This window comes from Dunckerocampus dactyliophorus, chromosome 17 (genome assembly GCF_027744805.1).
Source record: "Dunckerocampus dactyliophorus isolate RoL2022-P2 chromosome 17, RoL_Ddac_1.1, whole genome shotgun sequence".
In the NCBI taxonomy this organism is placed as follows: domain Eukaryota; kingdom Metazoa; phylum Chordata; class Actinopteri; order Syngnathiformes; family Syngnathidae; genus Dunckerocampus; species Dunckerocampus dactyliophorus.
In genome coordinates, this window is record NC_072835.1 from 3,138,102 (window position 1) to 3,210,190 (window position 72,089).

Below are 72,089 nucleotides of genomic sequence, written 5' to 3' on the forward strand. Positions count from 1 at the left end.
ATTAAACCAAAAAAACTAGAGGAAACAGGCCAAATGTAAAGAGAAGAAGCTAAAATGTTGATACTTGCAACGAATAATAAAACAACGCTACGTCTTTAAATACATATAGTATATGAAGTTGTTTTTTAGCCTTTTTACAAAATTAAAAAATACATACAAATGTCAGAGTGCCCCCGGGCAGCTTTTGATTTTCAGTATACGGCCCTCAGAGGAAAACGTTTGGACACCCTTGATATAACTGTTTAATCAATTAGCCTAAAAACTTAGTGAATGATTACAAGTAGTTTATAGAAATAATGCTTTATTAAATAAGGTGAACATCTGTTCAAGTGTGTCAAAGGTTACACGGAAATACTGTTGGCCAGATATGGTCCAGAATGTAGACAAAACTACCTTGACATAGGCTGAGGAAAAGAATGTTTTGTTAATGTCAACAACTACAGTAAGTCAGCGAAGGAGCCGGACATCATCTGCTGGCGTCACAAGCTTCGTCAAGGAATTCAGGAGAAAGTTATCTCTGGAGGGACTGGCGCCAATGGCCTGAGCAAACAAGTATACAAATGACAATGGGACGATCGGGGGGTGCACTCTTTCATTCGGCCAGGAGGTGGGTACAGGTGAATGAAACGGGGACCAGGGCTCTGTACGCTGCGGAGAAATATCCTGTCTGACTTATTCCTCAGTCTTTCTTCCTTCTCATAACTGGAGATTAAAGAGCACACAAGGGGGAGGTGAAATTGGCTTAATGAATTTTCCAAAGTGGTCTTTTGACCTTGAGGAGGTTGTGGAGAATTTAATCTCCAACAGTTACTGGAAAACAATGATGCCATTCATTTTTAATGTCGTTACTGTCAACACTGAAACTCCTACAAGTGTAAAAATATGTTAGAAAACAATTGCCTAATTTTAAGGAGAAATGAATAAACATATAATATTAGGGATGTCCGATAATACGAAGATACTATCGACCCGATATCGGCATAAAAATGTAATATCAAGTCTATATAGGTATTGTTTTTTTCCCTATAATGAAAGCCGATATAGCCCTTTAAGTGCCAAAGTCACAAAACATTGCTGAATTTGCTGCCTCGTGTAGTTAATACTTTACACCGGGAGAGGGCGGACATCTGTAACTTCTAATGTGAACATTTGTGAGCATTTCTATGCAAAGGTTAGGAGTTTAATAGGCTCCAGCATGCCCCCGCGACCCTAATGAGGATGAAGCGGTATAGAAAATGGATGGATGGATGGATGGGTTAGGAGTTTATAGACCTTGAGTGCCACGTGGCTGCAGCTGTGAGTCTGCTCGACATGAAGTCCACACGCAGCACGTACCCGTACTTGAGCCGATGCTTTGCTGAACCGTGTTCGGGGTGGCAGGTCGTGATGGGTTGTCAAATCATCGCTAATGGTGAGGAGGGTTGTGGGAATGTAAAAAAAAGGCAGAAGTAGCGGCAGGCAGACATGGCAGGCTAGACTCCTCGGCCACACTTTGCCACACCCAATCGCAAGTGTTTCTCAGATGTTTGCTTACGAGACTCGTACAATATTGTTTACAGCCACGTCCAGAAGCTAATTGCTAATTCTTTATCCATTAGCTTCACAACAGATATGTGTTATGATAGATCGATAGATCGATAGATAGATCGATCGATCGATAGATAATCTCCAAACAACCAAGGCAAGACATGAGCGATAAGAAAATAGAATAAGAATAAATCAATACAGAACAGATCACGTCAAATTTGTAGTGCAGTTATCCAGAATAAATAATGATAATACATAATAAGGTAATAAATCCAGTCCTGTCCAGTCCAGTCCTTCCACGACAGGAGATATGTGACGTTAAACATATCGGTATCGGCATCAGTTGATATTGGAAATTGAGAGTTGGACAATATCTACAAAAAAAACAATATAGGACATCCCTACATAATATGACTTTTTTGTACTCATGTTATACAATACAAATGGTTTATTACTTTAAAAATAGCCTGTATAGTTATTTATTTTATACCTATTTTTATTAAGTACAAATGGTTTATATTTTCATGCATATTTTATGGTCATACAGTTATTACAATTATTGAATTATTTATTATTTTAACGCCAGTAGACATTAAGCCACGTTTAAAATAACTATAGCTAAAATACAGTCATAAATAAATGATAACGTTAGTGCTAAAATACTTGGAATAAAGATAAATTCCTGCAGACTCAGCAATTGCAGTGTAACAGACAGTAATGTCATACCTAATTGGTGTTGTGTGTTTTAGTGAATACTTACATGCCAATCCATAGAATAGTAATATGTTAGTGAAAGACAAACATACTCTTTTTACACATTGCTACAGTAACTGATTTTGTGTTCACTTAACAAATTGATAGGTGCAGTTTGGACTCCAACCACTAGGTGGTGCTGTGGTCACCTTGACTGCCAGTCATGAGCATTCCATCGCTTGTCAGGAAGTAAAAAAGACAAAAGCAAAGAGTGACGATTGAAGCAAGAGGCCAAGGTGAGGAAGAAATACATTACATTAAAATGAATTATTGAATTTTGAGGTGTGTTTTATACTGTTTTTTTTCTTTTTTTTTACCGTAAATCCGCCAGCAAGGGTAATAAAATCCTTCTCATACGTCCTTGATCTGTTTTGCTTTCGTAAAACAGAAGACATGAATCATATTTTATAGATTATTAGTTATTAGAGTTATTAGTCCTACATTTATTTTTACTTCAAATAAAAATAATAATATAATACTACAAAGGAAAAATAAAGTAGAGAATATTATTTTAAAAATCATGATTGTTATTTATTTATTAATTAAAATATTGTTGTCTAATTTGATCTCTATCTATTTTTAAATAATATTTTCCTTCAAATGTTCTACATTTATTAAGCCTGTGCTTCCATTCCATGTAAATGTGCATGTTTCACTTCAAATATAATAACATAATACAGTAGCATAAACAGTACTGCATAATAAAATGAATAGTATATTTTAATAGGTTAGTATCTATTTGGATCTAATGTTTGTCATAAATATATCCTGCATAGATGAAGCGTGTGCTTTGACTTCAGACTCCCAAAGAGTCCCATCCTGCTTTTCCCTGGAAGGCTGCAGACAATCCCTCCTCCCTCGCCTTCCATTTGTGTGAAACATTTATGACAGCTGATGTTTAAATCACGACTTGGCCTCCACGTCGCATCTTTCATTGGAAACGACAGCCCAGTAAGTGTCAAGAACACACGCATGCTGTACTGTAATGTATGCACACCCAAAGTCTATCAAGCTGACTCTAATTGTGTGTGTTTTGTGGCAAAACAAATATTGTACAGTACATAAATGGCAAGTGTACTTTGTTCCAAGGTTTGGTTAGTGTGGAGCTTGTTGTGGCTTCATGGAAGCTTTAACGCACTTTGGCACTCTTAAGCAATGTGTGATAAAGGGGCTCAGATGTGTACAAGCACATGTTTAATTATGCGTATGCTTTCAATTTCCAAATGATGTGATTCTGCGTGTGTGTGTGTGTGGCGCTTGATTAAATCAAGGCAGTGCCCTGTGGGTGCACATATGTGTGAGAGTGTGTGTGTGCATTTGACAATTACTGTAGATTGAATTAATGTGGCGCCTGTGTAAATGAGATGGGGTGTGAGCTGGTGTTGGGAGGTGCTGGTTCACACACACGCGCACACACACACACACACACATGTCTACGTACACTAAAATACTCAAAGAAAAAAATGTTGCTCTATTGCCACTATATTGTCATTTGTTTTTTATATGGCATAAAGTATATGATGATGAAGAACTCTGTGTTAACGCCAATCAAAGATCCTCTATATACTTTAACAAGAGGGCTTTGCTGTTTTTAGTAACCTACTGCTATGTTAATGCCTTTGAAAAGTCTTCTAAAGTCATGGAAAAAATGATTCGACGGCCCTTGTTTCTTCAGTTTATTGAGCCATTTCAATGCTTGGTACAACTAAAGGTACCTTTACTTGGACAAATGTGATGATGATAACAAATATAGCTCGTAAGGGCTCATGTTTCATTTAAGAGCTGATATCTACAAACTTCCACTACCAAAAGCACTTAAGTTCTTACATGAATAGCTACAGCATTGTACCGTCCAAACAAAGGTACCTTTAGTTGTATCAGGCATTAAAATGAACAAGAAACTGAAGAAACAAGGGTGCTCTAATCATTTTTTACATGACTGTGTCGCTCGACCTTTTTGCTAACATGGGTGGTGAGTCGGTGTACGAGGCAAGCCGGCGTACTAGTGTACCTACGGCCGGGTTTTGGGGACTGGGCTCGTTGCTTGGATGGCAGCGGTGGTCAGTGGTCAAAATGTGTGCCTTTTGTTTTTAGGAATCTACAGTACTCCAATAACACTAGTGGAAGATCCTCCATATGACATGAGTGTTGTGCTGTTTTAGGGAATCTGCTACAGTGACTCTAGTCACAGATTCTCTGTACGTCACTGGGGTTTTTAAGGATCTACTGCAAAAAATGCAAGTCAGAGCTCTTTGGCATGACAGGAGTGCTTTGCTATTTTTAGGAATCTACTGCAGTAGTCAACATCCTCTATATAACAGGCGCGCTTGGCTGTTTTTAGAAATCTACAATAACACAAGTCAAAAATCTTCCATATGTTAATTTGTAATCTTCTAGTGACTCTAGTCACAGATTCTCTATATGACACTGCTGTTTTTTAGGATCTCCTGCGAAAAATGAGTGAGTCAAAGCGCTTTGTTATACTTTGCTAGTACATTGCTATTTGTGGGAATCTACTGCAGTAGTCAAGATCAGCTATATGACAGGAGCGCTTGGCTGTTTTTAGAAATCTACTACAATAACACAAGTCAAAAATCTTCCATATGTTGTTGGTAATCTTCAAATGACTCTAGTCACAGATTCTTTATAGCAGGGGTCCCCAACCACTGGGCTGCAGGAAGCTTTCAAGCGCAATGATAAATAAATAAAAAAATACACTTGTAAATAACTAAGTACATCAAATATTATATAAATGCATATCAATTTCGGAAATAAGGGCCATTATTTTATTTAAAAAATAATATACAGTTACAAATCCCATAGTTTGGCATTTATATGTTGTTTGTTGCAAGCGGTGACCAGTCCCACTTTGTTCGACGGTCCCTGAACGCACCTTCGTGCGTGGGCCGACTACTATACTGTATTTTTATTGTTTTTCTTTCACCTCATATTTGGTCTCAAATGCTGATGCTATGTGGGAATGCATAAAGGTACGTTTTGATGACTTATTGAGTGCTAATGTGCACATTTGTCTCAAGTTAATTCATGCTAGCACACTGCCTTTTACCACACATGTCAAACAGCCATGTAATCATCTCTCTCAAAAACAAACTCCAGGCTTGAACAGGTGGATGGTGGGTCTGCATTCATTTTGTGCTTGTAATGTGACGTTGTTCATGTCTTTAGTTTTACACAATACATCATAAATAAGATAAATTAGATTGCTGCAATGTACGAACTCCCCCCCGGTCCGCAGGAGATTTGTGGGAACACAAGCCGGTCCGTGGGTCAAAAAGGTTGGGGACCACTGCTCTATATGACACTGCTGTTTTTTAGGATCTCCTGCAAAAAATATGAGTCAAAGCACTGTGTTATACTGTGTTATGTTATGCTAGTTCATTGCTATTTTTAGGAATCTACTGCAGTAGTCAACATCCTCTATGTACAGTAACAGGAGCACTTTGCTGTTTTTAGAAATCTACTACAATAACACAAGTCAAAAATCTTTCATATATTGTGAGTAATCTTCTAGTGACTCTAGTCACAGATGCTCTATATGACACTGCTGGTTTTTAGGATCTCCTGCAAAAAATGTGAGCCAAAGCGCTTTGTTTTACTTTGCTTGTACGTTGCTATTTTTGAGAATCTACTGCAGTAGTCAAGATCAGCTATACTGTATGACAGGAGCGCTTTGCTGGGGTTTTTTTTCAACGAATGTTCTTCAAACATGCTAGTCAAAGATCCTCTATATAACAGGAGCGCTTTGCTGGTTTTAGGAATCTACTGCAATAGCGCTAGTCAAAGATTGCCAATGTGACAGGAGTGCTGTGCTGTTTTTAAGAATCTGCAACAATGGTACCAGTCAAAGTAACTCAATAGGACACCACTGTTTTTAAGGATTTACAGAAAAAATGCCACTCATCGATTTTACAGGAGTGTTTTGCTGTTTTTAGAAATCTACTGCAAATACGCTGGTTAAACATCCTCCATTTGACAGGAGTTTCTGCTGTTTGGGGGAATCTGCTGCCAAGATACAGCTCATAATAATATGTATGCAAAGTCCCAGCACTTGCAGGCCTCTTTTACTCAGTGCAGTGTTATTGTGGGGTAATTGAGTACTTCATACCAGCTGTGAAGTAGTAGATAGAAGTAGGATGTGACACTCTGTCATACACATCTCATGCATGCGCATTATTATGTTTCTCATGCAATTAGTCTCATGCTCTAGTTTCATCATTACCTCCTATCTTTGTGTGTGTGTGTGTGTGCGTGCGTGTGTGTGTCTGTGTGTCAAGCACACAGTCCTTTATTAGAGAGATTGTGGCAGATACATGCTGAGATCCTCCATTGTGCTGATATCAGCTTGTGGGATGGGGCTCACTAATTAATATCTAACTGGCCTGCAAGCAGTAACAGGGGAGGGGGAGGTTGGAGAGATAGAGGATGGTCATAGAGGGGAGGTGGCAAGGACAGAAAGCAGTGGCTCCAGGCAAGTTTTTCCCCCCTGTTGGTTGCAAGTGTCATTACAGCTGCTGCAACCAAAGAGGCCTCGTCTTTACTCTTTATTTTGTGGATGCTGCGAGAGCTTGTCCAAACACACTCAGACTCTTTGCATTTCAGCTGTGCCAGATGTTGCTACAAGCTAGATTGTTTTTGGAGGAGTTTAACGGCGGATTTAGGGAAACCTAATGAGATCATGTGTGGAGCCTCCCCCCCACTCCCGCTATGCAATCTGTTTAATCCAGCACTGGATGACATGGGATGGCATTAGGAGGAGATATTGCACTAAATGAAGGCACCCCGTGTCGTATTTGTTTTTGTGACCTGCGACCCCGTCACATGCATTTATTTATTTAAGAGGCAGCTTAGCAAAGTGCGCGTTTATGTGTTTGTGTGTGCGGCAGACACAATAAAGAATGACCCTGATGATCATTGTTCCTGCAGCGGTGCACGCTCAGCAGAACGAACGCACTGTCACAATTTGGCGTTGCCATGGTGAAGCGTCCTCAAGGATGACACGCGTGCGGCCCCCCTGGAGACAGAGCCCTGCACCCCTGGTGATGGAGTGTGTGTGTGTGTGTGTGTATGTGAGGAGAATCACACCGTGTTATCCTTGAGACATCTGCCGTTGTGTTTCAGCTCGTTTTTAATGAGCTGTCTAGCTGCATGCATTATCATGCAGCATGCACTGTGTGAGTGGCGACATACTGTATATAGAATAGAAGTGTGGTGGACATGCATTCAAGCGTGTTGTGTGCGTGCACTGGGACTGGTTGGTGGGGCGGGTGGACACCCCCACTGGGCTCCTTTCATGGCTTAAGAAAGGTTAGATTCCTCGGGGAGGCGGCGTGCCTCCTCCTTCCTCTTCTTGTGGCTTCCCTAGTTAGCATTTATCACCCCTTCAGGGCTTGTTATACAAGAGTTTTGAACTGGAAGAAAAAACATTAAAAACTGTATCATTTTGCACGTTTATTTAGTACGTTAACACAAACAATAAAAGGGTTATTAAAAAGGGGGTGAAATATTTCCCGTAATTTTCCAGAACGTATTCATGGTCATCTTAGCTGAGGAACTTAATCACTTAATAGTAATTTAATCACTTAACTGGTAATTTACCATTTATAAAAGAAATATGAGCCTTTTGGTTTGTAATAAAGCAAGGTTATGCAGTACACATGTTACAAATATGATTTGGGAGACGGATTTCTAACATTTTGTGGGGTAAAACATTCCATCTAAACGCTCAAAATGTCCTGTAAAAATGTAGTCGTGCATGAGTGTGCCACATTCCAAACAGTAATGGTGGAACAAGGTCATTATATAGAACAAGTTCATTTTATAACTTTAACTCATTCAATACCAAAGACGTATTTGTACGTTTTTATAAACCTGAACGCCCAATCCCAACAACATATTTATACATCTTTTTTGCATGTTTTTTTTTTTTTATTTTGCACCAGAGGCAAAAAAAAAGGTGATGATGCAACTCCCCACTAATGGATTTCACTTCAGAGAAATAAAAACGGCCACAAGGTGGCAGAAGTGCATTTGATAAGAGCTCAACAGAGATCATGTGGACGGAAAAAACACACATGACAGGAAGGAGGAAGTGCAGTAGGTTACACATTGTAGGGAATTATAAACGAATGCGCACACGCGTGCACACATAGTTCAGTTCTAAATGTGAAAATTGTAAGTAGTTCATGGTGTTACTTGTAAATAAATTGTTATTTTGATGCAAAACAACCCTTTTTTGTGTTGGATAAGTTGGTATAGTTGTTTAGATATTTGAGCTGTCACAAAAGCAAACAATATTTGTGTTAAAGTGAAAGTTATGCTCGAAATGTATCCCTTAACCGAAAGCTGGTTTTCTCCCTTTTCTCGTCAGGAACTGATATTTTCCTGAAACTTACCTATGTTCTACTGCTGATTACTAAAGAATGGAAAAAAGGTAGAAACTAACTTTTTTTTCTGATGAAAGACAGGAGTCTAATCTTTCTTTTGGTAGCTTCCATGTTTATATAGCCATAGAACACAATATTCTGTGTGCCTTGAAAGATCGGTCAAAATCGTCTAAAATGGCCGCTACAGAAGGGGTTGTCTTAAAAATGGCTGGGATTGAATGAGATAATAATGATTTGGAGTGGATGAGGAAGCGGAAAGGAAAACATAGCTGCCATTGACCACATGGTCATTTATTAACAAGTATATTGCTAAATACAGCAGCAACAGAACCGATGTTGTCGTAGTGGTAAAGAACAAACTGCTCAGCCTGGGGTCTCGAAATAGTGCCGGGTCAAAATAACTTTGCTGTGGCTGCAGGCAACCTCCAGGTATATTTTTTAACGCAAGATGGCAGTAGCTGCATTTGAGTGGTCAGCATCCAGCAGCGTTATCTAGCTCTGTTGGTGTGAAAGTCTTACGTCATCAACTCATCAGCTATTAATGCTGACTGAGAAGTTTGCTCCTTACTGCCATCACTACATTGGTTCATTTGCTGCTGCGCTATGCAATATACTTAGTAAACGCCCATTGTATCAAAGAGAGCTATATGCTTTTTCCACTCTCATGCACTCCAAATCATTATGAAAGTAAAAAAATAAAACAGAAAAAAAGTGGCATATATTATAGGAGTTTTCGCATTTTGGGAATAACAGCTGCTCCAATTATCACGTGCTTCCCATTAACGCCCTGTCCTCTTAACAAGACCCGGCTATAATTAGAGCATTTATGGTATATGCATGGTACGCGGGGGTTGCTATTATATGCTGTGATATATGAACTAGTGCCGCATTCATTTGTGAAGGAATTGCAATCATGTCAGGTTATCTCTCACTTTCTCCCACTTTTACTCCCGTCATCTCCCTCCTCCCATCCCGTGTCAGCATTGTCTCAGCACTCAGGCGAGCGTGGTGGGGGTGGTGGGGTCGGGGGTGTTCTGCCTGCAATTTCTCCACTCTCCTGCTAGTGTTCAAGCTATCCCCCCTCACCACCTCACCTCCCTCCCTCCATCCATCCTCCCACCCACCCTCTCTCTCTCTCCCTCTGGTCCACCCTCCCCCCACCCACACGCCTTTCATCAGCAAGCAATGAGGTAATCCCTAGCAGCCGCGTGAAGTGCAGCAAGTGCAGCGAGGAGAGAGCAGGGACGAGGCAGCCGGCGCAGGGCAGAGGTAGCCGGGATGTCAGGAGCTGCGATGCGCACAGCCTCCGATCACTTCTCTACACGTGTCGCTGCTGCCGGGATCATCTAGCTCTTAGCTTTCTTGCAGTGACGGGCGGCCACTATGTTGAGGCGCTTTTAGGCAGGCAAGGGTGGGACAGGCTTAGCCCAGAGAGCCTCCGGGGGTGCTTTTTTTGTGGACATCCTGGGGTGGGGGTGAGGAGAAAGAAGAGGCAACAGAGAAAGGGAGGACGTGAGAAGAGGAGACACCAAGGTGTGTGCCCACCATGACGGAGAGGTGCAGTCTGTGGAGCGCCCTGTCGGCTGCAGCATGCTGCTTCTACCGGGGATCCTTCATGCAGGTGCAGGTCAGTGTAGCCGATAGGAATCATGCACATGCTTTTCTTTGCATGCATGCTAACTGATGATATCATACAAGTAGCACAGTTTGTCTAACTGGGCTTATGAGTTTCACTGCATGAGAGTGAAAGTGTTGAGGCTCCAGTATCATCTTCACTGAGATCTAATTCCAGCTGGTTCCAGTTTGAAACCCAATATGTGACCCCCGCCCCCCATCCGTGGGACACAACCACTCATACAGTATATTTTGCTAAACACGCAGCACTCGGTAAAAGCCTGTATCCAGTGTCAGACTTTAAGGCATCAAACTTTTGATCATGAGACCAGAACATTGATGGAGAACTTTTCTTGACTTTATTTGGTATTCTGTCCGCACGGTCTCATGAGTTGCCATACAAGTTCTATCAAATAGTCTACTTTGATGATGTTTATTGTTGTGTCTTTAGTTTGCAGTGGTGTTCAAATTAGGGGTGGGCAGAATAATCCATTAATCCAACAACTGATTGTTTGCATTTTGAATGATTGTGTAGCCTTGGTTGTTCATTACGGTGAATGCTCCAATTAGCTCCTCCATACAATTAACCGCCCTGTGTCTACAGACACCGGGTGCCTGGGCTACAAAAGCAAATAACCGCTGGGGTCTCTAATTAGTGCTGGGTCAGAACACAACGGCAGCTGTGGCTGTAGGCAACCTCCTGATCACAGTAGCTGCATTTGGGGTATCGTGAGCAGGGTTGGTGGGCGATATGAACCATAGCATGTATCACAATATTTTTGGGATGTATCATGATATGACGATATAATTAAATCAGCAGAGTCTTGTATAAAAAGCTACAAACCTTAACCCATATCATTAAATACACTTGTCTCAAAGTGTAAAGCACATTTATTGATTTATTGATAACCTGTGCAATACAGCAAGTGCATTTAGTGTCTACCAAACTAGATCAGTGCAAAGTATTCAGAATTCAAGTATACAATTTAGTAGCAACTGCAAATTGCAAAACCGTAATACAGCCAACTATTGTCCTTTTCGACTGAGTACAAAGGCATCATGTCAGTCAGTTTAACATATGATTCAGTCAGTTTATGCCATGGTTTACTTTTCTTGTCGTAAGAAAGGCCATGAGCAAAAGCGTTTTTGACTTTTGACTATTTTTGACTGGGTAAGTGTAGACGTGCTCGCAGGCTCTCTTCGTACTCAACTCTGTGTTTGTGCTTGAGATGGTAGAACAAATTAGTCGTGTTCCTACCGTTGCTTTGCAAACTTTGTAAACTTTGTAAACTTTGCATGTTATGGTCTCTTGCTCCACATCTGTTCTATCGAAACCAAACCACTTCCATATTACAAAGGTACCTCCCCGTTTAGCAACAATTTCTTCGTCTATAGTCGCCGCTTCTCCTCCGCCTTCAGGCATGCTCATTTTCTCTCTTTTGTTGTCTCTGATGTGCTTTTCTCCACCGCTAGACCATGCTGTGGTACACGTCAATGCGTCAATACAGTGCACCGCAGTCACAGAAAAATCACATAATCAACTCTGCTTTTTTCCATTTTAAATGATCATTTATATGTATAAGTCATTTTCTTATCATTGGAGGAATTTATACAGCTATACTGGGGTATATATACAGGATATTATCGACCAACCCTCATCATGAGTTGTCAGCATCCAGCAGCTTTATGTACTGAAATGTCAAAGTCATATGTACTTATCAGCAGGATTCATGCAGTCTGGCTCTGCTTATATATAACAGGAATGTGCAATATGCTGTACGTGTTCATATGCTCAAAAGGAGCTACGGTTTTCTTTTTCACTTTCTCATGCACTCTGAATCGTTCTTCAGTTCACCCACTGGTTTGCTGTCTAAAGAAGGTCAACAGCGATGGGAAGTTGAGCTTCATCCATGCTACCTCCGCTACAGACAGACTTATTCTGTTCAAAGCATTAAAACAGGAGCCCAGAACATTCTTCCACTCATAGAGTCCCTATTCTGCGTGTGTGTGATATTTCGGCATCGTTTCTCCAACGTAAGCCCTACGAATATGAGGTGGAGTCCTACAGTAAGTCATCTGTAGATTGAAGCGTTTAGCTGAGAGATATTGTTCATGAACGCAGTTACTGTACATTGGTTGAGTGGGAGTGAATTAATTAGCTAGCTTTACGAGTTAAGTGGCAGCCTCTCTATTGTCAGAAAAAGATTATTGCACGCCTTAATTCTTTGCAAAACATCAGCATTGTTTAGTAACAATTTGTCTGCACCCCCACCCCCTTATTGATTCCCCCATCCAATCCATTCTAATTAAAGATAGCTTGTCAAGCACAATACTGCGCAACCCGAGCAGAGGCGCTGTAATCGTTACTTGTTTAGTCTCACCGATGGCATCTCTTTGCCTCCGGGAGGGGACGCACCAGTTTGACTGTTGACAAACGACACGCATGAACGTTTCTTCCTATAATAAGTAGTCTGGATCTTTGCTGGGGTGTGAAACCTCGCATTAACGTTGACTCGGGGGTTGTTGTTTATGTTTTACTCATGAAAAGTAAGGTTTTGTATTCAAGACGTGACCAAAGTCACAGCAGAACCTTGAAATTCCAGCACTCCAAAGGTCACACGATTGAGAAGCAGACTGCAGGTTTTAGGAAGAATATGCCTCAAGAGTCGTGCCTTCTTGTGTGACAAACAGTGCTTTGATGATTCAACATGCTACAGCAGCGTTTGTGACAGTTAATGTTAAAACATGAAATGCATCTATGACATTATTATGCCCTCATCATTTGTCCTTAATTTGGCATAGTGTGTTTTTGTTGTTTGAAAGTATTAATATGACAGTGTTTGACTTCTTTTTACACTTTGGTGCACTGGTAACTTTTCGTAAACGCTCATCATTCATCATTAACATTTAATACAAGATACAAGATACAAGATACAAGAGAGTTTTATTGTCATGTGCATAGTAAAACAGCAGTTATACCATGCAATGAAAATCTTATTCTGTTCATTCTCCCAAGAAAAGAAATAAAACAAATGAAAGAATAAGAACATAAGAAACATAAACACATAAACATATATACCAATAAATTAAGCAACAACAACAGAAGTGGGAAAGCTCACATGCTGGTAATATTTGGGGAGGACAGTCCTGAGGTTACAGTGGTAATAGTGTTGTTTTAAAGTACTAACATGGTGGTTCACTTTTTTTTACGCTTGTGTGACAGTTGATGTTTAAAAAAGAGAGAGAGAAAGATTTGTGAGGCGCATCTGGATTGATCACACCATCCTCATTCGTCGTTAATGTCAAGCCAGCGGTTTACACCGAGCAGAGCAGCGTCGCATTGTTAATATGACATTGGCTAACTTATTTTTTACACTTGTGTGGCCCTTTAAAAAGACTCAATTGATACTTAAAACTTTTCCTGTGCTGTTAACGTAAGTTTTATTCTGATTTATTCGATATATAATTAGAAAATTAGTATTCCTGTAAGGATAAGCGGCATAGAAGATGGATGGATGGTATTTCTATAATAATATGACAGTGGTTATCTTATTTTTACACTTGTATGGCTCTTTAAGAAGGCTAAAGTGATACTTTGAGCTTTTCCTGTGATGTTAGTGTAAGTTTTATTCTAATTGATTCAGTATCTAATGACAAAATGTGTATTTCCATAATAATATGACAGTGGTTAACTTATTTTTACACCTATAAGGATGTTAAAATATGATTTAGTACATTGCTTGTCCTGTTAATAAAGGTTTTAGTCTGATTTGTTCTGTATCTAATGAGAAGTATTTCAGTAATGATATGAATGTAATGAACTTATTTAACACTGTCATGATGTTAAAATATGACTTACAGCATTGCCAGTGCTGTAAAATAGGTTTTATTCTCATTTATTCTTTATCTATGGAGAATGTAATAGTTGTATTTCCGTATTGGCAAATCATAGTTGATGATTGTCGCAGTGATCATGTTGTTTGTGTTGAGACCCTCAGCTCATCGGCTGTATCAGTGGATAGAGATTACATTTGATCCCCTGGTCTAGACTGCACTGTGAACACACACACACACACACACACACACACGCGCGCACGCACACACATCGGCAGTCATGCTGCTTAACCATTGTGTGTGCTTTCTCCCCAATGCTTCCAGCACGTCTCTGTAACTGGGACAATGTAACTACCCCCTGGACTCATACAGTGACATCCCCCACCATCTTAATCACACACACACGCACACACACACACACACGATATATCCATCCCCTGCAGTTTGATTGTTTTTGAAGTTAATCTTTTTCTTCCATTCCTCCGCCAGCCACTTTCCCTCCTCCTCCTTCTCCTGGCCTGCAACGCTGTGGCCTCATTCCCCGCTGACCTGAGCAGCATGGCGTGGCTGCCATGTTTGCCAAGCCAGCAGTCGGTCACTCTGTCCTTTCACATTCCTGTGCCTGCCCGGACTGTGCGAGCTCACGCAGTGGGCCTCCAAGCTGGCAGCGTGGCATCGCTCTGCCTGCCAGCACCGTGCACTGCTAATCAGGATACAGCACACCACACATCAGTGCCATCTTATGTCTACACCCTTTAGGTACCATGCCACAGTATCTGTTATTTTGGTACTCTTCCCAACGATTACTGTAAATACTCTCAAATAGACCAACGTTATTGGCTGAAAATAAATTTAGTGAGGTTTTATTGCAGCATTGTTATTGTGTGTGCCAAATAAACTTCTAAATCATATTGAAATACACTGCACCCGCTACATTTTCACATCCACACTAAAGTCCACCCTTTCCTTTGAAACCAAGACCATCCATGTAGACCTCACTGAGACACCCTTCTGCCTCCGATTCATTCAGTTGTTTAACCATTTTCCGCTAACAAAATAATGAAAGTAAGAATAATCTGTTTCAGTGTGTCACAAAACCTGCATTACCTGCAGCACTTGAAGCGTAAAAAGAAGTTCACCACAGTTAATATTAAAACATAAAAACAATAAAGCACTCTGTCTTAACTTTAAAGGCTCCCTGACATGATTCATCACCTTTGCTTATATATTGTTTATAATTATGTTATACATTGTTTGATTTATGAAAATGAATGGTAAGTTTGCAAAAATGACATTTATAGTTCATGGCGCCAGACATGACAAACTAGCTCTTGCAGTTCATACTCATTTCGCCATGGGGTGACATCTCTCAGCTAAAGCAGAGTAAACTATCAATCAGGTAGATAAACATAGCGCTATACGAGACAGAGGATGTTTACAGTGATTATAGCCAAGATTTGAGCGATGTGTCAATAGTTTTCAAGGAGGAAGAAACATTTGGAGGTGAAATAGAGAACTTGCAGAACATGGACTTAAGACTTAAGACATGGAGATAAAGATTGGTCACCTTCAAAACACAGCATTGTATTCTTTTAGAGACTGGTCATTCTTTTGAAGTACCCTGCGACAAAAAAAGCTAAGGAAAATGCCACAGACAAAGGGCAGAGTTCATCCTTTGATGCTTTCTGACCCGAAGGTCTCACACAATGCAGTGACATCTCATTTTGCGCAACTTTTGAGGCGCAATTCTGGTGGAGCACTGTGGTAGTTGTATTGTCAAGAGACGCTCGTTCTACACTGCCGTCTTTATCGCATGCAGAGTATGTCCTCACGCATGCCGTTGTGCTTTATGTTGCAGAAGAGGAGCTCATGGTTAGTACGTTGTGTAAATGGTGTTTGTACACTCAACTGCTGGTATGCTCGGCTGTTATTACTTTGACACCTAGTCTCAGTATTGTGACAAAAGCACAAGGACGTTGCTTATAGCCTGCTCGGTCACAGCAGGTTAACCCGCAATCATCTTGTCATTCAGACCATACACTTGTGCCTGTGTGTCCGTGTGTGTGTGCCCGCCCGTCCGAGCCATTGGTACATTCTAGCATTGAAATATTCACCATGTAATCCCCCTCCTCTCCACTCCTCTTATCTGTCTCTCCTCCTCGAACCCTTTCCCTAAAAAGCTTTTCACCATAAATCCTCTTTTTGGCACGCCGGCCCGTCACCCCCTGGAGGCTCGTAGTGTGAAGGGCAGCTGTGTGTGTGCGTGTGTGCGTGTTCACATCCTCATTAGTGCATCGCCATGTTTTGGCAGTAATTAGCAAGGAGACGGTTTCTGTCAGCTGTGTATTTGTCTTTCATGTACACACACACACACAAACATGGACTAGACTAGACTAGTATTCTTGTGGTGTGTTGTGTCTGGACTGTGCTGACATCAAGAATTACAGGCTTCAGTTTGTGCATCAGTTGAAGAGTAGGATCAGTAGAAGTTAGTATAATTGTTCATTGGTTCCATGGTGGTTTGCTTTGATTATAAGCAGCCGCTCTTTGATATGCGGAATGAGATGAAAATAGCAGATGATATACAGTAGAATGGTGATGACAAAACAAGGTCTGTGTTGTCTGTTAGCAGCAGGATTCTGCAAAAAAAAAATACTGGCCAATTGCTGCGATGGAACAAACGGGCCAAGGTGCTGAAACCAATGCACAGTGAACCCCTGGGAACCCGTTTGGAAGCCAGATACGAGGAAATAATCAAGTTCATTTTCATTTATTGTGTGATTAATTCATGATTTTATTATCGTCGCAGGCCTAGTGCCAAGTGTTTTTTTTTTTATGAATGAGAAATCTTGTCACATTTTAACCTCGCAAGATCTTGTGACACCCCTAATAGGAACCCATTCAATTTTGGAAGGAATTGATGTACGTTTTCACATTTGGTGAGCATGATTTCTTATGATGTCTTCCAGGAAGTAGTACTAGTAGTACTTGTTTACACAACAACAACAAAGTAAAACCAGATGCCAACCCTTCCATCCATCCATTTTCTATGCTGCTTGTCTTCATTAGGGTCGCGGGGGTATGTTGGAGCCTATCCCAGCTGACTTTGGGCAAGAAGCAGGGTACACCCTGGACTGGTCGCCAGCCAATGGCAGGGCACATATAGACAAACGAGCATTCACACTCACATTCATACCTATGGACAATTTAGAGTCACCAATGAACCTAACATGCATGTTTTTGGAATGTGAGAGGAAACCAGAGTACCCAGAGAAAACCCAAATCTTCCAGATCTCTTGACTGTGTGGCCAACATGCTAACCACTAGGCAACTGTGCGCCCCACCAACCCGCCAAAATTGTGAGAAAAAAAACTACAGATGTCCTCAAAGTTGTATCATCATTACAGAAATGGACTTATGGACAATTAGTTGCTTGCTGGCTAAGACGTTATGCTTGATGAATACTTTGTGCGTGGTTCAGGAGTAGGAGATTTTGCGGTGGAACAAAACAGAAGTTAGCCAGGCTACCAAGGGCACCAGACCTGAGGCATATCTGTCTTCGAAACCTAAGATGTAATATATTACAGTATTATAGAGCAACCGAACTGTACGGCCAAGTGTTTCACAAAGACATCAAGAAAAATGTGCTTTTCATTCACGCCAACTTTCTTCTGGGCATCCTTCTCATGACTTTAAAGACAGATATCCCTCAGATCTGGCACCCCTGATAACCTGGATAAATTCTGTTTTGTTCCACGAAGTTTTCAACATTTTTCTCCTGCATGTGTTTTATTGTGTTCGTGTGTTTATTGTGTTCGTGTGTTTGTCTTTGTCAACCACCCAAAGAGTTAGCTTCCACAAACAAGTACATATAGTCCTGCCTGGTTCAGCCCAGGCTCGAACCAGGGTCTGCAAAATGAGAGTTAAGTGCTAGCCATCGAGCTAAAACCCAGAGCGGTCAACTTGATGTCCAGCCTGCCTGGTCCAGCCAGCCCCGCGTTCCGCCTGGGCTCCAAACAGGGTCTGCAGAATGACAGTCGAGAGCGCTAGCCATCCAGCTAAAAGCCAGAGCGTCTCTTAAGGCATTGGGGAGTGAGGTTTACCAACGTACTCTGACATCTGTTCCATGTACGTTAGGCCACGTGCTGTGTGGTTGTATTGTGTAACAACTACACACAGTTCCGATGTCAGCTTGATTAAACGTTTGCAGAGGGAGCGCGATGCGGTTCTGAGCTGATTAGTGACATGTCATTCCACCAAAGGAGACAGGAAATCCTTATTTGTGATTGAGAGTGAAGGATGCACTTGAGCAGACTAGTTAGATCTTTATCAGATCTCAGATACTTTCAATTGTTGTCACCTTCAACACCAGGATCGAGGTGAAATCTAATCATTGGGATTGTGCACGCATGATGATGATATGTTAAAACTGGACGGGACGATACTGAGCTGGCAGATGTGTCAATAGCGTTATCATTGTTAATGATAGACTTCAGTTTGAAGTGGCTGAGGCTATGGAAGGAATTATTATTGGAGCTGCCTATGGTCTCTTCGCTGTTTCATGATTTTTTTTTAGCTTCAGGCCAGGATTACCTTGCTCTCTCCGTGTTATCATCACCGCTCCTCTCCAACATGATTGAGGGAAGCTGCAAATTAGAATAACAAAAAAGCTCTAACAAACGCTGCTGCTGCTTCAGGGAGGAGATTACTCCAAAGGAGAGCTGCCTGCAACTTTACATTCAAATAACCTAACCCTCTCTCGCTCTTCTAATGACTCTGTTTTGTCCTCTCAGCATTTGATGCGGCTGGCCCAAAGTAAAATGGAATTGCAAACTGTAACTTTGTACCGTAGCTGTTTCTCGATGATGTTTCCAGGGTTTCAGTGGTCAAACTCATTTCAAGTATGGAGGCTCACAAAATGTTAACGAGATCTTGATGCATTAACTTTAATGAAGAATGGAGCTTTACTGCATCGACCATCTTTGAATGAATCTGCTTTGGTTATTACTCTTTGCTCACTTGCGAGAGTCATCCATCCCTCCACTAATCACGTCACATGTTCCAACTTCACTCCTCATTCATCTTGTAAGAGTGAAGCTTGTTACTGCTATGTTAGCTTTCCACGCTAGTTTCTAGCTTGCCTCCAACTGTCTTAGAAACTTTTGCGTTATCAAAAAAAACATTTACGTTACTCGGCACGTCCGACTGCTAGGAGGCCTTGGGGAAGACCCGGGACACGTTGGAGGGACTATGTCTCTCAGCTGGCTTATGAATGTCTTAGGATCCGCCAGGAGGAGCTGGATGAATCAGCCGGGGAGAGGGAAGACACATGTTTGGCAATAATTTCCACCAAACCGAGGTTCCGCTCTATACTAGTTTGACAGTTCATTTTAGAAAAGAACGTTAATTCAAAAACTTTAGTGGGCTTTTAGGGTATTATTATTGCAGAGGGTAACTTATGCTTAGACTTAGAATGTTGCCCAAAGTATTGCTTGTAGTAATAAAGGTTATATGATGCTGACAGTTTGACCCTGGAACAGACTATTCCAAATATAATTGATCCCAATGGGAAATTTAGCTGAGAAATGTAAAGAAATCACCACATACTGTGGCGATTCTTCTGTATTTTGTTATGAGAGCTAATTCATTATTCTGTGTTTTTACTTACCATTTAAAAAAAAATGCTTGGGAAATGTTTCTAATTCAAAGTAAAATAAATAATTACATTGTTAATTTTTTAAAAATACAATAAAATGGATTAAAAATGTATATATAATATATAAATAAATGAAATAAAAATGGTAATGCTTCAAAATGAAATGTACTAAATAAAGAAATATATATAAATCTATTTTTTGGAAGAAGATAAAACATGACTGTTGAATTGTACTGCATATACAGTACAGGCCAAAAGTTTGGACGCACACAGTACAACCCCCATGGCCCCAACCCCATTAATAAGGCAAGAAATTCCACTAAGTAACTCTGACAAGGCACACCTGTGAAGTGCAAACCATTTCAGGTTATTACCACATGAAGCTCAATGAGAGAACACCAAGGGTTTGCAGGGCTATCAAAAACATATATAAGACATCAAATATATGATTAAAATATAAGACATATTTAGAGTTATTTCACACCTTTTTAAGTACCTAATTCCGCATGTGTTGAGAATGCACAATGTGAATAGTCATCGAAATAAAGACACATGAAAACACGGTGAATGAGAAGGTGTGTCCAAACTTTTGGCCTGTACTGCGTTTTTCTTTTCACATCTTGTGACACATGTTGAGTGAATCGAGCGCAAGGTCCCTTTTAAACATCAAAAGTTCTCCATCACTTCTGAACACAACAAAAGTGTTGCCCGTCAAAGTTTGACCAGAGAGGTGACAGGCTGAGAAGTGTGCACAATGTCTTTGGAGACCCGACAAACACACACCAGCATGTGCTGGGAAGGCCGCAGCTGAGCTGAGAGTGGCGGCGTGATGGGATTTACGGCGCAATTGTTTGTCATCTTTGACCTCAGACGGCTGCCGCTTAAAGAAACAAAAGTCTTGTGATTTTACGGCCAAAGAGGAGAGCTCCTGGTTGATTCTGACTCTGCATTAATTGTGTGATTGTGTTCGGTGCCAGTGGTCACCGCGTGTTTGAGTTATGAAAGGCGTCAGAGCGCTGGGGAGATTTGAATGCATCATTTTACTCAATGAAAAGAGCCCGGGGCTGTTAAAGCGTCTCAGGATGATTTGCAGGGAGCAGCTGAGAATGGTGCACTTGTTTTATGCACGCTTTCTTCACGGCCGCTTATACATTCCTCCATGCACGCAAGTTGGTCGCAAGTTCAGGCTGCAGCGCACTTTTCCATTCTCACTCGTCTTTAATCACGGAAAGTATTCACATTGCATTAGGCAGCACAGTCGTCGCTCATTTATAGCGATTAATTGCTTCCAGACTCGACCGCGATAAATGAATTTCACTGATATAGGTTAATAAATGTTAATAAATTTAATATTTTTGTAGTTAGAGCATAGAAAACCTGTTTATGACTTTCTAAATATGGTGTTTAACATTATTAGAGCCCTGTAGACATGAAATAACAGCCCTATAGTCACGTTTGCACTGCTCTTATTCATTGTTTACATCACATTGCGTAACTCTCATGCTGCAGGGAGTCGAGACGACTGCTAGCTACCAAGCTAGAGAACTAACCAATTTGCTTCTTCTAAACTTCAGAAGCCAAAAGCTTACCACTTCCACATGGAATGGGAGAACAATTATTTTTCACTCTATCATGTGGGACATGCCATGGCTGACTTCATGCAGTGTTAAGGTAATGTAATGAAAGCTTACGCCTCATCAATGTTTGTGTCATTACTGCCACCTAGTGACCACAATACCACATATCACTTGTTTTGACTAAAAACTGTGATATAGCAAGGGAGTGATAATCAAACCGTGATATTTCACGTCACTCTTTGAATTTAGCAGCTTCACTATATCACGGTTTTCCAAATATATTAATAAATAAGTCAATGTTTTTGTGGTTAACTGCAGCCTTTTCTTAGTAAAATGATATACATATTTAAGCAAGTTTTACAAATTTTGCATGTCCAAGCATAAAAGTGACTAAATGAAGTCAAATACAAATACAAGGCATTCAGAAGATGCATTCAGAGACGTTGTGATGAGAATTCTACAGAGGTGACTCGGTGTCAGTAATGTTACACTGATGAGACCAGAGCCATTGCAGGAAGTACTGTCCAGAGCAGGAAGTTAAAAAAAAGAACAACAATGGTAATGTGTGAATTTATATTGTCTTACTTGTGTGTCTTATATGTCTTATTTTCTCTTATTATGGCTGCAATATTGGGTAGTAGGAGTGTAAAGGTGACAGTAGAGGTTTATTTCATGTCTAGAAGGCTCTAATAATGTTAAAAAGCATAATTAGAAGGTCATAAACAGGTTTTCTAACTACAAAAATTTTCCATTTAAAAATAAGGAATCCTACTTGGCGGAAATTCACTTACCAAGGTCGGGTCTGGAACAAATTAACCGCCATAAACCAGGGATTACTGGACTAAATTAGTTCTCCTTACTAATTCATTTGTTCATTTTTGTATGAATGAATGAACGTAATTAGTTACCAAGGAAAGTAGTTATTGCGTTTCTTGTTTGAAAAAGCTTTAAATATGTCAAATAGTTTAGATTTTAGTTGTGTGTGCTGGTGAGAGATGTTTTTTGAGGCTGAGTGCTGAGCTCGTGACTTGCAGTGTTTTCCTGATCGTGAGCAAGCACAGCTTTCATTGACTAGCTGTTTAGCTTCTTGTGTAGCAGTAGCGAAAACTGGCGATGGTTGATATATTTACTGTCAGCAACAGTGTTGTACGGTTTTAAATAGCAATTTATTAGATTACCCGTTACTGTGAGCGTTTTTAGATGGGGGAGGGGCCCACAGCTGCACCCGGTGCTTGTTGAGAAGACAGATACTCGTTTTCATGTCGGAGTATCTGGAGGAAAAAAATATCATCTTCTTACTCTCTGGCAGACCAGGTGCGTATGAGGTGCGATAAGAAGCGGAGTTACGATTCATGGCGGATGTGTGACAAGCTACATTGGCAGACGGTCCCATTAAAATGTGTTGATAAGTGATTTGTGGTGGTTTCGTGTGAGTGAGTGCTGATTTTAAAGGTAATATACACATAATGTACATCTAACATATCACTATGTTGGTGAAGAGATGCGTCATAATGCACAACCATGTCAGCTGAGGTGGATTTTTCAGGCTTTTGATTGACCAAAATGGGCATGGAAACCAGGTGAATGGGTTATGTGGATTTTTGAAAAACTCCACTAGCGTGGATGGACATGTTTTTGAACACCAGAGTGCAAAAAAGGTGCATTTTTGTTTGGACGAGGCCTGAAAAAGCCTTCGAGGCATTTTTTTTTAGGTGGTGGAAGTGTGCCTAATGTTGTGACCCGTGATCATATAGAGTGCATGTTTTAACGCCCACACGTGCCGTCACGGAAAGCATTGACGGCGATTCGCTTTGCGAGCATCTCACGGAGTCTTGGCAGACATCCCAGCAGCTAGGCTGGCAGTTCCTGCAAATGACATCATGCACTATAAAAAAGGGGGTTGGGGGGGAGTGTGAGGAGTGGTGGTGGGGGGGTGTGGGTGTGAAGCATGTTGAGAGAAACGCAAGCACACGAGTTAACAGCGTCTTCTTAACAGCATCATCATCATCAGGCTAATTTCCCACGAGCATCTCTTGCACGTGTCTCGCAGGAGTGTTTCCTCTCACGCAATAAACACTTTCAAAGCAGGGGGTCTGGTCTTCTCCTCTCTAAAGGTGTGCTCACATCAATACAGCTCACACTAGAAGCTCCATCTGCGTCGCCATGACAACAGCCCGCTAACAACTGGGAGACAACGCCCATTTCTCCCAACCTCCCCCATCAGCTCCATTAGGGAGCGTCCCAGCAGGTCCCGCCTCACCATGATAGACAGGACTCTAATAGCTCCGCCTGTATGCCTCAGTTGGGAGTGCTCTCACACACACACACACACACACACACACACACATTTCCCCGTGAATGGAGGTGATACCTCGGCGGCACTCTCACGCTGTCTGCTCTGGCCAGCCAATAGTAGCGCTCGCTGCTCCGGCGATGACATCATTGTTGGCCAATAGCAGGGCATTTTAAGGGCGTGCTCCTTGTATCTGCCCAGTCTGCATGATGCTCACGTGTGCGTGTGTGTGTGTGTGTGTGTGTGTGTGTGTGTGTGTGTGTGTGTGTGTGTGTGTGCGCGTGCAGCTAACACGGTGATAAAGCTAATTGATATGCATCTAAAGGGTTCAACCTGCCGCTTCTTTCTTTCCCATCATGCACTCTGCTCCCTTTTATTCCCATCCTTCCTTCTGTCCTCTATAGAAGCCCATCATCATTGTCATCATCATCATCTCCTCCGCTTCGAGTGGTGTGTGTGTGTCAACTTCCAAGGCCACTCTATAGGTCGTTGTTTGTATTGTGGCTAAGCAAGATGTGTGTGTGTGTGTGTTTTGGGGGGGGGGTGTGGGGGGGGGGGGGGGTATGCACGGGTGTGTGTGTGCGTGAGAGAGATAAACGTCTCTATGACGTCCTTCCCGATGATGACCTTCCATCTAAATGAGTCTTTGCATCATCAGCCCTGTTGTCACTCCACGAGAATGATGGGCTCTCATGAGTTGGCAGTGATGCTGCGGGTTTATTCAACCACCCTCAAGCCGGGCGACGCTGTTAAACAAAAATGTGCGAAGCTAACCCTCTGCTGTTTGTTGATTGTTACTAACTCATTCAATCCCAGCCATTTTTCAAAGTTCAACCCCTTCTGTAGCGGCCATTTTAGACGATTTTGACTGATTTTTCAAGGCACACAGAATATTGTGTTCTATGGCTATATTCACATGGAAGCTACCAAAAGAAAGATTACACTTCCGTCTTTCATCAGGAAAAACAGTTTGTTTCTACCTTTTTCTGTTCTTTAGTAATCTGCAGTAGAACATAGCTCAGTTTCAGGAAAATATCAGTTCCCAACAAAAAAAGGGAGAAAACCAGCTACATTTCAAGCATAACTTTCACTTTGACACAATTTTTGCTTTTGTGACAGCTCAAATATCTAAGCAACTATACCACAACGTAAACAACACAAAAAAAGGGTTGTTTTACATCAAAATAAGTATTTCATTACAAATATAACACCAAGAACTATTTAGAGTTTTCACACGTGCGCATGCGTTTAAAATTTCCCTGCAATGCGTAACCTTCTGCATGCTACACTCCTCCACGATCTCTCACTTCCTCCTTGCTGTCGAGTGTGTATTTACATGCAAAAGATCCATGCCGAACGCTTATCAAATGCACTCCTGCCACCTTGTGGCCGTTTTTATAGCTTCAAACTGCTCTTACAGTGGCATCTTTTAGCCTGCACTTGCCTCTGTTTTTGCCACCTCTTTTTGCCTCTCGTGCAAAAAACCGTATGAATGCATCTTTGGTATTGACTGGTTTAAAAATGTAATGTTTCATGAAATAAACCATTGTTTAAGATTGTTTTTGGCTCAGGGTAGCTTTTTCCCTCTCTCCTCGAGATATTTGTTAAAAATCAACTCTAAAATGTTCAGTAGGCCTGTGACGAAAACAAATATTCCTGGACGATAATTGTCCTATAAATTATTGCAGATAAACGATATTATTGTCAACATTATTTGGAGACAATTTTCTTCATGAATGTAATGTTAATATAGGGCATAATGATGCAAGGATGCCGTATTAAAGCCAATAAACTTGAATTTCTCAAGAGTATTAAAATTAAACAAACAAAAAAAGACAAAAAGAAATCCAATGAAAATAAAATGGACTCTCAGTCTCTTTTAGCAAAAATAGGACTTACATAAATATCACAATCAGTCGCAATATTTCTGATTTTGAATCAGTGTCACTTTCGTTATTGTCTGAATAATGACAAAAAAAACAACCCGCAAATACTCTGACATTGACATTGTGTGTCATTGCAGACGTCAGCTCATTTGCACTTCTCACTTCCTTGATTGACTTTGAGCAACATTGTGTGTGGAATACGCTGTTTACCTTTAATGAGGTGTAACGTTTGGTCAAAGTACATATTTTGGATGCAGCAAAATACGTTTGGTGCACACTGACGTGTTGTACTTGTACTTTCATGTCACAAAACGGGCCGAAATTGACGTCAGATGGTGTTTTATACACACCAGGCACGAAGGAAGTATTCTATCGTGTAGCACACGACACACACAGCTAGCAAGTACTGCAGTCGCTAGAGAGTGAATGACTGACAGCAGGGTTCACTCACGCCGTTCATTGCGCTATAGAACCAACATGCGAGGTGTTGAGACAGATGCACAGAGTGAACCCTTTTGTCACCAGCCTGTTTGGTAAAGAGAGAGGAGTAAAACAAACATGAATGCACATGTCAGTTTATCGAGTCCGGCAAAATTATCTATTTCGTTTTTATTTATTTTCAGTTATAGATTAAACACACAAGTAAATAGGTTTCTGTGTTTAAAATATGTATTATTCAGGAAATCTTTTTAGCCTCGTTTCTATTTAGCTTCTAGTCTAGCTAGGCTGATCATCTTGCTGATCTATCATAAGCAGATACTGTAAATGTATAATCCACAGTAAATATGAATATTCAAAAATATACCAAATAAATTCCATTTTAGAAATGTAAATGCAATGTTAGGATATTTTTTACATGTTTCCCCTGCATACTTACTGTCTCAAGCTAAACTAAAATCTGCTAATGTCTTTCGTCTTGTTAAAAAGAAGTCTAAAAGTTTCAATTATAGATTAAACACACAAAAACATGATTTAACGTTCTTTAAGTTTTGGTGTTTACAATTTTTATTATTCAGGAACTCATTTTTGCCCCGCTTCTAATTAGCTTCTAGTCTAGCTAGGCTAATCACCTTGCTGCAGATAGATATCCACAGTAAATAATATTGTAAATATTCAAAAATGTACCCAATAAATGGAGTTTCAACTGTTATAATGCTATGTTATAAATTTGTACATGTTTTAGATGTTTGCTCTGCCTACATTTGCCTTAAGTTAAGCTAACATATGCTAATGTCGCTCATCTTGTTAAGAAGAGGAAGTCTAACATCTTTAGAATTATAGATTAAACACCCCAAAATAGTCTTAACAAGCAAGTTTCTCTATTTAATTTCTTATTCGGGTTCGCTTACATAACCTTAGGATACAAAACCTTATTGATAAAAGACATCCGGAGTTTTGTTAAAAACAAATCTGTTCTAAAACGTTTGATTGACATGAAAAACACAAAAACATCGTTTAACAAGCAAGAGTCCTCGTTTAGGATGTTTTACTTTTTTAGACGATATCCACGGTTGTCTTTACATGCTGGCTCAGATCCAAGCTGATTACGTCTCTTCTGTCAGCCATTGATGAATGAATCAGATGCTGTGTCACCATATGTTTGCATCCGTGGCTAGGGGAAAAAAACTGCAGCTGAGGCCTTGGCTTCAATGACATTTGTTGTGTGTGAGGATTAGAATGGTTTATTCTGTCTTTGCTGCTTTCTATCATTGCCTTCTGTGTAGCTACGTTTTGAAGAAGAACAAATGCATTGTGGTGATTTTTTCATCACACTTGTCACGGTCAAGATGGACGGTACTTGTAAGGATGGTAATCATAGTACCTTGCCTCCAAATAGCAAATGAGGAATATATGTGTGTGTGTGTGTGTGTGTGTGTGTGTGTGTGTGTGTGTGTGTGTGTGTGTGTGCGCGTGTGTGTGTGTGATGTTTTTAGTGATATAGGCTAGTATTGATGAATCTTGAAGTCATCCCATCCACCCACACGCTGACCTTTTACCTCCAAAAGCCTGCAAATTAGCCATTAATGGCTCATCTCAGAGAGAGGAGGGTGACAGTGATGGGCCCCAGGTGCATGTGTGTGTGTATGTGTGTGTGTGTGTGTGTCACAGAATAAGAACAATGGTGTCCAGGCGAGACATGGCAGGGGTTGTTTGTTATGACATTGTGGACTTTGTCTATTAATATTCATTGTACGGTAATGAACCTATTTATCATGCTGCCTAAATCTTTGAAATGTTGCCCCCGCTGGTCCGACTGCTGGTTGTCATGGGAACCTAAAAGTAAAATTGCGTAAATTGTGTTGTGGGTTAGCAGAGCAAAAAAACGAGGAAAACGAATGATGAATTGCTTTTTTCCAAAGGTTTTTAAGCGAATGGGATCATCCGAGCTCCTGCTTTCCATGCCAAAGTGCATACTGTAGCTGACGTCTTTCAGCACAACTGAATCAACAGTGCCTCTGCTGGTTGCAACCATGTAGTGCACTCCATTTTACCTCAATTAAAAAACAGTCAATCAATGAATCGTTTACTATGTGTGCTACATATGCTTTCATTGGAGCTTTTATTCTTGGATTTTCTAATGTTACTTCAGTCATGTTCATTACGCTTCCAGAGTGCAGAGTTTTCTTACAAAAATATGTTAATATATATTTAAATTATGGATAGCATTAAATCTGCAATTTTGCTCTTTTTTGCCCATTTTTGGTGTTGTTTTTTTAAATTTCCAAATATTTAAACTTTCTTCATAAATAACCTTTGTAAATTTTCTTCTCGTGATATTATGACTTTATTCCATAATATTCCATAATTTTCAAAAATGACAACTTCATTTGGTTTTGTTTTGTTTGTTTCTCATCATATTACGACTTATTCAAAATAGCCTATTTTTTTTCTCGAATACTCTGTTACAAAAATGACCATTTTTCTTCATAATACAAATGTATTCTGGAAAAATTGCTTTTTTCCTCATCAGAATACCACTTTTTTCTCTTAATATTAATTAAAACTGAATAATAATAATTAACCACTAAAATTAGAGATTATTTTTTTCCATTTTGGCAGGTTTTTTTTTTATTTCAACTTTGTTTTTGTAACATTTGTCGTAGTTATGACTGTATTCCCATAATATTGAGATTTTATTCTCGGAACAATTTTATTTGTTTTTTGTTTGTTACTGAAAATATTGCAATTTAAGAAAAAACGTCTTTTTTTTAATTAAAATTTTTTCGGGACTAAAATGATGCTATTTTTCATCATAATATTCCACCAATATTCTCGTAAAATTACAACTTTTTCTCGTTCGATTACAACTTTCTTTGTTAATATTTTGACGTTATTCTTGTCAAATGACAGAGTTTGCTGACTTTTCAGTTTTTGCTGTTTCTTATTATATCATATTTTTAGAATGAGTCGTGGGCCAATGATACAAATCATTTTAATTTTAATGAAATCATTTTCTCTTGGAGATGAATAAAGTATCTATCTATCCGTAAAAAACAGCCTGCTGTAAACACAACACACTGCCTGGACTGCAGACGTGGCGTCTGTAAAGCACAAATTCATGTTGAAGCTTCATTTTGTATGAGAATGATTAAACATTTAGTATTGTTTAATCGTATTATAAAAATGCATTAGTACGAATAAAGGCATGTCTCCTAGTAAACGCCTTACCTCTAATTGACACCTGGTACTCTCTGCAGGTACAGTAAGTAAACAAGCGTCCTGGGTTCCTACATGTGGAAATCCGGCATGTTATTTCAGTCTCCCCCATTAATGCGTCTCTTCTATGTCGTGCTGATGGAACCAGATGATGCCTCTGCTGTTGCCTGACATCAACACACACACACACACACACACACACACACACACCGCAAGGGTGCAAGGATATGATAGATGGAAAGATGGCTGGTTAGAGCAAGATGGAGGCTGAAGAGTGAGATGATCTGTCAGTAGAAAGACAGAAGGAAAGACTGATATGAAAGATGAAGACTTTCTGGAGTGGAGGGGTGTCTCGATAGAAGGTGAGGAAGGAATCCTGGAAGAAGGTGTGATCAATCGCTGAGGCCGGGTAAAGAAGATAAAGCAGGACAACCGACTTCCTCATGTGTATTTATCTCCCTGGTTCAGCTCTACCTTGTGGAGTGACAAAGCAGACAGCGTTGACAAGACGATACATTCATAGAAAGCCTTGGTGAAATGTACAAGCGCTGATGTATCAGCCACGTGTGTACAGCGCAGAAATGAGGGTGTAATTGCAGCCATCGGACGGTAAAAGCAGGCAGCCTCGCTTCATCTGCGTTAGTCACGCCTTGTCGACATCCTGACAAACTAATTGCTGCAAAATCTATTCCACGTGTTGATTAATAGAGAAGGATGAACGCCGTGTTGTACGGTCCCCTAAGACAAATGTCGCAACTAAACTAGCATACCATACAGGAGCCGTGACTGAATGTACACTGCAGGATCTCACAGCACCCCCCTCACATTGCCAACACTTAAGAAACAAGACTCTGGTGCAATGTAAAGTAGTCAGTGTATAGCTTGGATGCATTTACAGCATTGCTGGCAGCACTCATACTGTATGTCTATTTTCCAAACACGACCTCTGGATATGACGCTGAGCCATGTGCACTGAACTTGTTTGGTGGAGCACGGCGAGGCCTGTTCTTAGTTGGGAAAGGGTTTTCCAGCAGGGGCCACATAGTGAAAAATGAAGGGATGCAACCTTGCCACATTGATATTTTTTAAAGCAGCACATGCAGACATTAGGGGTGTCATGAGACACCCGTCTCACAAGAGGAGATGAGCTTGGGTCCACGAGAAGGAGACAAGATGAGGTTTCAACATTAATATTAAGGAAATTACAATGAAAAAATATGGCTGGACAAAGTTTTTTATTTAACAAACAATACAGGTGTGTTTTGAAATGTTTCTTGTCCCATGAATTTATATATATATATATATATATATAGTCAAACCTGTCTTAACAGCCACCTTTATAGAATGGCCACCTGTGCCTATAGCGGCCACTGAAAAATCCCCCGCAGAAGATTTACGTGTTATGGACCCTGTGTATAGAAGTCACCTGTCTAATACGGCCAGCGGCCACCCATTTTGTCTCCCTTGGTCAATATCTGACCGCATATAGCGGCCAAAATGCCGACTCAAGCAGAAGCTTCATGCACGAAAAAGTTTTGTTTTTTAAACAATGACGCCGTCGTGTGTAGACTTTAATTACTGAGTCCTAGCTCAGTCACAATCATTCACAAGATCCACACAAACTTGTCAGTTCAACATAAAAAAGCCGTCTTCTTTGGAGCTTGTTGCAGACAGTGACACCGTTTATTTCCTGGTGTGAGACAATGTGCACTGGTCAATACTGTAATGCCCCTTGTTGTGGGGAAGGAGAGACTCACGTCGCCAATACACTTAAATGGCTTTATTAACAGCGGTTTATTAACGTAGTAGTTCTTTAAAACTTTTATCAGCAGTCCCACAGTGCCCTCTACTGGTCAACATGTAACAGTATAATTATATGTACCTGCAAACACAACAAGCTTCTAATCACAGACATGTTAATATATGCGTGCACAAATTCAAAATGGCCACCAACCTGTCTATAAAGGCCACCTGCCTATAGCGGCCACTTTTGCCGTTTCACTTTAGTGGCCGCTATAGACAGGTTTGACTGTATATACATACAGTAAATACATGTCAATATTTCACGCTGTAAAGTTGTAGTATTGCCGTTTGTAACATGCATTTTCTCACAATCTTTTAAATGTTTGCAGCATTTCTTGAAATGATGGCTTTTCAGCAGCATTTCTTTTGTGATGACTTTCTGTGAACGCGCACCATTTTGCGCTATTCTGTTTATATTTACTTTGCCAACCAAATGTCACAGAGACAGAGCGACTGTATGACTAACAAGAGGTCTCGCTCTGTTTGCTGTTGTTCTATGGGACGCCATTGTTCTATGAAGCATTTAGGTGCTGAACCAATGCACTGGAGTGAACCCTCTTCCTGCCTGTTTGGAGGCAAGAGAGGCGATATATGGAGGCAGACAAAATGATCAAGTTAATTTTGGGTTGTCATGTGATTAATTTATTTGCTTATTCATTTAGTACTTCATTATTTATTTACTTATTTACTTTTGCGACACCCCATGCTAAGAAGATATATATCTTCCAAGAAAAAATGCATTTGATCTTTGTCATACAGGTGAAAAAGCCGACTATTAGTATCAACTTCACTCTTTACTCTTTTTTTCCCATTTGTGCCATTTATTTTTTATTTTCTAATTTCAAATTTCTTCTTCAATAATCTTGATAAATTTCTCTTTGGAATATTTTGACTATATTCTCATAATATTTTGATTTTATTCCCATAATATTATACGTTTTTCCCTAAACTGATTTTCTAAAAATGACAACTTCATTTTGTCATGTTTGTTAATATAATATTTTTTTTTTAATTATCTTTCATTTATTTTTTCTTTATAATATTAGGATTTTATTCTTGTAAAATTGCACCTTGTTCCTCATTAGAATACGACTTTTTCTCTTAATATGTTGGCTTTATTCTCATAAAATTATAGCTGTTTTTAATTCTGCTGTCGTGTTTTTTTTAATTTTCCACATTTTTTCCAGTCTCTTCTGGTAAATATTCTTCTCTTAATTATGACTTTATTCCCACAATATTTTGGCTTCATTCTTGTAACATTTTTCTGTAACCGAATTTTCCAAAAATGTAACTGTATTTTGTTGTTTTGTTTTAAAAAATGTCTTACTTTAAAATAGCAAATGTTATTCTTGTACTCCAGCGTTTTTGTCCTTCAATGATACTTTTAGACTAGCCAGTAAAAAAACAGCTGTGGGCTGGCCCCTGGGCCGCACTGTGGACACCCTTGATGTAGCGCAACCATTCTATTTTTCACATCCTCAGAGAGTTCTTTTCCACGATGTGCCATGTTGAACTTCCAGAATAGGAGAGTGTGAGAACGATAACATCAAATTGTACACACCTGCTCCCCATTCACAACTGAGACCTTGTAACACCAATGCATCACATGACCCCGGAGAGGACAAATGGCTAATTGGGCCCAATTAGTACGCTTTAACATAAGAGTGTAGTCACTTCTTCTCAGCGGTTTAGACATTAATGGTTGTCAAATTCACACCATTATCCAAGCTCTACACAGACTACTTTATATTGTATCAAAGTGTCGTTTCTTTAGTGTTGTCCCGTGAAAAGATGGGCTCAAATATTTGCAGAAATGTGAGATACTTTTGTGAGATACTAACTAGATAAGCTAACTCTTCTCCTCAACCGCTGCACACAAAAGGCTGAAAGTTTGTCAAAGCATGCACTGCGTTTTGGTGTTACCTTTGCCTGCTCGAGAGTAAAGGCCTCTTGTCGCCAAAACAAATCCTCCACATGCTTTTCACCTGATTCAAATAATAGCCTTGGGTGTCTAGGAATGCGAGTCTGCCCTTCATTGTCTCTGTGCCCCACCCCTGCCATCGCATACACTGTAACTAACATTTTTGCATGAATAGTCAGACATTGTCTCTTGAAGCCGTCTTCTCAGGTTGTATTGATTCGATGCAAGTTTTATTCAATTGTACTTCTCCAAGAACTTGTCTCTCGTCTCTTGTCTGCTTTGGAGCGAGCAGCAGATTTTTCCTTGACACTATCCAAAATTGCAAAAGCACCGATCGACCCATGCCAGAACTCGAGGAACACGCAATGGCACACGCAAAGGGGATACCGTGACGAGACTGTCCCCACCTGGCGTGTTTTCCTCGCCAGTACACACCATTGCACATGACAGAACAGCGCACACATGGGGCACATTAACCTCTCTTTCCACACACACACACACACACACACACACACACACACACATGCACTACTTCCTTAGAAGAGAACACCAGCTGGGGTGTTGGGAGTATAGTGTAACCATAGCAACTAAAGGCGTGGCATTGCCCATTTGACTGTTCGCATTGTGACCAAAAGTATTGGGACACTATAATGGCGAAATAAAGTACCTGTCCATCTATCTAAATATACAGAGCTTGGGGAATACTAGAATATTTTGGAGTGTGTCTGTGGGACTCTGTTGCCTTTTGTAAGGTCAGCGCTCACCTGCTGGCTCATAATCGCTGTTTGATGGGGTTCTTCCACATCAAACTCATCAAAGCAGGCCTTTTTTAAATGTTACAGGTCCTTTTAGCAGCAGTGCAATCAGGTGAATACCTGCACTTTTTAGTCTCTCTCTCTTCTGTATTAAACAACGCCGTCATTACTCAACATATCATGCTAATTTGAATGGAATTAGGTTCAAGCAAGCTATCTGATTCTCCCACAGAAACATCTAATTAAATGTGTGTTATCTCTAATCGCCATTTGCATGGTGCTTCCGTGTGCACGGTGACAGTCCGCACTTCACATTCTACACCCTTTTACCTTCCGCAGGTGCACAAGAAGCAGATGCACACATTTTATTGTCTTTCCCTCTAATTACACTGCGGCGCTAACAGTGTGTAACATGGATCTAATTCACAGCAAGGTCAGCCTCAGGGATTCACACATAAAAGCACAAACACACACACACAAGCAGAGGGCACGCAGGCCTTTGGGCAGCTTTCATGGTACTGTATATCTTTCCACATGATGCGCCACCAGCGCACACATACTCCCATCTCGCTCGCATTAACAGTTTGGTCATTTGGTTGCCAGGTAGGTAAATGAATCGCAAAGGAAGAGCTATTCAAGTATGACTGTAGCATAGTACAGTGTTACAGAAAGTCCATTCAGAGATGTGTTTTTTTATCCTCGATCCGAATGTGATTCAGTCATGTGCCTACAGCTCTATCTAGCTTTAAAAATTCCCTCAAGACAACTCACAATGTGACTCATTGGTGTGTATGTCCTCCACATACCTGTATGCACGCCCTAGCTTTTGCTGCCGCGATACCATATCCCTATTTTTCTAGCTGCCATTTTTCCTTAGAAGTACTGGCAAGTAAGCTCAGTAGTGTTTGTGGGCACCTTGTCAATGTATGCTCTCCCTGCATGTCTGTCTGTCATATATACAGATAGCCATTCAAAGTTCCTCAAGACTACTCACAATGCCTATCAGTAGTGTGTACAGTATAGCCTCCACGTGCACGTATGCACTCCCTTGCTATTGATGTTACTATGCAATATCCCCAAATGTCTATTTTCCACTACTCCTTACAACTCAGCCATGTCTACGATCTCCATTTCCTCGTATGTCTTTGTCTATAGCTCGATCAGTTTGGTTTGGTTTGCTTTCATTTTATTTGAACATGCATGCAGGTTACAATGGAATACATCACATGATTCAATTCACAATTCCAAAAGGAGTAGGAAGAAGCAAAGCTTATTTAATCCTACCCCCCATCCGTTACACATTTTGTGCAGTACATATTATTTACTTCCTATATTCCATATGTGCATGGCTCAGATCAAGGATACCCAAGTGTTACATTTAAAATTTTAAACTCGTGGATAGACCTTGGTAATGTTATCAACACAAACTTCAAACATTGCAAAACACACACCCAACATACCAGAGCTGGAGACATCTTCCATTTCCCATAGCAACCCTCCGAAGTTCACTCTTTCTTAAATGTAAAGTACATAACTTGGTGTCCACTCGGTGTTAGACTTTTGTTCAAATGATCTTATTTTACTCTTTTATACACAAAAAATCACTTTAGTTGCAGAGTTGAGTAATTATTCCACGAATATATACCATTGTAATCATCATGGGGTTTGTTTTTCCATGGAATTATGTTCTTAAAAATTTTCATCGGCATGCGGACACGAAGGTGATGTACTTTTCACTAATGATTACACAACAGTTTTTTTTTTTTTACACCGAGAATATTTGAATAAAACACATTAGAAACCAATTTCAGACATCATTCTTTAATTCTAAGAAGAAATCATGACAAAATTATCAGAGAAAATATTGTTAATTTCACAACAAAAGTAGACATGCTTTACGTGTAACATTTCAATGTCCAAATATAGACACTTTTTTACAACATAGCCGTGCTAGCGCAAAATAAAAACATGAACAGGCTTAATTCATGGTTTGGTAAGCTTCCTCACTCTGTAAACGTCAGAGTGATAGGGATAGTACAAGTACACACTGTTAGAAGAACAACTTCAAATACTACTCAAGTGAAGTTGAAGACAGCAAAGGGTACCCTTGATCTGAGCCATGCATGTATGTGATTTTTAATACATACAATAATGATAAGGTAATGTAACAATATGATGATGTGATTATTAAGATTTTTCACAATTAATGTAATAGTCAGTATAATAATAAATAAGGACAAGCATAACAAAACGATGAATATGATAATCAGTATAATAATAAACAATAATAGTAAATAGAGACAAACATAATAAAGCAAGTTCAAGACTCTTCTGCCTTGTATTTAGCAAACATCGACTGCTTGTATTGTTTTTTGACGTCACTCATCTTGTTGCATTGTTTGAGTTCCTTGCTCAATCCGTTCCTTAATTTAATTCCGCATACTGAAATGCTGTGGGTGTTCAGCACTGTTCTTAGCGGTTTGAAAATGTACTAAATCAGCAAATTTTGATATCTGTGATTTTATAACTAAAGGGTTTGTATGTTCTCTATACGCGGCATTATGAATGATCCTCACCAATCTTTTTTGCAGTGCATTTAGCGAGTGAAGATTGTTTTTTAGTTATTGCCCCATATAAATTTTGCTAATTTCAATAATGAAGTATTTCTCGCCCTACATTTTCCTCAAGACAACCCAGCCTGTGACTCAGTAGTGACTCCTCCAGACAATTGATCTTGTGTTTCAGTCGCGTGTATGTCTTCCATGTGCCTGTATGCACTCCCTGCAACTTAGGCCGTCTATAGTATCCAGTCTATAGTACAACATGGCGATTGTAATGTCAATCTCGAGAATGCATCACCATTTATCGACGACATCGGGCGTCTTGAGTAAAGCACGGCTTTGCTGCATGTTCATTTTCACTGCTGATGCCAGGGACCTCCGCTCGGTGGCCTTGTTGAATATTTCAAACACGCTGTAATGATGATATACGACACCCCCCCTACTGCACAAATGAATTTGTACTACTGCTTTCTTTAACCTGGGGGGGGAGCTTTAAAGAGGCATTAGTCAAAGTTGTCTCCCGGCGCTGCAGATCTTGGTTTGACCTCACAGAGCACACACTCGTGCAAATGATGATGAACTTGTTGTTTTGACAACGTTGGGATTACCCAACAGCTATAAGAGGCTGTACGTGCTGTCCGTCATCAGAGAAACAGTAGAACGTAAAGCAGCGCGCATCGATAATGCGCCTCCTGCTGTCTCAGTGGGAGTGTAGCGCTATGTCACATCCCGTCCACCAGCTGTCAATCACTCCAGGAGGTCTGTTTCCAGACATTATTGACGCTTCGGGTTGTGCAGAAATATACGACATTTGTCCACATCCACCTGCTGATTTGCCTTAATAGAAGGTCACTGTTATTATTAGTAGTAGCATACAGTAGTCTTGCTCTCTCAAGCTGATTACACTTTTTGTTTTATTGCTTCTTTGTAAACCCTTCACCAAGGCTGACTTTCACTTACGTTCTAAGGTCATGTGTCTATGAAAAAGTAACTTTAAAACCATTATACCCGTGTGAACCAGTCAGAAGGTATCAGTGCAAGTCAGGCTGGAGGGCATGAAGGGATTATAAGAGTCTGGAGAGCAGTGATACTGGGAGCGTATATGCGTGTAAGACCCCCGTCACATAATAAGAGATAGGACAGCAATGGAGCATCCTAATGCCGCAATCCTGCTCAGTATCTCCTCCAGAAAGAAGGGGGGAAATGGGCTGGAAGAGGTGAAAAAGATACCATGACTGATCATGAGACTTCACAACCTGACCTCTATGTGTGTCATGTGCTTTGTGCATGGGGGGGGGTCGCCCATCCACTCCCAATGCCCCCCCCCCCCGGGCCAATACCACCGCTTTGGGGCATTACCATGACAACAGGGTCAGAGGCAAGCCCCGCCAGCTGAAAAACAAAACAAAAATGCCCCTTTCCCCCTTTTGGTGTTGTCCCACTTTTTTTGTAAATAATGTTAACATCTCAAAATAAGGCTGAATGCTCGGATCTTAAAGAAAAAGTGCACTTTTTGGGGAACTTTGCCCGTCATCCACAATCCTTATGTGAGACATGAACACACACCTCTTTCTCTTTTCTGTGCCTTCTAAACATAGAAAAACAGATTTTAAAAAGGGCAGCTAAGAATGCACGTAATATTCTGCCTTCTGAAAAAACCTCCAAAAAGTGCCAACAACGCTCCATTTACATAATGTGACCTGCATATTAACCAAGCTACAGTGACATTGCTATTATTGCTGTTATTGACATTGTTACTCTGAAGAACTACATTACTGGCGATGTGACATCTTGCCACACCACAACGGCTAGCGACTAGCTTCACCACACACTCGCTTGCAGCGTGTCAGCACCGCACTCGCAATGCCTCAGGCCACTACTGAACGGTAACGCTACATGTTAGAGCTGCCGCCGCTGCTGCTGTGTTTTTGTTTTTCAGTTTGGAAAAGTTAACGCCTGGTGTAGCGTTCCTTTCTATGTTGCGATGTGAAATCAATGTGCACAGGCGTACAAATTACCACTGGAGTTTCCAATTAGCTTTGGGGGAAAAAAATAACGGCAGTTGACGCTCAATGTAGTCTTTATTAACGCCAAAAAGTTTAAGTGTCATAAGCGGTCAGAATCCAGCAGCTTCATCTACCTCTGCGTGCGCTTTCAAACTGATGCACATTTTCACTTGGCATAATTAATGCAGGCTGAGCAGTCTTCTCCTTACCGCTATTACCACATTGGTTCTGCTTCTCGCAGCCAGTAGGCGGCGTATTTACATGAATGAATGAATGAATTGGCAGATCACACTCTGTAGTCTAATCTGTAGCTCGTATTCAGCAATGTTTCCCATCATGCATGTCCTATCCTCCGTCCAGCCATCCAATACTTCCCTGTCTTAGCCCTCAACAAAAATATTGAGCCCCATCCATCAATAGTATCACACACACACACACACACACACTGAGTGTTTGAGCTCTCTGGGGAGCCGAAGTCCTGCATCAGCTGTTAAATTGCCTAAACTCCTCTCTGCTGCTAATGGGCTTGCCGTCTTCCACTTCAGTTACCCTCTCTGTCCACATTAATGAGGTTCTGTTGTTCCGTTGTCTGCCTCTGTATGCCGTCTCTGATGCATGGCGCTTTCTTGGTTTGCTGCATTGTTGTCTCCAGGTTAATCTAGTATAGTGTGTCCCTACTGGAAACAGTGGTGAGACAATGCTAAGACGTAGTAGTAGTAGTAGTCGTAGTAGTAGAATTCTCCCTGCATACTAACATATTTCAGGACAAAATGACAAGTTGCTATGGCAACCAGGAACTCTTTTACGGGTGTCAGAAGGCAGCACAGCTGTGTAATTTTTCATACAGTATGCTGCACTGAAATCCCACATTTCCTCACTTTTTTCAGTCACTTTGCTCTTTTTCTCTTATTTGTATCCTATTTTTGCATCGCTTGACAAAATGATCAATTCATTCTTCAGATCAATTTGAACTTAAAAGCAGCAGACAGAACTGAACATTAAAATATAGATTTCAAGCTGAAAATAAAATAACTGGGGCTGTCAATCAATTAAAATATTTAATTGTGATTTATCACATTTTTTAACTCATAATTAATTGCACTTAATCGCACATAGACATTTGTTTTTATCTGTAATAAGTAGGGATGTAAATATCTTTGTGGTAAACGATTCGATACGCAACGACAACTACATCAAATTTGATGTAAAGTGATATCAATTTTGGAAATACGGACCATTATTTTATTCAAAACATTATATACAGTTAGAAATCCCACAGTTTATGCATGGTTAATGCGAGCGGCGATTTGTTCCACTTTGTTTGATGGTCCTTGAACGCACCTTCTAACTTTGTACCACGCTGCACAAATCGACTACTATACTGCATTTTTACCCCTTTTCTTTCATTCCATATTTGGTTCCAAATGCTGATACTATGTTGGAATTTATAAAGGTAAGATTTGGTGACCTTATTGAGTCCTATTGTGTATATTTGTTCAGTGCACCTCTCTGAAAAACAAAGTCCAGGCTCGTATTGGTGGACTGTGGCTCTGTATTCATTTTGTGCTTTTAATTTGATGGTGTTCCTGTCATAGTTTTACACAATACATAATAAATAAGATCAATTAGGTGGCTGTAATGTACGTACGTTTTGCTGATGTTTTGAAAATCTTTCCCGGTGACTAGCTAGCGTGCTGCTAATGCTAGCGCTGCTAATGCTATTTACATCCATTGTCATCTTCAGCGATGGTCACATTGACACAAGCCCCCAAATAGCTGTCCTCGGCTATGCCTGCCATTAAATGGCAGCTCGTAACCCAAATTTTAGCCCGCAGTTCAAAGCAAAAAATCATCCCGAGTGACAGCTCGCATCTAAAAAACACTCGTTAGTTGGAACACTCGTACGCCAAGGTACCGTTGTATAAATTACAATAAAAAATACTGGCAGTAACTTCTCAATTCTCTCTGGCAGGCGACGTACTCCGTGACAACTCAAATCTCAGCGACAGTAGACACAAATAACTTTGGTCTTGTTGTGAGAACCATCTGCCAGGGCTTTAAAGCTAAATTTACTGATCAAAAAACCCTTTTCTTTGTCCATTTCTGCTCAATATTTGTTCCCCATTGTGGCTCCACAATCACTGCTGCGTTTCCTCAAACTACGGTACGGGACGATGGTCTGACAGGATGTGTGCACGTTAATGGCGCGTCAAACAAGCTAACTTTGCTCTCTCTTTTTCAAGCAGCTTGGGCTTGACTTAACTGCATCCTCAATTGGTGGTGAAATTGTTTCTTTACTTTTGTTTTTGTTGTTTTTCCACAGTATTGCTTCACTTTGTCTCCTATCATGTGTTATCCAGGATATTAAACTTGCTGTCTCATGTGTCTTTGTCTGCACTTGTCCTCTCACGTCCTCTGCCTGTTTTTTATTTACATGGTCTTTATTGCTTGCCTATCAGACAAAGTGTCCCTTCACGTGTTCGCCTGTTTCACGAAGAGACTCTTAAATAGAAGCGCACTCATTTTTCAGTTTACCCCCCCCTTCCCATAAACCCTCCTATGCACACACGGACGCACACAACAGGTCTATTGTGGAGTATGGGTTTGGCAGCAGGCCTCCTCTGGGTCTCCACGGAAACGAGCAAAAGCAATAACCGCACACTTGACCCCTCTGCTCTCTTATTGGCCTCCACACACACACTCTCACACACACCTCAAATCTAATCTTGAAGAGTGAGCCTCCAAAGTGATATTCCTCCATCAGCCCCCTAGGAATGGACAGTGAGAAGGGGGGGCAGCAAAGACATGAGGAAGTTAATAATTTCATTTTGCAGTGACCTGGAGAACATGTGATCGATCTTGTCACCGCAACGGGCACACACACCCTCTATCTGTCACACACACATACACATCTCGCAGTGATGGCGAGAGGAGCACATGTGAACTGAAAAAAGATGCGGTTAAACCTCTAAAGTCTGCCCATTAAACGTGCTTCCAACTTGGTAGCGAGTGGAGCTGGTTTCACGGCTAAACAGAACTAAAACTTGGTAGCGAGTGGAGCTGGTTTCACGGCTAAACAGAACTAAAACTTGGTAGCGAGTGGAGCTGGTTTCACGGCTAAACAGAACTAAAACTTGGTAGCGAGTGGAGCTGGTTTCACGGCTAAACAGAACTAAAACTGCCGCTTCAAACCAAAATGACTGACTTCCAGTTTGTTTTATGCCATAGCTTCTTGAGACTATTTTGTACATTTACTCGTGATAGACGCACCTACCGAGTTTCACATTGCAGTGAAACAGGCTTTGGGGGCTGTGAATTTTTGAAAATATGATGTCACAGCCATCTCTTGGTGCAGGAATCCTAAAATAGCCACTTCACACCAAAATGGTTAATTTCCTGTTTGTTTCACGGCAGAGCTCTTTTTTGCGTTTTTTTTGTGTGCGTTGATTCATGATAGACATGCCTGCCAAATTTCATGTGGCTAAGAGAAACGGGCTTTGAGGGCTGAATTTTCAAAAACGTGATGTCATTTCTGAAATGTTGATGCGGATTCTGGGGTGTAGAAAACCCTCAAATAGCTACTTCAAAGCAAAACGGCTGACTTCCTGTTTCACGAAATGGCTTATTGAGACTTTATTGTTTGCATAATTGTGATAGACCAGGGGTCACCAACGTGGTGCCCGCGTGGTGCCCGCAGGCACCAGGTACACATGAGGTACCCACGACCACATGAGGTGCCCGCAAGCCTGCTTTTCATTCAGGTTTTCAGTTAATAATGAGAGAACAGTAGAAAGAAATACATTCTGAAATACAAGATGTGAGTTGTGGACACCAGCATTTTGTTCATGTTCTGGTAAAACAAGCATATTTGATTTGTTTGGGTTGGAATAAGGTATGAAAATCATTTCTACAAAAATGAGTAGCTCGTGGCCATTTTCATTTTCTAAAAGTAGCTCTCACAAGGAAAAACGTTGGAGACCCCTGTGATAGACACACCTGCAAAGTGAAACAGTCTGTTGGGGCGGAATTTTTGAGAACACAATGGGAACGCTTTAAAATGGCCAAAACAACACTAAAACAGAAGATTCAACCCAAAATGGCTGACTTTCTTTTTGTTTCACAGCACAACTTTCTGAGACCTTTTTGTGCATATAGTCATGACAGACATGCCCACCAAAGTTCATGTTGCTAAGTGAGACAGGCTTTGAGAGCTGAGCTGAAATTTCAAAAACGCGATGTCATTTTTGAAATTTTGTTGTGGATTCCAGGGTGTAGAGAACCCTAAAATAACCGCTTCAAACCAAAATGGCTGACTTTTTGTTTTTTACGCAGTATAACTTCATGGCGCTATGTGAATCAGGCTTTGAGAGCTGAATTTTCAAAAACGTGATGTAATTTCTGAAATCTGGATGTGGAATCTGGGGTGTAGAGAACCCTAAAATAGCCGCTTCAAACCAAAATGGCTGACTTCCTGTTTGTTTCAAGGCATAGGTTCTTGAGACTTTTTTGTGCGTGTACTCATGATAAACACACCTACCGAATTTCATTGTCCTGAGTGAAACAGACTTTGAGGGATGAATTTTCAAAAATAATTCATCAATCCAACCAGTCGCTACTACGGTCTCGGTGCTGGGGTTTACGATACGTGCCCAGGGTCTGCGTTACGTGTTGATTCGGCCCTAAGTGTTCTTTGTTTACCAACATACAGTAGATGCTACTACACAATGAATTATTTTGTGCATACAATAACATCATTCACACATTTTTTAGTGTGTGATTGTAAATAAGCATGAAAATGTTGCTTCATGTGGCTTATTTGTGCAACCAAACAGCAAGTAGAAAGCTTTGAAATCTGAAATCTGATCCTGTTGTTTGTCGTTGTGAGTTTATGAGAGTGCTGTTTTTGTGCATGCGTGTGTGTGTGTGTGTGTGTGTGTGTGTGTGCGTGTGTGTGCACGCGTGTGTGAGTGTGTACTGAGTCATTGAAAAGCTACTGAAGGACTCAGCAGTACATCAGAACAATAAAAGCTTGCTTATGATGATTTCTTCCCCTTGGTAATCAGGTCAGGGTCGATTGGATTGTTGTGTGTGTGTGTGTGTGTGTGTGCACGCGTGTGTGTGTGTTCTTCCCTGCAGTGTTTCCTTCTGGAACACAAGTATGCACTTTGCCAGTGTCCATTTGTCCATTTGTGCTCGTGTACTTTGTCTTTAAAGGAGTTTTTTTAACATTTAAGTACTCATATGGTCATATGCATACGCTGTTGGATGGCAGTAAAGCAGCCCCTAATCCAGGGGTGTCAAACTCATTTTCATTGAGGGCCACATCGCAGTTACGGCTGCCCTCAGAGGGCCACTTGTAACTGTCAGTTTTTATGAATCCAAATATGAACATAACCTCATAATATTATTACACAGTTGCCCATGCATTAGATTATTTTTACTAACAAATTGATGGATAACTTGCTTAGAAATGAGAAGTGAAGTGAGAATGTCATGGTGACAAGCAGACATTCAAGTATTTGTTTTTGAAAAATGCTTGGAATATCTTGCTGCATGATTAGATAATACTGACGTTTAGAAGAACCGCATGCAGTACAATTTTTCTGTCAAAATGACAAAATATATTTAGAAGGGCAGAGGTGAAGTGCATTATTGACATGCATTATTCCAAGGGTTTTGTGGGCCGCATGAAATGATGTGGCGGGCCACATCTGGCCCCCGGGCCTTGTGTTTGACACCTGTGCCCTAATCTGTCCCACATCCACTGACTTGTGTATTTCTCTCTCATTGGTGTCCTTCAGTTCTCCAAGGAGAAGTACCTGCTGGAGTCTCCTCCCGAGAAGCTGCGTAAGGAGCTGGAGGAGGAGCTGAAGCTGAGCCCGGCCGACATCAGGAGTCATGGCTGGTACCATGGGCACATACCCAGAGAGGTGTGTACCAATTACACAAGACCGCAAAACAGTGAGCGCTTTGGGGGCTTTTCCACTGGTAAAACCAGGTAGTGTTTTCCATTACTTGGGTTTCAAGCGTGACAAGACGCTTGCAGTGTCAACATTGCATGCTAAAAAATAAACATATTAGCTTACCAAGGTCTGGACACTACAGCATATATTCCATGTTCTCCACTTTGCTGCAAAGCCCCACGTCTTATATATTTCTTATATCATGGAAACAAACTTCATAAGAACACACTTACATACAAGTTACTGCTAGCAAGTACACCAAGCTCCTGATCTCATCCCACATCGCTGAATCCACTGAATTGGCTGTGACCACGCTCTCGTGGCTGTCAGTTGTAACGTTCACTCCTTGGCTCACGTCAGTCAGTATGAATTATTAGTCAAACAATATGTATACTTCAGCAAATTGTACATATTTTTCCCCAAATTAAACATTTTCAAACATAAAAATGGCTAAATGAAATAAAATACAAATATAAGCCATAAAGACAACCATTCAACTTGTGCATGTACTATTCCACATTGGTCACTAGGTGTCAGTATTGAGTAATAGTGTAACGGTGACTATATGGGTGTTATTTCATGCCTACAGGGCTCTAATGATGTTGAAAAATGTGTTTAGAAGGTCGTAAACTGGTTTTCTGTGCCATAAATACAAAAATATTCCATTTATAGAGAAGGAATTGATGGAAAATAAATAATAAATATTATATAAATCTTCTACTACTTTCCTGTGTCACTCCAAGCCAAAATATGCACTTATCAAACAAATTAAAGGGGACCTATTTTACTCATTTTTGGGCCTTTGAATTGAGTTGTGGACTCCTATAGAGCAGCGACACACGATAACCCGCACAGAAAACTTTCTAGATCTTCCAGACTGTGCACCTTTTCCTGCAGGATTTCCTCGGGTTTCCTGCCTCCTGCCTCCCGGCCCTCCTCCGCTTTGATCGGTCACACTCCCAAGCGCTCCCGAGGACTTCCGGACAGCTGCCGAACCCCTTCTGTCCGATTACTTACACCAAATAAACGCAGTTAGGACACTGATAACTTGTTACTGACAGCTTGCTCTTCTGACTCTTCAACACAACCAAGTCACGTCGGAAAGGCGTCGGACTTCAGCAACAGTTCGGCGGATAGCCCGGCTTCGTATTGGCCCACGTTCACAAAACGTTGACAGATGAGAATATTTTTCTCTCGCTGGCCGGGAATCAGCAACTCCAACCACCTCTGCCTGATGCTTGCCTCTTTAGGCACACCTCAGCAAATATTTCCTGGGAGCCATTGCTCGACATGCTAACACCGTGAACAGAGCCAAGGGGAGCGGGGGTGCCGGGCACGCCCATATAAGGAAGTCCGGGTTGCTTTGACGCCAATGGAACTCGGTGTTAAAAAAAACTCTGTAAAACACAGCGTGCAGAGCCGTCCTAAACTGCTTTCAGGGCTCACTTCCAAAAGTGCAAACCTCATTATCTGACGCATTGGCATCGTTTAACATGACAGTACAACAATGTGACAACATTTATAGGTCAGAAAAGAGGAAAAGCATAATAGGTGTCCTTTAATATGTAAAAATGCTGTATAATAAATCACCAACATCCAGTAATCCCTTGCTTATAGCGGTTAATTGGTATATGACTTTACTGTTTATGACTTTCAAAATACATTTTTAACATTATTAGAGCCCTGTAGACATGAAATAACGCGCCAACAGTAACCTTTACACTACCATTACCACATGGCAATTGTTGTGCTGCAGGGACTTAAGACGGCCACGAGCTAGCAAACTTGTGAGCTAACCTGTTAACCTCAAATTTATTTCTTCTAAACTTAAGAGGCCAAAAATTGACCACTTCCACACAGAATGGGAGTAGTACTTTTTTTTTTTACTCTATCATGTGGGACATTCCCGGCTGACTTCATGACTTCATGCAGTGTTAAGGTAATGTGATGTAAGCTAATGTTTTGAGTCATTACTGCCGCCTCGTCACCACAATACTACATATTACTAGTATTACTAGTATTTCAATATGTTTTGACTAATAATAGACAATAGACTACCACGTCATTCATTTCTGAACCGCAATATTGCAAAGGACGACTATAATGTAACTACCTTGGCGGAGGTATTTAAAGAAGTGTTTTGCGTAGAGCAGATCGGTTAAGCAATGACTTTGACACACACATGAATGAATCCCATCATCTCTCTCTGCTCAGCAGGAATTACTTAAGTGTTGACAAAAGAGGGAAGCGGTGCCAAGCAGACAGCTGCGTGTGCACTGCAATTGCTTTTCACAGCTGGGCACAAGCACACACACACACACACACACACACACACACACACACACGGAAGCTGTTTGTTCCCTCCAATCAGCTTCTGTTGTCTGTCTCGTCTCATTTACAAAACATATTCATTCATTCATTTCTAAGGCTGTAAACAACATCTACCCTCAGGTTTCTGGTTTCCCTTCCTTACTATATTTCACTACTGATTGTTACTTTAAAGCAGTGCTTCACAAATAATGGGGGGGTGCGGTGAACTGTTGTGAGAGGGGTCGTGAGAGGCAAGGAGAACTTTCAATGTGAGTGCAGACCTGCCAACGTGCATGAATCTGTCATACTCAACGTGCAATTTGACTTGTATGCTTCACTGCTCTCCATTTTGTTGCATTTCGCTGGTTTCAGTTTCGAGTTCAGTCTGTACAGTACAGATAAATAAATAGATATTATCAGTTTCTCAATAATATTTCAAATTTCTCTCCCCCAGTGGGGGCATGAGAGAAAACAACTGAGAACCACGGCTCTAAAGCATCAAATATTATCACACTATCTACAAATCGCACCTCCACATGGGAGACGTTACAATATTTTGTCTATTTTTATAATCATGTGCATGGTGCAGCAAGCTTGTCATCTTTGTGAATGCCGCCCTCTGCTGGTCGTTTTTGTGTTCCTGCCTGTCAAGCTTTTCTCTCATTATCACAGCCACTTTCTAACCCAAATAATGCTCAATATTGTATGTGTCTGCATTATATTGTTAGTCGTGGGCTGTTCTGCTCACTCTGACAGAAAGATTGCTTTTATATACGGTAGCTTGTTTATGGCTTTCAGTTGCATTCAAAACACAAAAAAGGGCATTTTTGCAATATTGCTGAACACAATAGATTTATACTGATGCAGCAATTGCTGCCGGCGCCTTGATTTATCTCTGCCAGTTTGTGGACAGCACTGCAGATGCATTTTGGCTTTTTAAAATGTATTTATTTATTTTTTGCTGTTGTGATTCACTCCAAATGTCCCAAGGCACTGTTGTAATTAATCCTGATGGATTAAAAGTCCATTATTTAGCTGTTAATTAAAAAAAACAAACATGAAATTCTGACACATGACATTTTTTCACTTGTATTTACCGTGTAAATGTTGAGTGGCAACAAAAAGCAATGATTGAACAAGGATGTCATCCCTTTTCAGCCACTAGGGGGCATATTTGCACAGTACATTACTTGTATTGTTAAGCAGTATTGTTTTTCCACCAAGGGCAGCATACTGAAAAGCAAAAGATGCCGGGGCCACTTTGATGTGATTATGTACTTACAATTTTGTTAAAAAGGCCCAAATGTTTTAAAATACATATTTAAAGACAATTAAAAAAACAATCTGCGGGCTGCAAATGTCCCCAGCGCCACACTGTGGACACCCCTGTTCTAGTCCATCATGTCTTAACACCACCACCATCCACATTTTGTCTGCACAGGTGTCAGAAACTCTGGTTGTGCGTCACGGAGACTTCCTGGTACGCGACTCCCTGGTCAACGTGAGCGACTACGTGCTCACCTGTCGCTGGGACAACGAGGTGCTGCACTTCAAGATCAGCAAAGTCCTGGTGAAGTCCAGTGATAGCAAGGTACACACACTACTAAAACCATAATGCATGTGGATAGTCCTCCCCCCGCACCAAATAGACGCCTTCTTTTTCCCCTCAGAAGCACATTTGAACTCTGTTGCTAACCAAAACAGCAGCACATACCGAGGTATCATTATTTACTTGTAAAGAAATGATAAGGAGTACTTTACATATTTACTATTATTATAAACAAAATAAAGTTCTTAAGCCGGCACGTTTTAATAATAAGAACACTGTGGACCGGGACTTAAGGAGTTGACATAAACGTGATCGACTTAAAGGGATAGTTTGGATGTTTTGACATGAAGTTGTGTGACATCCCCATCAGCACTGTAGTCCAATAACAGGGACTTGACCCCCACTTGGTCTCCTAAGTCCAGTTCTGGTCAGATTTCCGTGATGAAGAACGTAGTTCCGCTTTGTTGCTGGGGACAGTTAAGTAAAGAGTTTGGCTTCTCAAAACAGTATGCGTTCAAAACATTAACACATTTGCATCACAAAAATGCCTTCTCAAAAAAGTCAAACCTCACAAAACGCTCAGCGTTATATTTGTCTCCCGCCGTATCCCGGCGCACTGTCGCCTGTGCGTTCATGTGTATGTGACGAAGACACGCGCATCTTCTTGCGCCGTGGAACACATACGTAAACAAGATGGCCGCGGCGCTCCGTCGCGGAAGTAGATGCGAGTGTCTTTGTCACATTACACATGAACGCACAGGCGAGAGTGCGCCGGGATACGGCGGGAGACAAATATAACGCTGAGCGTTTTGTGAGGTTTGACTTTATGTTTGCACTGTATTTTAGGTCCAGTATGTGCTGGAGTCGGAGAGCTTCGACTCGGTCCAAGAGCTGGTACGCTTTTATGTGAGTCAGCGCAAACCCGTGTCCCAGTCCAGCGGCGTCCACATCTTCTGCCCGGTGAACAGGACACTCCCGCTGCGCTACCTGGAGGCCACCTTTGCCCTTGCCAGCAGCAAGCAAGGCTCCGCCTACTCGCCGTCCAGCCAGAGGGGTGCTTATATCAAGAGGAGGAGCGTCACCATGACAGATGGCCTCACCACAGAGAAGATGATTCCTCACAGGTGAGTGCACCTGAGGACACGCTGGGTGGACTCTCCTTCTTCTCCTTCTTCTTCTTCTTCTTCTTCTTCTTCTTTTTCTTCTTCTTCTTCTTCTTCTTCGATCATTGTGCATCATATTTCATGACTGCTTCTTGTTATACTCGCAATCAGCGACTCAGACAGCCCCAGTCCGGTTGGGACACCGGTGGCACCACCAGAACCAGAGCCGGAACCTGTGCCCACATGCAGGTGGTGTGTGTACTGTATGAGTGTGAGACACAACTGTGGTAGTAGTAGTACCAGTAGGAACACACCTGCCACCCTCCTGGAGTCGCCCTCACCTCATTAGCACCTCCCACCAGAAGTGACCCCACCCCCCTTTAAGATTCAAATGTAAAAAAAAAAAATATTAGAACATTAGATCTCAAAAAGTACTTTGTGAAGTTCCTCCTCCTGCTTCCTTAGATGTGATGCACCATCAAAAGTTAACCTAATTGTTGCCTTTGAACCACACCTGCACCACAACTGAATGCGTTCCTTCCCAGGGCACGCACCACCCCTCCACAAAGAAACACTTTTTACTGCATACTCCTGCTAACTAACAAGCAAAGATAACAAAAGAGGACACCCAGAAGTACAAAAAGATCCCATTTCTCTCACCAATAAGAACTTCTCTCACCACATAACCACACCCCTTCCCTGTCACCTGCCACCTTGTTCAAGGTCAACCCAGCTGATTTTTGACCATCTCTTATCTTTTTTGCAGCCCTTCCACCATCCACCACCACAAAGATGCAATGAGAAACTGTGCAATGAGCATGGACCAGATTCAGGAGTACCGCTGTCCCCTTTCGCCCGTTGGGGAGACCCCTCTGTCCCCTGCGTACTGTGCAAGTAAGCCCATCATCAATACAGGCGCTCAGGTTTGATACAAACATGTTAAGCGACTTCTGTCATCTCCAGTCACGAGACAGAGAGCCCACTCAGGCGGACGTGTCCTGGCCGTGGTGCCGCCCTCCCCCGTCACGCGACATTCCAGTGACCCTCAGCTCAGCCCCACCTCCGCCAACAACCCCCCGGAGCATCCCGCCTGCCACTCGGCCCACTCCTCGCCCGCGCATCGCCCCGCTTTGCAAGCGCACTCCTCGGACGCGGCGGGGAGCTACTGCGACCTCAGGCCCTGCCCGGCTGGCCCCCCAAAACCTCCCACCAAGAGCTACGTGGAGCGATTACGAGTGGAGGAGGGGAGGAACGGGGGCGCCAGGGAGGACGGAGATGGAATGTGCAGCGCTCCCCTGGTGGAGATGGCATCCTTCTTCCGGCCATCCAGGTACGTACGACACCACCTGACCACGTTCAACACACTCTCAACAATAACAACTTTCCCAAACATCTCATAACCCAAATTTGATATTTGGTCCCCCCGCTTACCCATACGAACAAAAACACATCATCACCATGCTTATTGTAAACCCTAGGTGACAATATAGTACACACTGTTAATCACAGCACACTTCCTCATTCAGTAGCATGTGTGAGTGTGTCCAAAATGGAGTGTGTGTGTGTATTACGTATATACAGTGGTGTGATTTCTTATTGATGTGCATGGCTGTCATACTTAAAAGTACATTTTACAACGTAGAAATTGTAAGCATTGAAGCATTTTATTATCATGAAATATAATATTAATATTAAAAACGTAGGGGGAAAAGAGCTAACATTTTTTCTTAATGTATTTCAATAATTGTCTAGGTTTAAAATGTAGTTTTATTTTAGGAATTGAATATGTTCCCTATAAAGTGTTTACTAGTGACTGCTAACTTCATTTCACAGTTTTATTACACAAGAAGATGTTTTTTTTATTTATGATTTAGTTGCTTGAAAAATGCAAATTTGAACTCCACAAAATAATTATAGTGCATTCCAAAATTATTTTATTCTTTACTTACTTCATCATTTTTATTTTTAAATATATAAGCACAATCTGCTTTTATTACCAGTTAATTTTTAATTATTTTAGTTTTAATTATTATTTAATTATTCAGTTATTTAATTATTAGTTAATTATTTTGTCCATGATAAACATAAAATAGCAGGCTTATAGAGAGGCATATGGCCACCTCTTTCATTTCATTCACCTGTGCTATAAATTGCTGCAGAGAGAAATGTGACGTGATGACATCTTGCCATAAGGAGCAAAACAAACGAGTAGTGATGCAGTTGTGCTTTGGTTCCAGCCTGAGGTGAGGTGTTGCACTGTGGGTAAAAACACTGCAGATGTTGCTTTTTAGCAGGCTTACGAGAAGTGGGTTCACTGTCTTTGTTAAAGACAAATACAGAACAGTTCCAACACTGTCTACAGTATAAGGCTTGTCTCATAATAATATAATAGCATATAAGCATGCATGCTGTGTTTCCTGTGCAGGTACGAGTCTTGCATCATGCCCGCTGACAACAAACCCCTGGAGATGTCCGTGCTGAAGAGGGTGAAGGAGCTGCTGGCTGAAGTGGACGCAAGGACAGCAGCTAAACACATCACCTTAGTGGACTGCACGGTACTGGCGCGCACACACACACACACACACACACACATAAACAGGAAGTTCATCTGTCATATAAGCAGACACATTTAGCTTGTTTTGTTTTGTTTCTCTTCTGGAGCAGATTGCCAGAATAGTGGGCGTGACCTCAGAGATGCAACGGATGATGGGCGTGTCCTCGGGCTTGGAGTTACTCACGCTACCTCACGGACACCAGCTGAGACTGGACCTGCTGGAGAGGTACCGATGCTACAAAAATACACTTGAAGCGCACAAAGACAGATGACAGATCAAATAAATGAACAAAACAAAGCTGTTCCGGCTTGAAAGTAATAATAATAAATGAATAAATATATATCAATAAATAAATACGTAAAACTGTTGCACCCTAAAACATGTCTTTAGAAAAATCATAAATACATAAATACAACTTGCAGCTTTAAAAAAAAAACTCTAAATAAAAAAATACAATTGAAATAAATAAATACAATTGTTGTTGCCTAAGGAAATAAAATTTAAAAAAAAACAAAAAAATCTACTTCAGATAAACAAAACAAACCTGTTCCAGCTAAAAAGTAATAATAATAAGTAAAGAATAAAACACAATAAAGCACAATAAAAAAAAATTATTTAAAAAAATTATAAATAAATACATAAAACTTGCAGCCTTAAAAAATGAAATATATATATATATATATATATATATAAAATATAAATAATATATATATAGAGAGAGAGAGAGAGAGATAATAATAAAATAGAGAATAATAAATTTTAAAAAATTCAACTTAAAATAAATAAACAAAACAAACTTGTTCTTTGCTTAGAAGTAATAATAACTAATAAAATATCTATCAATCAATCAAGCAAAAATTATAAATAAAGAAATAAAACTTGCAGCAATAAAAATATATCCAAATAAAAGAAATACAGAGAATATTGTTGCCATGTAAGAAAATTAAATAAAAAAGAATAAATACAAAAAAAATTGAACTTAAACTAAACAAAACAAACTTGTTCTGCCTTAAACGTAACAACAATAAATAAATCAATAAAACACAAATAAATAAATAAAATTGTTGCACCCTAAAAAAATGCATTTAGAAACATTGTCAATAAAATAATAAATAAATAAAGCCTGCATCCTGAGAAAATAATTTAAAACATTAAGAATACATTTTTAAATAATAAGCAAAATTTTTGTGACCTACATAAAATGAAAGAAAGAAAGAAATAGAATACAAATAGAGTAAATAAATAGAACTACGGCAGCCTCAAAAAACAGATGCTAAATATTGGGCAGCAAAGTCACCTGCTGATGGTTGCGTATGTTCACCATTTCCCTCACGTTAGTGTCGGTTCTTGTTTTCCCTCCTATAATAAAATGTTAGCAAGCACAACAGGAGTTCCGGATGTCCACTGGTGATGTCCTCCAGTGTTTCCATACTTGTATTTATTTTATTCCTCCCCTCAGGTTCTACACCATGTCCATCATGACGGCGGTGGACCTGCTGGGCTGCACGGGGAGCACCGAGGAGAGGGCGGCGCTCCTCCACAAGACCATCCAGTTGGCGGCCGAGCTGAAGAGCAACCTGGGCAACATGTTTGGCTTCGCCGCCGTCATGAGGGCCTTGGAGCTGCCGCAGGTAATAGACGAGCTCACGTGCTCGTCGTCACTTCACTGCCCTGGCGCCTTTTCACGCTTCCTTTTGTTGCGCCTCAAGATTTCCCGGCTGGAGCAGACGTGGGTGACGTTACGGCAGAGACACACGGAAGGCGCCATCTTGTACGAGAAGAAACTGAAGCCTTTCCTCAAGAACTTGAATGACGGCAAAGGTGAGTCTGGGTGCAGGTGATACGGTGGAACCTTGGTTTTTGTTTTTTGTTACTTTTTGGCCCCATGGTGGGTTATAGAGCCGCCTCGCGCAAGAAGAAATGCATCTACAGTGTTCCCTCGTTTATCGCGTTTATCACATTTTGTTTGAATTTTAATGATCAACCTGCTGGGTTGGACACAACAAATTATGAAGTGACTCGCGCGCATTTCACTCATCTGACCGTGCCTTGTCGTCCTGGTGCCCCTCCGCCGTAGCGTTTTTGCATCCTTGTTAAAACATATTGCTCCTACCGTCATATTTTCCTCCTCCTCGTTGTCCTTCGTGAACTTCTACCTTCCTTCAGAAGTCTTTTTGTTCGAAGGTTGGCTTCCTCTGCCTTTTGGGTGCAGAACATTTCGTCAACATTGTGGGTTTTGTTGGGGAGAAAACTTGCAACCATACAGCGTTCGGTCACACGGTTAGCTTCTTCTGTTTCTTCTCTTGTTTATTGGCGGTTAGCAAGCAGCTCACACAGTTAGCCAGTTTGCTAATGATGGCCACAACAGGAGACGGCACCAAAGGAAATTGACTGACAAATTGACAGCCAATCAGGATGCAGAAGACAAAGGGCGGTGCAGACAGAAGAGAGATAGACATCGTGCTAAGCACAGAACTCCATTACTCAACTTCCCACAATGCAGTTCTTCTTAAAGTGCCAGGCTCGGCCTGTAACGACGTTCATACGCTGTAACAAACAAAACAAATCAGCGAAGGAGCATACAAAAAGTGGTTTGACTGTACATGTTTGACAGTTTTTATATGAAAAGAAAAAGCACCAAGACACTGTAGTGTTACTGCCTAATGTACAGTAGTTTTATTATAAAACATCCCAGATGACATATTTATTTCAGCTAGCTAACGAGCTCATGAACAGAATGAATCAGAATCTCTTGTTTCCTTTTCCTTTTATTTATGTTCTCTATTAAATCGACCTAATGTAGGTTTTCTTCCTTATGTAAGTGGAATTGTATGATTTTGAAACTTAATGAGTTATTGTTGTTGCTATCATAGTTTATTATTTGTTATTGTTGTTGTTGTGATTGTTATTGTCAGAATTATTGTTGTTGTGGTTGTTACGTGTGTTTGCGTGTCTTCACTTTTTGGTTGTTTTGTGTGGTTTTCTGTCACTTGGATGTTGTGGAGCTGGACGAGGGTGAAGCCGAGATGGTTTTTTTGTTGTTTTTTGGGTTGTTTTTTGTTCTCTATTAATCGAATTTAAAAATTATAATCATCTCTTTTTTCCTGAGCATGACACACATTAGCCCGGGTGTGCCCAAAATGCGGCCTGGGGGCCATTTATGCCCCGTGGTGTTTTTTTATTGGCCCTCGGCACATTCTAAGAACAGAGTAGTCATTTTATGAGTATAGAGACAAATTATTAGGAGAGTAAAAAAATCAAAGTTGAAATCTTCTTAAAAGTGGAAATGTTCTTTGTAAAGTTGTAATGTTACCAGAAACAAATAAAACTAAGAATAAAATTGCAATTCTAGGAAAATGAGGTAGGGTAAAAGTGCTAATATTACGACAATAAAGTCCAAAACATATTACGAGTTTAAAGACATAACACAGTATTACAGAAAGTTGGAGTACCTGTAAGCATGTAAAAAGTGGCCCCCACACCCTTTGAAGCTTGGACACCCCCGTATTAGCCCTTGTTGCTAGGCAGATTTCATAGGCCAGTTCAAGTTGCCTCTCATGTTGCTGTTAATGGGAGCGGCAGAGGGTTTCTTTTTGGGAGATTGGGCCGCAATAAAGACCAAGATTAGGAGTCCAGTTTATTTCCACACTTTCTAATGTCGAATGAGCAGTAATGTTTCATTTGACGTTTGTTTTGTGCTGCATTGCCCCTGGAGAGATGAATTTATGGAACATTTTTTAAGCTTTGTTTGTTTGTAGCGCCACCTGGTGGGGCGATATTCAATTCATTCAAAAATGGCACCAAAATGCAAAAACGGTCCCAGGGGGTTGACCTTTCAAACTGAAACTTCCAGAGTCCAGCGTCCTGTCCAGCACCACCTTCCCGCATGTCATCCCTGTCCTGTCTCTGCTGGAGCGCGGCCTGGCGCTCGGGGAGGCGCCGGAGCCCTGGGAGAGCGCCGAGGTGGGCGTGGACGTGGTCATGCACCACTTGGAGGCGGCCCGGACCGTGGCGCATCACGGGGGGATCTACAGGAGCAACGCCGAGAGCAAACTGCTGGGTGAAGATCTTCTCTCTTTATTGGTTTCACTACACAGCTGAGACGTCCCGTATTCTCTTGTTCAGCTTCAAAGCCCTCCTTTGTTCTTAAGATGGAGCAAACCAGGCAGGAGACCATCCATTTCTTTTGCTCATGTCTGGTGCTCATCAACAGGCTCTCAGGCCGCACATTACTGTTGGAAAGTATTCAGGGTGCATTATAGCAAGCAGCCTTAAAAATAAGAAAAACATGAAAAAAATACTATTTAAATTGTATTTCTAAAATACAATTTAAATTACTATTACTATTACTATTACAATTAAAATAAATAAAACTTTAACAATTGTTTCAACCTACAAAAACAATAAAAACAAAATAAAATACAAATAAATAAACAAAACAAAACAAAAACAAAAATAAATTAAAAGCTAAAGTAAACAAAACAAAGCTGTTCCGGTGTTAAAAATAATAACAAATAAAAGACCAAGTATGAATAAATAAAAGTGCACCCTAAAAAAAACATTCAATTATTATGAATAAAACATAAATAAATAAAACCTGCAGCCTTAAAAATAAATAAAGAAAATACAAATTAAAAAAAATACCATTTAAATAAATAAATCAAACTGTTGCAGCCAAATAAATAAATAAATACCAAAAAAAAAACCTTACAATAAATAAGCAAAAGAAACCTGTTCTGGCTTAATTAATTAATCAATCAATCGCTCAATCAAACTGTCGCACCCTAAAGAAAATGTATTTAGGAAAATGATAAATGAACATACATAAATAAAAAGTGCAGCCTTAAAGAGGAAAAAAAATACAAATACAAAAATTTAAATAAATAAAACTGTTACAGCCTAAGGAAATATTTTAAAAAGTTAAAATTAAAATAAATCAACTAAATTGTTGCGGTCTATAAAATAAAATACATAAATAGAACAAAATTTAATATAAAAAGAAATAGTAAAAATAATACAAAAATAAACAGTAAACTGTTCCAGCCTCAAAAAAAGTATTAAAAAAAATAAATACCAAAAAATGTAAATTTAAATAAATAAATAAAACTGTCGCAGCCTAAGAAAAGTTTTTCTTTTAATTTCAAGTAAAATTAAAACAAATAAACAAAATCGTTGGGGCCTAAAAAAACAAAATAAATAAATAAATAAATACCGCTGTTGCGGCCTGAAAAAATAAAATCATAAGTAAATACTTTTACATTTAAATAGATAAATAAAACTTGCAGCCTAGACAGCCGCAGTGCATCATGGGAGTGACCAATAGTGGCTGCACACATTCTTGTACTTGTTGTCATTCGTGTTGCCTTATGTCGCAAAGTCCACCGAGTAGAGCAGACGCGTGTTGACTGGAGCGAGACTCCTGTCGTTTGCTTTTGACTGAGCGATGTCCCCCGCTTCCCAACCCTTTTCCCTTCTTCCCCCTCTCCAGGATTCCAGGCGCAAGCGGAGATACACGAGATCTTCCACACGGAGTTCCAGATGCGCCTCCTGTGGGGCAGCCGCGGCTCCGAGGGCAGCCAGCTGGAGCGCTACGAGAAGTTCGACAAGGTCCTCACCGCTCTTTCACACAAGCTGGAGCCTCCGGTGCGCCACAGCGAGCTATAGCAAACAAAAACTGCCACAATAACAAGTACAGCAACAAACACTTAGCACCTGGTAGCCGTCTTGCCTTGCATGGCCAAGGAGGACACGGGAGGCGTCCCCTTTGGACACCGTGCACGTGAACGGAGAGGCGGCTAAAAGACGACGGAGACGGTGACGCTACGCTAATCGCACTCACAAAATGTGGCCATCAGCGGGCAGCCACAGGAAGAGTGCTCCTGTGTTACGACTGCGGTGGCCCCCGGGGGTCAAAGGTGTCAAAGGCCCGCAGACACTTCTTTCTGTCTCACGCTGAAGTAGGAACGGCCGCGCACCACGTACCCGTCATAACCTAGACATCATGTTGGCAACATTCTTTCTTTTGTGTGTCTTATTTTTTTTTTTTTTTTAAAGATCTCCAGATGTTGTCAGTGTTGAGAAGAAAGGAGGCAAGATGGAGCATGCATCACAAAAGCACTTCATACAACCTATGATTGCTTCCTACCTCCCAATTAATTACCCTGTAACATATTTCATATCTAATCCACACATTTGGACAGGAATGTTTGGCGCCCAGCAGGGGGCGACCTCTCTCCAGCGTTGAACACTACATGCTGATGTATTGTGTGTATTTATTTTGTGTTGGTGTATTCTGAAGCCTACTGGTTTAGGTTTGACAGCTGCTCACACTGATGGTGGAAAGATGGATGATTTTGTGTGTTTTTTGAATTCATCAATTCCCCTTTTGGATACCAAAACAGTGACACGCTGAGCTGGAATGTCCCGGGAAAGGATTTAGTGAAATGACCTTAATGGGTAAAAGGACAAGAGGCTGTTCGGGACTGATGATTTTTTTTTTGTTTGTTGGTTTGCTTGTTTGTTTTTTTTACATATTGTACATAGCAGGTCACTTTTTTTCAAATAAAATGATTGCTTGTTTCACAAAACCTTCCTGATTCAATATGTTATTTAATACTGCAGACAGAATTGCATTTCTATATCATGTAAATTAAATGTGTAGTGCACACATCCCATTTAAATACAGTGCTTAATATACTGTAGCATTTTATTTATATACAGTTTTGTAGATTAAATATGTAATACAGACATTAATTTTAGATATATAAATCATACAAATATGAATTATTGTATACATTTAATTGTACTATTTTTTCGCTAAACTTTGTTAAAGACTTACAACATTTTATGGATATAGTTTTGTAAATGAAATATGTAAGACATACATTAACTTTATATAAATCATATACAGGGGTGTGAAAAAGTATCTTCCCCCTTCCTGATTTCTTATTTTTTTGCATGTTTGTCACACTTAAATGTTTCAGATCATCAAACAAATGTAAATATTAGTCAATGACAACACAACTCAACACAAAATGCACTTTTTAAATGAAACTTTTTATTATTAAGGGAGAAAAACAATCCAAAGCTACATGGTCCTGTGTGAAAAAGTGATTGCCCCCCCAAACCTAATAAGTGGTTGGGCCCCCTTAGCAGCAACAACTGCAATCAAGCGTTTGTGATAACTTGCAATGAGTCTCTTACAGCGCTGGGGAGGAATTTTGCACAATTGTTGTCATTCAGCCACATTGGAGGCTTTTCCAGCATGAAGCGCCTTTTTAAGGTCATGCCACAGCATCTCAATAGGATTCAGGTCAGGACTTGGACTAGACCACTCCAAAGTCTTCATCCATTCAGAGGTGGACTTGCTGGTGTGTTTTGGATCATTGTCCTGCTGCAGAACCCAAGTTGCTTTCAGCTTGAGGTCACCAACAGATGGCCGACATTCTCCTTCAGCAGAATTTATGCTTCCATTTATCACAGCAAGTCTTCCAGGTCCTGAAGACCATCACACTACCACCACCATATTTTACTGTTGCTGTGATGTTCTTATTCTGAAATTTACGCCAGATGTAATGGGACACACACCTTCCAAAAAGTTCAATTTTTGTCTCGTCAGACCACAGAGTATTTTCCCAAAGGTCTTGGGGATCATCAAGTTTTCTGGCAAAATTGAGACGAGTCTTAATGTTCTTTTTGTTCAGCAGTGGTTTTGTTCTTGGAACTCTGCCATGCAGGCCGTTTTTGCCCAGTGTCTTTCTTATGGTGGAGTCATGAACACTGACCTTAACTGAGGCAAGTGAGGCCTGCAGTTATTTGGATGTTGTTGTGGGGTCTTTTGTGACCTCTCGGATGAGTTGTCACTGCGCTCTCGGGGTCATTTTGGTTGTCCGGCCACTCCTGGGAAGGTTCACCACTGTTCCATGTTTTGGCCATTTGTGGATAATGGCTCTCACTGTGGTTGGCTGGAGTCCCAAAGCTTTAGAAATGTCTTTATAACCTTTTCAACACTGATAGATCTCAATTCATCTCAGTTAAGTTATGTTTCCACACAGGACCATGTAGGTTTGGATTGTTTTTCTTAATAATAAAAAGTTTCATTTAAAAAGTGCATTTTGTGTTCAGTTGTGTTGTCATTGACTAATATTTACATTTGTTTGATGATCTGAAACATTTAAGTGCGACAAACATGCAAAAAAATAATAAATCAGGAAGGGGGCAAACACTTTTTCACACCACTTTATACAGTATATATTTAAATGTATAAATCATACAAATATTATGAATTATAAATTATAATTATGCTTGTTTCACTAAGCTCCCATAAGCCTGTGCATTTTTGTCATATAGATATATAATGGACTTATGTATGATACATAAATATGTAGGCCACACGGTGGCCTAGTCAGGCGATCGGGAAGATCTGGGTTCAAATTCTCCCTTGGGCATTTCTGTGTGGAGTTTGCATGTTCTCCTCGTGTGTGTGTGGGTTTTCTCCGGGTTCTCCGGTTTCCTCCCACATTCCAAAAACATGCATGTTAGGTTAATTGGCGACTCTAAATAGTCCATAGGTATGAAAGTGCGGAATGACTGTTTGTCTATATGTGCCCTGCCACTGGCTGGCGACCAGTCCAGGGCGTACCCCGTCTCTCACCCGAAGTCAGCTGGGATAGGCTCCAACACACCCCCGCGACCCTAATGAGGATAAGCGGCATAGAACACGAATGGATGGACATAAAAATGTAAAATGTATGTTTAAATATATTAATCATACAAAATGTGACTGATTATAGTAATAGATTAGAATATAAATCTATACATGAAATAATTATTATTACCTAACCACGTCTTATGTCTAAATGCATTTGAGACCCTGGAAATGGAGGTAATTCCAAAATGCCATACTTTTGTAAAACATCTTAAATTTAATCTGAAATCCAACACTTTAATCACACTTTGACTGTTTTTTGATTTGTTAGTTACTTGTGTTGCTATGCAAATGCATAATACTGTTGGACAAATAACCGTATAACCGTAATAATCGTCGCTTGAGGCGTTCTGATGCAGTGCACAGTAACGGCCAGCAGGGGTCAGCATTCTACGCATCCGGCGCGCCAGGCCGCTATATAAACCGTCAGTTTCATAGAGGTTCAAGGTTCTCCTTCATGTTATTGTTTTTTCTCCATGTTGAAAAGAGGAAATGCAGTCCTGTTTCTTTAAAAACTACTTTTACTAGACGACAGACATTCTTTATGAATACAAAAGGATGACGCGTCATCGCCAACAATAGCAAACTCATCACGGCGCTGCTGTCTTTTGTCTCGGCCGCCCATACAGTTCCATAAGCGGAACATGTTATGGATGTAATCGCTAAGAGGATTCTCCCTGCTCGGGTGTTCGTTTCAGCTCTTTATGTTCCTTATTGAAACAGACAGACATAAGATCTCGTAGACCAGCCAGCTAGTCGGGCCGCCAGCGAGGCCACCAACCAACCGCCGTGCCCTAATCTCACCCCCACCTTCTTCCCTCCTCATCCTCCTTTATTGCTAATCCATTGTGTTGGTCATTGTCATTTGATCATGTGTGACCCTGGTGCCCTCCAGGCCCGAGCAGTGCTGACTTCTGACCACACGTTTGCACTTGATTGTTGTTTTTAGTGCAGTGTGCAAAGTAAAAGTTTATCACTGGGGATGGGAGGTGTGTGGGTACTGCAGGCACTGGATCGTGAAATTGTGATAACTCCTGGCCTGCGTCACGTCTTCATTACTTATCAAAACCATCATCATCATCAGTGTCCAACCCCCCACCCCCTGTCCACGCCCCGCCAGGCCCCCAGTCGATCTGTCTATGTGTGCCCCTGCACTGACTCCTCATTAGCACATGAATGAAAAGAGCAAAGAGCCGGCGGAGGAAGGTTTGCTTGGACGCCGACAGAAGGAAGATTTGCAATTCAAACCTCTGACCGACCCCTTTAGCGCACCCCACCCGCCCCACACCCCACATGCTATATACTGCAGCCAGAACTGTCACCGGTATGATTGAGCGTCTATTTCAAGAGGGGGGAGACAGATGTCATACTTTCATGTGAGAGCTTCTTTAACATACATAATACATACATGATAATCCCTCATGCAAATTTCTACAAAAATGTAATCATATAATTATATAATTAATCATATAGTTCTATAATCATCATCAACATGATACACTAATGCTGTTGCTATGCACGTTACGAGTGTAAATGTTTACACTCGAATAGAATAGTGTAAAAAAAATGTACGTTTGATTACAAAATAAAAACAACACATTTTAATATCATTTTAATGTTTTCATATTTGTAGTATAAATAATTCCAATATTTAAAAAATATATGTTAAGTTTCCTTGACGAATCTTTCGCTCGGCTCTTATTTAATGCGTCACTTCCGGCTTTCGCCTCTCCGACTTCCTGCATGTGCTGACAAGATGGCTGCCCCCATGGCCATTCATCTGGAGTTCGGGTCGGTGCCTTTCAAGGGTTTTTGCGGTTGTTTGTGTGTCTTTGAGCGTGACACGTCGCACGGTGGGGGACAGGAAACCACGTCACGTGACCATTGGAGGGGTTTTGTGGAATATTTGCTTATCGGTGTTGTTTCAGGAGCCGGAAAGAAGTGTGTCGGCTAGCTGGACGATAGCAGTGTTTGTAGCCTTCTAGTCTGCCCGACTGACAGCCTGTGTCGCTCTCTCGCAGACGTCTTAAATAATCAATCTAAATATGTTCAAATGTAATAAGTTAGAACTTGAAGTTACTGTGTTAATACTTTTTAGGTATTTTAGATGTGTGGTGAAAGAATTTAAATACTAATGCTTTCTTTTTGTTTCTGTTTGCAGAGGCGGAGCAGAGCTTCTTTTTGACGGCGTCAAGGATCATCACATCAGCCTTCCAAGCCAAACAGAACCTTGTAAGTACCTCCTGCTTGATTTCATGAAGTTGTTGTTGTAATTAGTAGTAGTAGTAGGATGTGTAGTAGTAGTAGCAGTGGTAGGGGATGTAGTATCAGTAGTAGTAGTAGTAGATGAGTATTAGGTGTAGTACGTGTGGTAGTAGTAGTAGTGATAGTAGGTGTAGTGGTAGCAGATGTTGTAGTAGATGTAGTGGTAGTAGGTGTAGTAGTAGTACTGGTAGTGGGTGTAGGTGTTGTAGTAGTGGTGGTAGTCCTAGGAGGAGTAGGTGTAGTAGTAGTAGATGTAGTGGTAGTAGTAGGTGTTGTACGAGGTGTGGTTGCAAGTGTAGTGGTAGTAGGTGTAGTAGTACTGGTAGTAGGTGTAGTGGGTGTAGGTGTTGTAGTAGTAGTAGGAGGTGTAGTAGGTGTTGTTGTTGTAATAGATGTGATAGTAGTAGCAGTAGATGTGGTAGTAAGTGTTGTGGTAGTACATGTAGTAGTAGTAGTAGTAGTAGTAGTAGTAGTAGAAGGTGTAGTAGTACTTGTAGTGGGTGTAGGTGTTGTAGTAGTAGTGGTAGTAGGTGTAGTAGGTATAGGAGTTGTAGTAGTAGTGGTAGTAGGTGTAGTAGTATAGGAGTTGTAGTAGTAGTGGTAGTAGGTGTAGTAGTATAGGAGTTGTAGTAGTAGTGGTAGTAGGTGTAGTAGGTATAGGAGGTGTAGTAGTAGTGGTAGGAGGTGTAGTAGTATTGTAGGTATAGTAGTAGTATTGTAGGTGTAGTAGTGGTAGTAGGTGTAGTAGTGGTAGTAGGTGTAGTAGTAGTATTGTAGGTGTAGTAGTGGTAGTAGTGGTAGTAGGTGTAGTAGTAGTATTGTAGGTGTAGTAGTAGTGGTAGTAGTGGTAGTAGGTGTAGTGCAGGGGTTGGGCCTACTTTTTGACTCGCGGGCCGCACTGAGTTGACAAAATTGAGCGGGGGCAGACGATACGTATGTTTGATACACATACTCTATTTTACGCTGCTAATTCTAACAGCCCACCTGGAATGAGTGCCATCCAATCTGCTATATGCATGTGCTTGTGTCCCTTTGTTCAGGAACACTTTAAATATCAGAGCATTTCAAATAATAACTTTTAATTTTACAGTTTTTTTTACTGATTAAGACACCTGGAATGTACATGAGTAAAGGATGTGATACACAATACGAACTATGAACGCTAAAACATTGACTATGACAGAGTATGTGAACGTCCCTCCTTTTTTACTTCCCCGACAGAGCAGTGTGTAGGTTGTGTTGTGTGTCTCGTATTTGTTTGACTTGTGTTTGTTTGGCACCATGGGTGAGGTAGATGTTTGGATCGCTACGTGTAAAAGGTACTTAAACCATCAAAAGACTGTCTCAGATGGACGCTGACTACTAGCAAGTCTTGTTGCCAGCTTGTATGTTTAACGGTTTAAATACTTTGGAAGCAACTGGTGGGCCAGATTCAAACGTTTGTTGGGGCCGCATGTGGCCCCGGGCTGTACTTTGCCCATCCCTGGTGTAGGTGTTGTAGTAGCAGTAGTAGTAGTAATAATAGTGGTAGTAGGTGTAGGTGTACTAGTAGGTGTTTTGTTTGCAACAGGATTTAAAAATGTTCCACAAGTCGATGAACTCCGTCGGCATGTTTTGCTCCTTTTGCTGTGAGTTGGCTGTGTGTCCCGCCTTCCTGCACTGTCATTGGCTGGCGTTTCAGTGCCTGTTGACGTATGATTGGACCACACAGACGGCAATCATGATAGCGGCGCTCCAGTGTGTGTGTGTGTGTGTGCGTGTGTGTGTGTGTGTGTGTGTGTTTGTGTATGCATGTGATGCGTGTCAAATAAATCTTCTGTAATGTCATTTCTAAATGTGTTCTTAGTTTACTTGGCCAGCTCTTGAATATGCAGAATTTAGATGACCTTAGCAAGTGACTTTTAATTGAAATCTATGAAGTTATCAACAAACAAATGTTTGATTTTGTGTGAAAAAGCACAAAAGTTGAAAGGAAAGTGAGCATGTTAAGATTAGTGTCACTGATTTGGGCATTAAATGACTTGCTACTCAGAATTTGTCATTTGTCAAATAACATGCATTTGAATGAAAAATCACAACCAATGATATTGTCATTTTGCATAATAGCTAGAATAGCTAGTAATATAAAATATATTGGATATTTTGGAAGTAGTGCCCCACATTGCAGCAATCAAGAACTATGGTGGCCCTGAAGGGATAAAAAGGCTCAATACTGGATTGGCTTGAGTGTTTTTAAGCACACAGTTTTCCTGGAAACAAAATCCCTCTTATGTTGTTTTGTGTTTTCTGGAAGCGTGAAGTCACTGCAGTACTGTTACCCCTCGTGGACTACCATAAAGCGCCACCACGTCCATCCTCACTTTTTACATTTCTCACTTTCTTCCATTGTCCCTGCGTGCGTGCGTGTGTGCATGCCTGTCTGTGTCGTATAAAAGGGGCTATAAAAGAGGCTCAAAGGGCTTCTGGGGTGTTACAAGAGTGCAATTAGGGTTCATCCACCAAATCCCTTATATATTTATTTATTTATTTTTACTGGCGCTCATTTCTCCGGGCCCAGTCCTTGAAAACAAATAAAAAACAGTAAACCTCGGGGATTCCCCTCGAAGCCAAGTCAGACTCATTAGTGGTGGAAGGGAAATAGTCTGTGGACGCTCACGTCCCCTCAGCTTGAAATGAGAGGAATATGTGCGCTAACAAAGCCTTGACGGAGGCGTTACCACGGCGACTCTGAGACAAAAGTTGACCAGCAGAGAGAATGTTGGAGGAGATATGACCTTTCTGCACTGCTTGACCCTGTGTATTTGTGTGTTTGTGCGTGTGTGTGTGTATATAAACGCTGCACATATAGGATCATTTTAAAGGGAGCCCTCAGTGTTCCGACAAGTTTGCTGCAAAATGCATTCAAGAGCAATAGAAAAACACCCATTTTAATTGAAATGTTTGTAAATAACTATGTCTCATGAAATATAAATGTACTTAATTCATTAGTGTGTTGAATAATTGTACAGTGAACCGCACGTCAAGTCCCAGCCGACTGTGTTGTGCCCGCTTAAGTTGAAAGTTTGAGGCTCAAGAGGGGTCATTTCTATGAAAAATATGTCCATTTATGTCCACATGTGTCATCATCAGCGTAAATTTGGACTACCACAAATAGATTTGGTGCTGCCTGTTTGCCCTCGCTCATAAACACATTCTGGTAATCCCTCGTTTATGGCGGTTAATCGGTTCCAGACCTGAACGTGATAAATGAATTTCCACCAAGTAGGATTCCTTATTTTTAAATGAAATATTTTGGTTAGAGCATAGAAAACGTGTTCACCACCTTCTAAATATGGTTTTTAACATTATTAGAGCCCTCTAGACATGAAATAACACCCCTATAGTCACCTTTACACTCCTATTACCCAATATAGTAGGCATAATAAGAAGGGGTGTCACGAGACGGATGGTACACCAGACTGGGTCTATGAGACGAGACAAGATTTTAACATCACATTGAAGAAAAGTACATTGAAATACATTTTTTAATAAAAGAAGATATGACAATAAATTGCAATCTACTAATGTAATTTCTACTAGGTTACACTCTTCTGCACTCTGTGTGTGTGTGTGTGTGTGTGTGTGTGTGTGTGCGCGTGCGCGTGCTAGCGGCCCCGCCTCCACCCACTGAGACAAAAAGACAATGGCTGACAAAAGGGTTCACTCTGTTCATGCTGTTGTTCTATGGAACAAACCAATGCACAGAGCGAACCCTCTTCGCAGACATGCATGCCCATGGCAGTATGTTGTGGCTGGCAGTTATTGAGTCTTCCCAGGCCTGGTGCCTGAATGAGAAATCTTGTCACATTTTAGTCTCATGAGACCTTGTGACACGAGATCTTGTGACACCCCGAAAAATAACAGAAAATAAGGCATAATGGAGATGTTAGCATAGCATTCCTTGTTGCTGTTCCGGTTTCTGGACACTAGTACTTCTTGCAGTGGTTATTGTCTCATCAATGTAACATTACTGCCACCTAGTGACCAGTGGAGAATACTACACATCATCACAACATCTCTGAATGCCTCTTCTGAATGCTTTATATCTGCATTTTACTTCATTTAGCCATTTTGACAAAAACTACATAACGGGCTAAAACATACATATTTTTGACTGACAGGCCGTAGTCGAGTGTGAAACAGCAAGAAACCACAATGTTTTTTTAAAAATGAGAAATATTTGAAAAAAACGTGATAGAATCATCACAATGTCTTTGAATGCCTTTTCTGAATGCTTTATATTTGTATTTTACTTCATTTAGCCATTTTTATGCTTGAAAATGCTTCATTTTGGCAAAAAAAATACATACCATTTGTTGAAAAGTGCATATTTTTGATTGATAGGCTGTAGTCAAGTGTGAAACTGCAAGGAACTGCAATAGCATTTTTTAAATGAATAATATTTGGGGGGGAAAGTTATAGAACCATCAATGTTTTTTTCTGAACGCCTTATATTTGTATTTTCCTTCATTTAGCTATTTTTATGCTTAAATGCTTCATTTTGGCAGATATAATACATAACGTTTGCTGAAATGTGCATATTTTTGACTAATGCCAGGCCAGAGTCAAGCGTGAAACAGCAAGGAACCGTGATATGATTTTTTCAAATTAATAATATTTGAAAAAAACACGATAGAGTCATCACAATGTCTTTGAATGCGTCTTCTGAACGCCTCATATTTGTGTTTTCCTTCATTCAGCCATGCATGCATGCACGGGTAGAGCACATGCTAACCGGGCACATCAAACTCGCCTGACTGTGAGGCCAACACGCTCACCACTCCATCACCATGCGGCCCCAGTTCCCCTCGCTTCACAAGGAAACGTGCAAGCAGTTTGGATTTTGCTATAACGACTACCGCCTCTGTCGCTGTCCGTCAGCCAGTTTGCGGGGTGTCGACACTCTAATGTGGGCCAAAGATGTCCTGCGCACACACGAAGAGACAAGAAGGCAAAATTCAACGCACATGATGACTGATGAGTGGCTATGCTTCAAATGTGGTTTTATCGCTTCCAAGCTTGCTGTGCACCAAATCCTTTGAGTGTGAGGTTCATGGTTCTGTCATTTTGGACGAAAGTTCCAAGGAAGGATCCATAATGTTCCACTCTGGCATTGAAGACCTTCTTGCTGTTCCCGTCCGGCTAGCAGAGCAAGACTCGGCATCAAAATGGAGGGTCAAAAACACAGCGTGAATGTCACTCGTGCGCATCAAAGCCCGCGCCGTTATCTTCTTCTGGACAACAAAGTCCAAGATGGCACCCATGCTGACTCACTATTCAGTTCGTCTTTTTTTTCGTAGCTACATGGGCACCATGACGTTTACATGAGGACTGCTTTGTCGGGCGATATCTCTCAGTGCAACCCATCACAATGCAACATGGGGGGAGGGGGGTCGTCATATCCCTGTAAACACACATGCTCTTTTTCAAAATGAACCCCCTTTTTCTAACATACGCATTTGCTTTTATTTATGGTTAACAGTCGTGTGTGTGCGTGTGCGTGTGCGTGTGTGTGGGGGTGTGTGTGTAGAGATGGAGGGAGGGTGTTGAAGGCAAATGTAATTGCTTCAGAATCCTTCTTATTTCTCCGTGACCCCAGCCGGTGATTGATGACCCTCGACTGAAAGATCCCCCGCCCCCTCTCACTCCCTTTAACTCCTCACTGACACACACACACACACACACACACACACACACACACACACACACACACACACACACACACATACACATACACATACACATACACATACACATATATACATACAAACCCCCAACGGTCTGGGGGTCTCCCGTTTTGTACACGGGCCGAAAGATGGATCGCTGCCCCCCACTGCCGCGCCCGTCATAATCGCTCAAAGGAAGCCGAAAAGGGTGGCTGCCGGGGGGGGGGGGGCGCGTGGCGTCCGCAAAAAGCCGAGCCAATTTTGAATGTGCGTCAAAATGGCGCCCTTTACCCCCCACCACCCCTCCGTGGCGTCTCCTTCCCACGCAGCGCCGCCATCCCAGGATGCACAGCGATGCCGTGACGCATCACACAGCCCCACTCCGCCCCCCTTTCTCGCTCATGTCCATTTTGTTTTATCACCGCGTCCTTGTTCTCTTCACCCCCCCCACACCACCACCCACCTACCTTGCCCACCTTTTTACACACACACACACACACACACACACACACGCAGGTATACATTAGGCTTCCTTCTTTGCTTGGAATGAGCATCCTGCTCTGTTAAAAAGTCCCTGATGGCTTGTTTCTATTTTAGGTCAGGCCTTTGAATTATGGTATGTGTTTGCAGGTGGGGGGGGCAGGGTTTATGAGAGGAGGCGGAGAGGAAATGTAAAGACCAAATGTGTTTGGGGGGTAATGGTGGCGAAAAGCACATATAGAAAGTCTTGTACTTCCGTTTTTATCCCTGCAGTTTTTATCCCTACTCTGGTGCATGTCCATAGTGTGTGTGTGTGTGCGTGTGTGTGTGTGTGTGTGTGTGTGTGTGTGTGTGTGTGTGTGTGAGACAGCCACAATATTAGGTACACTTGTACCATACAAGAGCGTATCAAAAAGAAGGCTGGCTTCTGAGCAGGTATTAAGAATGTTTATTATTTGCAGCGGTGTACAACAACACACATGCAGACGTTGGTAATATTAGGAATGTTACGTTGTTCTACAATAACACATGCTTGCTTAGTGAGATTCATACCTTTCTGACACTGTCAGTCAATACCCGAGCTCATACTTGTTTGGTAAATGGTCGTCCTGGTTGTGTGTGTTCAGTATGCGTGTGCCTGTAGGTTTAAAACGCACTTGCGGCGTCGCTGTACAATACTGCAGTCCACATTACTCACATAGTTCATACTGCGCACACACGCACACACACACACACCTGACAGGTCGCGCTTTAAATTTGCTCTATTTCTGCTCTCTTAGGCAGATACTCAATATGTATATTTTTTTTATCTAAAAAATGACTCTATACAATAAAATGTTTATAGTTTTTATTTTGCTATTGTTTTTTTAAGCTGCTGCATCTGTGTATTACCTTCTTTTATTCCTTCCTTTCCTTTCATTTGTTCATTTGGATGTTGTGCTGGTACGACTTTAGCTAACACAATTACTGACATCACCGCACGCACACACACACACACACACACACACACACACACACACACAGTCTCTGCCGCCATAAGGCTAATGTATTCATTGTGCGATGTTTAGCAGGGGGATTTATCCCAAAAGCGCTCATTGTCGCCTCCTTTTGTGGCGGCGGGTCGCTCGGTCAGAGATCGGCTCGGCCTTTTGTCGGCGAGGTCAGTGCCGTCGGAGACGAGGTCGCGTCTCGTTCGAACTCGCACGTCCGTGATCGCTGCCGTCGACGCCATCAACGCGTACACAAATATTACGCTTTTATAGAGAATTATTATTATTAGGATTATTTCATTTTATTTTTGAGGTGATCGCCTGGTTACCCTTGGCCGTTGACTTTAGCCTCCCCCCCCCTTCCCTCATCCATATACATGCACACATACGCAGCCACGTCCCGCCTGCTGCCTCCGTCTCGTCACATCGACCACCGTGCACCTTGACCTCTCACCCTTGACCTCCGTTGTCTGCCCTTCTTTTTTGTGTGTGTTTTTTTCAGGGGACATGAAGCAGCTGCTGGCGTGGATCCAACAGAACCTGCTGAAGGAGCGGCCCGAGCTCTTTGTCCAGGGCGAGTCCGTGTAAGTGGACAAAAATAACACCGCGTTATTAGTGAGATGCTGTGTGTGTGTGTGTGTGTGTGTGTGTGTGTGTGTGTCGGTGTGTGTGTCGGTGTCATTGTGGACCAGAGCATCCTTGCAGGCTGGATGACTTTTACTGCCCGCCTTTTGTGGGCCACTATTTATAGCATCACCTGACCACTGAATGGAGAATGGAGCTGGCCCACCTATAAACCTGCTAGATTAGATGTGTGTGTGTGTGTGTGTGTGTGTGTGTGTGTGTGTGTGTGTGTGTGTGTGTGTGTGTGTGTGTGTGTGTGTGTGTGTGTGTGTGTGCGCGTGTGTGTGTTGAGCGTCATCAAGGCAGTCCTTATTGCCTAAAGACTCCTTTTGTTTTTCTTTTGAGCTTTTGTCCACCATCATGCCCCCCCCCCCCCCGGGCCGACCAATCTTTATAACACATCTGATATTGCGTGCGTGTGTGTATGTGCACGCGTGTGTGTGTGTGTGTGTGTGTGTGTGTGTGTGTGTGTGTGTGTGTGTGTGTGTGTGTGTGTGTGTGTGTGTGTGTGTGTGTGTGCGTGCGTGTCATTACCATTCCATTGCCCCGTATACACTTTTTTTTAACCTTAACATGGATGTTTGCTGTGCTCGTGGGGGGGGAAGATGCCATGATGACATAATCATCAAGTTTGCATAGCCGGCCAAGATGCATTAGCAAAAAAAGTCAGCAAAAAACATGAAAAGCAAAACAAGTATGTTTAGAAATACAAACTGTGTTTTTGTTGTTGTTTTTTTTTCAATGTCACAAACAAGACGGAGCCGCCTGTGAGTGCTTTTACTGCTCAGCCACAGGGTCTCCAAAAGTCTAAAATCCAATCATTTGAATTAAAATTCCTAAAATATCTGTAAATGTCATCAAATGTCTGTTAAATATTATTTTGAAAGGTTTTAAAAATGTGTAAAGGTTACTTTTAAAGTGGGCAGGGTTAGGAAACCTTCTGTTGTGGTTTTTGGTCATTTTTTTCAATGTCACAAACAAGACCGAGCAGCCTGTGAGTGCTTTTACATCTTAGCCGCAGGGTCTTAAAAAAGTATAAAATCCAATCATTTCAATTTAAGGCTTTAAAATGTCTAAAATATTTTAAAATCTCATCAACGGTCTTTAAATCCGATTCTGAAAGGTCTTAAAAATGTGTAAAGGTTACTTTTAAAGTGAGCAAGGTTACAAAACGTTCTTCTGTTGCGTATTTTTATCGATTTTTTTTCCCAATGTCACAGACAAGACCGAGCCGCCTGTGAGTGCTTTTACAGCTTAGCCTCGGGGTCTTAAAAACTCTCAAATCCAATCATTTCAATTTAAGGCCTTGACATGTCTAAAATATTTGAAAAACTCCTAAAATGTTTTTAAATACATTTTTGAAAGTTCTTGAATTGTCTAAAATATCGTAATATTTCATAAAATGTCTGTAATAGGATTTTGAAGGGTCTTACAAATGTATTAAGGTGACTTTTAAAGTGAGCAAGATTACAAAACATTCTTCTGTTGCGTCTTTTTGTCGGGTTTTTTCCAGTCACAAACAAGACGGAGCCGCCTGTGAGTGCTTTTAAGTGCTGTGCTTTGGGTCTTAAAAAGTCTCAAATCCAGTCACT

At 41.1% G+C, this 72,089-nt stretch overlaps 2 protein-coding genes across 7 annotated transcripts in view; both read left to right on the top strand.

The window, feature by feature from the left end:
* Positions 1 to 1,038: 1,038 nt before the first annotated feature.
* Positions 1,039 to 58,406, top strand: sh2d3ca (SH2 domain containing 3Ca). Of its 6 annotated transcripts, XM_054757392.1 has the most exons (15): positions 1,039 to 1,411; positions 2,389 to 2,516; positions 3,057 to 3,231; positions 44,049 to 44,177; positions 47,962 to 48,111; positions 48,916 to 49,193; positions 49,344 to 49,424; positions 49,939 to 50,066; positions 50,136 to 50,502; positions 51,598 to 51,727; positions 51,837 to 51,952; positions 53,187 to 53,358; positions 53,437 to 53,548; positions 55,581 to 55,787; positions 57,216 to 58,406. In XM_054757392.1, exons 3-15 carry the CDS (start codon positions 3,175 to 3,177, stop codon positions 57,389 to 57,391), a joined length of 2,103 nt encoding a protein of 700 aa, XP_054613367.1. In that variant the 5' UTR covers positions 1,039 to 1,411; positions 2,389 to 2,516; positions 3,057 to 3,174; the 3' UTR covers positions 57,392 to 58,406. The 6 variants fall into 6 exon arrangements, with proteins under 6 accessions (XP_054613367.1, XP_054613366.1, XP_054613364.1 ...); XM_054757391.1 differs by lacking the exons at positions 1,039 to 1,411; positions 2,389 to 2,516; positions 3,057 to 3,231 and adding an exon at positions 9,871 to 10,305; XM_054757389.1 differs by lacking the exons at positions 1,039 to 1,411; positions 2,389 to 2,516; positions 3,057 to 3,231 and adding an exon at positions 9,872 to 10,311 and having other exon boundaries at positions 57,216 to 58,405.
* Positions 58,407 to 62,184: 3,778 nt separating this feature from the next.
* Positions 62,185 to 72,089, top strand: part of urm1 (ubiquitin related modifier 1) — a 13,882-nt gene continuing 3,977 nt past the window's right edge. Inside the window, exons 1-3 of the mRNA XM_054757784.1 lie at positions 62,185 to 62,225; positions 62,596 to 62,666; positions 70,376 to 70,457. Coding sequence (XP_054613759.1) covers positions 62,191 to 62,225; positions 62,596 to 62,666; positions 70,376 to 70,457 — 188 coding nt within the window. The 5' untranslated portion in view covers positions 62,185 to 62,190. The remainder of the gene's footprint in view (positions 62,226 to 62,595; positions 62,667 to 70,375; positions 70,458 to 72,089) is intronic.

Excerpts from the sequence above, each read along its gene's own strand:
- sh2d3ca (XM_054757389.1), top strand. The coding sequence starts at position 10,231 with ATGACGGAGAGGTGCAGTCTGTGGAGCGCCCTGTCGGCTGCAGCATGC. Across the intron at positions 50,067-50,135 it reads GTCCCCTGCGTACTGTGCAA|TCACGAGACAGAGAGCCCAC; the intron begins GTAAGCCCATCA and ends TGTCATCTCCAG. Across the intron at positions 51,728-51,836 it reads TCACCTTAGTGGACTGCACG|ATTGCCAGAATAGTGGGCGT; the intron begins GTACTGGCGCGC and ends CTTCTGGAGCAG.